We start from the raw sequence: 51196 nt of genomic DNA, 5'->3' as shown, positions 1-51196 counted from the left end.
TTTTTGATGATGGCCATTCTGGTCTGTGTAAGGTTGTACCTCAGAGTGGTTTTGATTTGCACTTCTCTAATAATTAGTGATATTGAACATCTCTGCATGTGTTTTTTTTTTTTTTTTTTTGTCTTTTTGCTATTTCTTGGGCCTCTCCTGCGGCATATGGAGGTTCCCAGGCTAGGGGTTGAATCGGAGCTGTAGCCACCGGCCTACACCAGAGCCACAGCAACACAGGATCCAAGCCGCGTCTGCGACCTACACCACAGCTCACGGCAACACCGGATCGTTAACCCACTGAGCAAGGGCAGGGACTGAACCCACAACCTCATGGTTCCTAGTCGGATTTGTTAACCACTGCGCCACAACGGGAACTCCTGCATGTGTTTTTTGGCCTCTGTATGTCTTTGGAGAAATTTCCATTTAGATCTTCTGCCCATTTTTTGATGGGGTTGTTTTTTTTTGGTATTGAGCTACAGAAGGTGTTTATAAGTTTTGGAGATTTATCCCTTGTCAGTTGCTTCATTGCAAATATTTTCTCCCATTCTGTGGGTTGTCTTTTTGTTTTATTTAGGGTTTCCTTTGCTATGGAGAAACTTTTAAATTTAATTAAGTCCCATTTGTTTATTTTTGTTTTTATTGTCATTACTCTAGGTGGTGGACCTGATTAGATACTGCTGTGATTTATATAGGATAGAATGTTCAGCCTATGTTTTCCTCTAGGAGTTTTATTGTATCTGGCCTTATATCTAGGTCTTTAAGCCATTTTGAGTTTATTTTAGTGTGTGGTGTTAGAAAGTGTTCTAATTTCATTCTTCTACTTGTAGCTGTCCAGTTTTCCCAGCATCATTTACTGAAGGAACTGTCTTTTCTTCATTGTATATTATTGCCTCCTTTGTCATAGATTAGTGGGTTTTTTGGTGTATGTCTTTTGTCTTTTGTCTTTTTAGGGCCACACCGGTGGCATATGGAGGTTCCCAGGCTAGGGGTCTAATTGGAGATCTTGCTGCTGGCCTACACCAGAGCCACAGCAATGCCAGATCCGAGCTGTGTCTGCAATCTACACCACAGGTCATGGCAATGCTGGATCCTTAACCCACTGAGCAAGGCCAGAGATCTTTGATTTTGACCTCATGGTTCCTAGTCAGATTCATTTCTGCTGTGCCAAGATGGGAACTCCTCTCATATATTAGTTGACTGTAGGTGCATAGGTTTAATTCTGGGCTCTCTATCCTGTTCCACTGATCTATATTTCTGTGTTTGTGCCAGTACCATATGATTTTGATAGCTGTAGCTTTGTAGTATAGTCTGAAGTCAGGTAGATTGATTCCATTCTTTTTTCTCAGGATGGCTCTGGCTATTTTTGGTCTTTTTTTTTTTTTTTTTTTTTGTCTTCCGTCTTTTTAGGGCTGCACCCGAAGTGTATGGTGGTTCCCAGGCTAGGGGTCAAATAGGAGCTGCATCTGCTGGCCTACACCACAGCCACAGCAACACAAGATCCTAGCTGCATCAACCTACACCGCAGCTCATGGCAATGCTGGATCCTTAACCCACTGAGCAAGGCCAGGGACTGAACCCTCATCTTCATGGATGCCAGTCGGGTTCGCTAACTGCTGAGCCACTATGGGAACATCTATTCTGTGTTCTGTGTATGTGCTTCCGTACAAACCTTAAAATATTTTGTTCTAGTTCAGTGAAAAATGTCCTTGGTAATTTGATAGGGATTGCACTGAATCTGTAGATTACCTTGGGTAGTATAGTCATTTTGATAATACTGATTCTTCCAATCCAAGAGCAGGGTATGTCTTTCCCTCTGTTTGTGTTGTTTTTGACTTCTTTCATCAGCATCTTATAGTTTTCAGAGTACAGGACTTTTTTTCTCCTTAGGTAGGTGTATTCCTAAGTATTTTATTATTTTTGATGTGATGGTAAATGGGAGTGTTTCCTTAATTTCTCTTTCTGATTTTTCTTTCTTTTTTTTTTGTCTTTTTGCTATTTCTTGGGCTGCTCCCGCGGCATATGGAGGTTCCCAGGCTAGGGGTCGAATCGGAACTGTAGCCGCCGGCCTACACCACAGCCACAGCAACGTGGGATCCGAGCCACGTCTGCAACCTACACCACAGCTCATGGCAACGCCGGATTGTTAACCCACTGAGCAAGGGCAGGGATCAAACCTGCAACCTCATGGTTCCTAGTCGGATTCGTTAACCACTGCGCCATGACGGGAACTCCTCTTTCTGATTTTTCATTGTTAGTGTATAGAAATGCAGTTGATTTTTGTGTATTAATTTTGTATCCTATGGCTTTGCCAAATTCATTGATGAGCTCTAAGAGTTTTCTGGTAGAGTCTTTAGGATTTTCTAGGTATAATATCATGTCATCTGCAAATAGTGATAGTTTTGCTTCTTCCTTTCCAATTTGGATTCCTTTTATTTATTTTTCTTCTCCGATTGCCATGGCCATAGGATTCCTTTCAGGCCCTTCAGAATAACTAACTGTATGTCCCTTGAGAGGGGTGTTGAAATTTTGGGGGAGGTTAACAGTCTGATTGCTAAGAATGTTCTTCATTCTTATAGATGCAGCAAAGTGAATCAATAGGATAAAATGGCAATAAAGATTTTAATAATGACTTCAATCTTTTGATTCACATAGCTTAAATTTTTTCATGAAGTCTAACTTGTCTATTTCTTCTTTTTCCTTTTTTCTTTTTGGCTTGCCCCCTGGCATGTGGAAATTCCTGGGTCAGGGATCAAACCTGGGCTGCTGCAGTGACAATGCCAGAGTTTTAACCTGCTGTGCCACAAGGGAACTCCTATTTCTTCTTTTTTTAAATATGTACATTTGGTGTCATGTTAAGAAATTATTGCCAAATCCAATGTCTTGAAGCTGTGCCCAATGTTTTAAGAGTTTTATAGTTTTAGATCTTACACTTAGGTCATTCATTTTGTTTTAATTTTTGTTGATGGTGTTAGGTAAGAGTCCAACTTCATTCTTTTACATGTAGATATCCAGTTTTCTCAGCACCATTCATTGAAAAGATTTTTCCTTTTAAATGGTCTTCAAACTCTTGTTGCAAATCATGTGACCACCTATGTGAGAGTTTATTTCTGGGCTCTCTATTCCATTTCATTGCTCTTTTTTCTTTTTTTATGGCTACACCTGGGCATATGGAAGTTTCCAGGGTAGAGGTCAAATCAGAGCTGCACCTAAGCCACAGCCATAGCAACACTGGATCTGAGCCACATCTGCAAACTGCACTGTCCTGCAGCAGTGCCTGATCCTTAACTCACTGAGCGAGGCCAAGGATCAAACCCATATCCTCACAGAGACAACATCATGTTCTTTTTTTTTTTTTGCTATTTCTTTGGGCCGCTTCTGTGGCATATGGAGGTTCCCAGGATAGGGGTTGAATCGGAGCTGTAGCTGCCAGCCTAGGCCAGAGCCACAGCAACGCGCGATCCAAGCCGCGTCTGCAACCTACACCACAGCTCACGGCAACGCCGGATCGTTAACCCACTAAGCAAGGCCAGGGACCGAACCTGCAACCTCATGGTTCCCAGTCGGATTCGTTAACCACTGCGCCACGACGGGAACTCCAACATCATGTTCTTAACCTGCTGAGCCACAACAGGAATTCCCCAATGTTCTATATGTTTGTCTTTATGCTAGTACTACACTGTTTTGTTTTTTCAAATACATTCACCTCTTTATTTTTTTTTGGCCATGCCCATGGCATGCAGAAATTGCTGAGCCAAGGATCAAACCCTGAGCCACAGCAATGACAACACTGGATCTTTAACTGCTAGGCCACCAGGGAACTCCCACACTGTTTTGACTATTGTAGCTTTGTGTATTTTCCAGGTTTTCTCCTGTGATTGATTTCCACAGTGGTCAGAGAAGATGTTTATACTTTGGTCCACTGAAACTAGTTACCTAACACATAGTCTGTCCTGGAAAGTGTGTTATCTGCACTTGAGAAACATGTGTATTTTATTGTTGGGTAAAGTGTTCTATAAACACCTGTTATATCTAGTCGATTTATTATGTCGCTCAAGTCTTCTATTTCCTTATCTTCTTTGTGGTTGTTTTTTCCATTATCCTGACTCGAGTATTAAAGTCTGCACCTATTATTGTAGAACTATTTCTCCCTCAGTTCTGTTAATTTTTGCTTCATATATTTTGATAATCTATCATTATGTGCATAATTTTTATAATTGTTGTCTTCTTGCCATATTTGACATTTTATTAATGTATAATGTCCATGACTGTTGTAACCTAAACTTAAAAAAAATTTTTTTTAAGTCTATTTGGAGTTCCCATGTGGCGTATTGGGTTAAGGATCCAGTGTTATCACTGCTGCAGCTCAGGTCACCGCTGTAGAACTTCCACATGCCATGGATGTGGCCAAAAAAAAGTCTATTTTCTTTGATATTAAGTAGTTACTTCTGTTCTCTTTTGGTTATTGTTTGCATGAAATATCTCTTTCCATTCTTCCACTTTCAATCTACTTGGCTCTTTGGATCTAAAGTGAGTCTTTCATAGACAGTGTCTAGTTGGATCACATTTTTTTTTTTAATTCATTCTGTCAGCCTGTCTTTTTTCCCTGTTGTTACGCTCGGGGTATGCAGAAGTTCCCAGGCTAGGGATCAAACATATGCCACAGCTGTAACCAGAGCCACAGCAGTGACAATACCGGATCCTTAACCCACTGAACCATGAGGGAATATGTCTATTGACTGGAGAGTTTAAACCATTAGTTGTTATTGATAAGGAGGGACTCCTGTCATTTTGCTATTTGTTTTCTATATGCCTTATAGCTTTTTCACCCTTCATTTCTTGCATTACTATATTCTTTTGGGTTCTATTTTTTTTTAGTTAGTTCCTTTCCTTTCTCATTTGTTAACCATTTCAATTCCTTTCTCATTTCCTTTTTTTTTGTATATCTGCTAGCTACTCTCTTCAAACTACTTTTTTTTCAGTTCTTTATTTCAATAATTATACTTTTCATACCCAGTATTTAGTTTCCCTTTATAACTTTTTATTCTTCCTTCATGTTTTCAATATTATCCCTTATCACTTTGAGGCTCTTTATTATGTTTATTTAAAATTTTTGTTCTTGACATTTCTTTGCATCTTCTTTTTTTATTTTTTAGGGCCACATCAATAGCATATGGAAATTTCCAGGTTAGGGGCTGAATTGGAACTGCAGCTGCTGGCCTGTGCCACAGCCACAGCAACTCAGAATCAAAACTGCATCTGTGACTTACACCATAGCTCATGGCAACGCTGGATCCTTAATCCACTGAGCAAGGCCAGGGATCGAACTTACATCCTCATAGATACTAGTTTGGTTCACAACATGCTGAGCCACAATGGGAACTCCTCTTTATATCTTATTCTATTGTTTAGTCAACATATTTAATTTCTTCAATATTGTTTATCTCCTTAAATGTCTAATCTTTACCCAAGTTTGTATTCCTCTGGAAATATTAGCTTTATTGACTAAGTAATTTTACCACGGAGAAAGGCAAAAGGCCAGGTATTGGTCCTCTTTTTCTGCCTCAGAGAGAACTCCTTGAATATGAAATCAGTATGGAAGAAAAAGCAAAGCTTAACAATGAAAAGAAACAGAGCTGTGATGACATCATTTGCATGGTTTCTAGTTCTACCTGACTTCAATTTCATAGTTAAATAATGTTTGCTTAAGCTAGTTTGACTCAACTTCTGTCACTGATTTAACAGCCTTCACTAATTCAGCTGCCTTCATCATATACTAAATTCCTTTATGTATCTGGTCCAGTGAGCTATCTATACCTATATAAATGTTATATTTCAAATTTCATTGCTTTATATACGAGTTCTAGTCTTTTTTTAGAGAAAAGATAATCTTCAGTTTTCTATGGACTCATTTTCATTAGTGGAATAAGTATATGTATTTTAGTCAGGGTTCTTCAGAGAACCAAGAGGAGGAGATTATACATATATAGAAGCAATACCGAGTAGTTATGCTGCAAGCCACACGTGAAGTCCAAGATTACACATACATAAATTTGAGGGCATAATTTTGATTAAAGAAGCAAAATATGAGTTCCCATTGTGGCTCAGTATTAATAAACATGACTAGTAGTATCCATGAGGATGTGGGTTTGATCCCTGGCCCCACTCAGTGGTATAAGGATCCAGCATTGCCATGAGCTGTGGTGTAGGTTGCAGACATGGCTCAGATCTGGTGTTGCTGGGGCTGTGGTGTAGGCTGGCAGCTGCAGTTCTGATTCAACCCCTAGCCTGGGAACTTCGCCATGTGCTGTGAGTACAACCCCCCAGCCAAAAAAAAAAAAAAAAGACAAAGACAAAATAAAAGGCAAAATATAGCTTCTACATATTTGGATGAAAACCAACTAATATTAAAACTATGTTGGAGTTCCCATCATGGCTCAGTGGTTAACAAATCCGACTAGGAACCATGAGGTTGTGGGTTCCATCCCTGGCTTTGCTCAGTGGTTAAGAATCCGGTGTTGCCGTGAGCTGTGGTGTAGGTTGCAGATGTGGCTTGGATCCTGCATTGCTGTGGCTCTGGTGTAGGCCGGTGGCGGCTGCAGCTCCAATTCGACCCCTAGCCTGGGAACCTCCATGTGCCGAGGAAGCAGCCCAAGAAATGGCACAAAAGACAACAACCCCCCCCCAAAAAAAACTATGTATAAGGAAGAACCGAGCAGACACTAATATAAAGTACTAAAACAAGATGGGTGTAAAAGCATAAGTCTACTTGGGGAAAAAAAGTGGGTAGTCAAAGAGTTGATACAGGCTTCTTCAAGGGACATACTGGTAGAAACTCAGGTAGAGTCAAATAAGAGAATGAGAAGTTCCCTGGTGGTCTAGTAATTAAGGACTCAGCATTGTCACTGCTGTGGCTCAGGTTACTGCTGTGTCTCGGGTTTGATCCCTGAGCTGGGAACTTCCACATGCCATGTGCTCAGGCAAAAAAAAAAAAAAAAAAGAAAAATGAATCTATATTTGGAGTTCCCACTGTGGTTCAGTGAGTTAATGATCTGGCTTGTCTCTGTGGCAGTGCCTGCTGGATCCCCGGCCCAGGGCAGTAGGCTAAAGGATCTGGAATAGGTTTCAGCTGGGGCTCAGATTCAATCCCTGGCCTGGGAACTTCCATATACTGCAGGTGAGGCCATAAAAATGAGAAAAAATTAAACATGCATGTTTGAGAACTTTTAGGGTTCTGTAGCTGTGTTGCTTCTCCCAAGGACTCTAGAAATGTCATTCTAATTAATAAATCACATAATTGTATATCTTGTTCTGACTATTTACCATTTCGTAGATATCACTGCATGAAGAAAATGTTGAACTAAAGAAAAGGGGCAAGGGGGCTCACAGGGAGGCTCACTCTCCTCATATCCCATGTGAGCTAGCCTGGGATTGTAGTAATCTAGAAATATTTTTCAGCTTGCTTATTGCCCTTGCCATCTCCCTAGAAGATTCAGCCTGCCTAAAGAGGGAGTACAATGAAGAATCAAAACCACTTCCTAGATATAAGAATGGATAAGAAGCTTATTTTTTACTTTCCTATTTTTTAGTGTTCCTAGTAGATAGTAGGTACTCAATGAAATGGTAGATACTTAATACTGATAATTTTAATTTTGCATTGCATACGTCTTAACTCCTCTGTCCTACTTTTGCTTAATTGAACTCATCTGGCAAAAATCAAAGTCATGATCAAATCCAATTCTGTCTATTCCATAGACATGGACTACTCTCTTTAAATTCTGCTTATTGATATCAAGGGGTCTCTTTTTAGGCTGTCCAGAGATCATATGATTTTCTCTTTAAGTTATTACATTGTTTCATGCTATATTCTCTTTCTTCAAACCTCCAGTGCCTCTTTTTTCATCTTCAACTTCATAAGATGACCTTGTTTTCTGTTTTGAGAAAATAGAAGCCCTCAGAAAAGAACTTTCACAGGAGTTCCCGTTGTGGCACAGTGGAAACAAGTCCGACTGGGAACCATGAGGTTGCAGGTTTGATCCCTGGCCTTGCTCTGTGGCTTAAGGATCTCGCTTTGCCATGAGCTGTGGTGTAGGTCACAGATGCAGCTCAGATCTGGAGTTGCCGTGGCTCTGGCTCAGGCTGGCAGCTGTAGCTCAGCTTTGACCCCTAGCCTGGGAACGTCCACATGCCGATAGTGTGGCCCTAAAAAGAAAAAAAAGAAAAAAGAGAAAAGAACTTTCACAAGCATGGACAGTCATATCTCTCCCACCCACCTAAATTTGTACTAACATATTCCTTTTGTTTCAATGGGTGAATTTTTCATTTTCTAGCGAAGGCCAACTCTTCCACCAAAGAGGATAGCAAATAATCACGTGTAAATATTCTCAACATCATTACTCTAAGAGAAATGCAAATTAATGGGATATGTGTGTATATATATCTCCAATGGGATATAACTACATACCTATCAGAGTGGCTAAAATCAGTGACAGGGAGTTCCCGTCGTGGCTCAGTGGATAATGAATCTGACTAGGAACCATGAGGTTGAGGTTGAGGGTTCGATCCCTGGCTTTGATCAGTGGGTTGAGGATCCAGTGTTGCTGTGAGTTGTGCTGTAGGTTGCAGATGTGGCTCAGATCCCACGAAGCTGTGGCGTAGGCTGGCGGCTACAGCTCTGATTAGACCCCTAGCCTGGGAACTTCCATATGCCTCGGGTGCAGCCCTACCTAGAAAAGGCAAAAAGACCAAAAAAACAAAGGCAGTTACAACACCAAATGCTGTGAAGGATGCCGCGGATCTGGATCTCTCATACACTGCTGGTGGGACTTTTCCCATTCGGTGCAGTTTGGTAGCTTTTTAATAAAACTAAAAATGTAATTACTATTCAACCCAGCAGTGGTATTCATGGACATTTAGGCTAGAAAAATGAAAACTTATGTTTATACAAAGACATGTATACAAATGTTCATAGCAACTTGATTTGTAATAGCCTAAAACTGGAAACAATCTAAGTATCCTTCAATGGGTGAATTTTTCAACAAGTATATCGGTAACATTACTCAGGGAAAAAGAGGAATGCACTGTTGAGACACAAGGCAACTTGGGTAGATTTAAAGGTATTATGCTGTAGAGAAAAGCCAGTCCTCAAAGTTATATTTTGTATGATTCCATTCACTCTTTTTCTCCCCCCTTTTTTTCTTTTTAGGGCAACACCCATGGCACATGGAAGGAAGTTTCCAGACAAGGGGTCAAATTAGAGCTGAAACTCCTGGCTTACACTACAGCCACAGCAATACCAGATCCAAGCTGCATCTGCAAGCTCCACCACAGCTTGTTGCAATACCAGATCCTTAACCCACCAAGTGAGGCCCTGGATTGAACCTGCATCCTTATGGGTACTATGTCAGGTTCTTAACCCACTGAGCCACAATGGGAACTCCCCCATTCTTTTTATTTATTTTTCTTTTTAGGGTCGAACCCAGAGCATATGGAAGTTCTCAAGCTAGGGGTCAAATCGAAACTACAGGAGTTCCCGTCGTGGCGCAGTGGTTAACGAATCTGACTAGGAACCATGAGGTTGCGGGTTCGGTCCCTGCCCTTGCTCAGTGGGTTAACAACGATCCGGCATTGCCGTGAGCTGTGGTGTAGGTTGCAGACGCGGCTCAGATCCTGCGTTGCTGTGGCTCTGGCGCAGGCCAGTGGCCACAGCTCTGATTAGACCCCTAGCCTGGGAACCTCAAATGCCGTGGGAGCGGCCCAAGAAATAGCAAAAAGACAAAAAAAAAAAAAAAGAAACTACAGCTGCAGGCCTATGCCACAGCCACAGCAACATGGGATCCGAGCTGTGTCTTCGACCTACACCACAGCTCAGGGCAATGCCGGATCCCTGACCCACTGAGCGAGGACCACATCCTTATGGATACTAGTTGGATTTGTTTCTGCTGCACCGCAATGAACTCCCCATTCATTCTTGGAATGACGAAATTATAGATATGGAGGTAGATTAGTAGCTGCCAATGGTCAGGGATAGAAGTGAAGAGGAAAGTGGGTGTATTTATAAAAAGCATTACAAGGGATTGTTGTGTTAATGAAATCATTTTATATCTTGATTATGGTGGTGATTCCATGAATCTGTACATGATAAAACTGCACAGAAATACAATCACACTTTAGTACATGTCAAACTGGTGAATTGGATTAAGATTAGTGGATTGTATCAATGTTTAATTTTCAGCTGTGATATTGCATTATAGTTATACAAGATGTTACCCTAGGAGAAACTGGGTGAACAATATGTGAGATCTTTCTGTATTATTTCTTGCCACTTTATGTAAAACTGAGTTATCTAAAAATAGCCTAATTTAAGTGTTAAATAAGATAGTTGATGGTGAGTATCCATGGCTTGTTTCTGATACTTTTATGGTCGTGCTCCTAATATTTACCTTCAAGTACGATGTTATTAGTAATATTGACTAGGTGTATATATATATATATATACTACATTTTACTGTTACAGAGATAACAATTTGTTCTAATTTTACCAAGGTTCTAAAAGGTTTTAAAAAATCAGGCATGGTGCTCGCTTTGGCAGCACATATACTAAAATTGGAACGATACAGAGATTATCATGGCCCCTGCGCAAGGATGACACGCAAATTCGTGAAGCGTTCCATATTAAAAAAAAAAAAAAATCAGGCATGGGGAGTTCCCTGGTGGTCTAGTAGTTAGTGCTTTTACCACTGCAGCCTGGGTTCACTCCCTGGCCTGGGAAGTGAGATCCTACATCAAGCCACTGCACAATACAGCCCCTCTCCCTGACAAAAAAAAAAAAAAAAAAAAAGCCATAAAATTTAAAGCTTTGCCAATGCTTTTTTAACTGATATCACTTTCTTATTATTTTGTTGCCTTTCATAATTTTTCTAATATTTAAAACACCTGTAGGAGTTCCTGTTGTGGCTCAACAGTAACTAAACTAATACCCATGAAGATGCAGGTTTGTTCCTGGCCTCACTCAGTGTGTTAAGGATCTGGCATTGCCCTTGAGCTGTGGTGTAGGTTGCAGATGCGACTTGGATCTGGTGTGGCTGTGGTTGTGGTGTAGACTAGCAAGTATAGCTCCAATTCAACCCCTAGCCTGAGAATCTCCTATACTGTGGGTGTGGCCCCAAAAAGACAAAAAAAAAAAAAAATAGATTGGATGGAACAAATCCTTTTTCCTTCAGATTTGCCGTCTCCTTCTAGTGTCCCCTACTGGCAGGGGATAACATAAATCCAGGCAGGGCAGAAATGGGCAGTGTTCTCTTCCATCACAAAGCTGAGTAAAGATGGGTGGGTATATAGATGACAGCATAATATCTGGTATATAGTTTTTCGTATTTACTCTTTTGCTTATTGCTTTGCATTCCTTCAAAGACTCACATGGGTATCAGGTTTTCAATATGTGATATCACTTTCTCTTGAATCCTTTTTATAGTCTCAATTTAAAACATTTTCTTTCCATTTCCACCCTCTATTTCTCTTAGGGACTGTCAACTGTGTTTATTCACTTTTGAGTTCCTCTAGTTTTTTTTTTTTTTCCCCTCAGGGCTGTCTACCTGCAGCTCACAGTAACACCAGATCCTTGACCCACTAAGCGAGGCCAGGGACGGAACTCACACCCTCATGGATATTAGTGGGATTCATTACCAGTGTGCCACAATGGGAACTCCCTGTTTAGCTTGATTTGATGAATTAAATTTTTTGTTTTATCCAGATTTACTGTTCAGGAGTTCTCTTGTGTTAAGGATCTGAATTGTTACTGCAGCAGTTCAGGTTGCTGCTATGGCATGGGTTCAGTTTCTGGCCCGAGAACTTGTACATGCCAAGGGTGACACCAACAAATCTTATTGTTCTATATAATTTTGCATCATATATCACAACTCTTTTCTATTTCTCAGTCCTAAGTGAAACATATTTTCCTGTACTTCATTATTTTTGGCCTGCTCCTGGCATGCGGAAGTTCCAGTACCAGGGATCAAACCTACACTACAGCAGCAACCTGAGTCACAGCAGTGATGGCAAATCCTTAACCCACTGAGGTTAATTCTTTTTTTTTTTTTGGTATTTTTGCCTTTTTCTTGAGCTGCTCCTGCAGCATATGGAGGTTCCCAGGCTAGGGATCAAATCGGAGCTGTACTGTAGCCACTGGCTTACACCAGAGCCACAGCAATGCAGGATCTGAGCCGTGTCTGCGACCTACACCACAGCTCATGGCAACGCCAGATCCTTAACCCAGTGAGCAAGGCCAGGGATCAAACCTGCAACCTCATGGTTCCCAGTCGGATTGGTTAACCACTGTGCCAAGACTGGAACTCCCCACTGAGGTTAATTCTTAAGGACAAATCTTTAATCCACCAGGAAATACCCATATATATATATATACATACATACATATATTTTTTAATGGCTGTACCCGTGGCATAAGGAGGCTCCTGGGCCAGGGAGTTGAATCTGAGCCACAGCTGTGACTTACACATCTTAACCCACTGTGCTGGGCCAGGGTTGAACCTACACCTCCACAGAAACAAGCTGGATCATTAACCCACCATGCCACAGTGGGAACTACACCCCCTGTACTTTTAAGAGAGAAGGAACAGAATAACTTCTCCAATGTCAAAGCTCATGATATCCTATTTTTTTTTTTGTCTTTTTGCCTTTTCCAGGGCCGCTCCCGCGGCATATGGAGGTTCCCAGGCTAGGGGTCAAATTGGAGCTATAGCCACCAGCCTACGCCAGAGCCACAGCAACACGGGATCCAAGCCGCGTCTGCGACCTACGCCACAGCTCACGGCAACGCCGGATCGTTAACCCACCAAGCAAGGCCAGGGACCGAACCTGCAACCTCCTGGTTCCTAGTCGGATTCATTAACCACTATGCCACGACGGGAACTCCTATATCCTATTATTTTCACAAAGTGATTAAAATAAATGACCTGCTACTAAGATGTTTCTTTTGCTTCTCTCCCTCATTTCAATCTGTACATTGTCTTTCCTTTGCCTGTATTGTCTCTGTCCTATTGAATTTGGGTCCACAGCTAGCAGTTTCTCCTTAAATGGGTTTTGTTTTGAAATGAACCTTACTTTGTTAGTTTCAAGAGTTCATGAGGACCAAGACTACAACACATTTGCAACTTAGCACAGTTCCCTTAACCCTACCAGGAAGGCAGTTCCGGCTCAGGATGAAGTTTCAGTCCTTGGAGTCGATCAGTGGGTTAAGGATCTGGCATTGCCATGGGTTGCAGGTCACAGACTCAGCTCAGATCCCACATTGCCATGGTGCGTAGGTCAGTGGAGGCAGCTCTGACTTGGCCCCTAGTCCGGCAATTTCATATGCCGCAGATGCGGCCATAAAAAGAAGAAAAAAAAAAACCCTGCAAACTGGCATGTGCAAGAACCTTCACTATTTTGGCTGTTGTTTTCTTTTTTGAGGGGGGCTGGGCCCTGGGGCATGTAGAAGTTCCTGGGCCAGGGATGGAACCCACAACACAGCAGTGACACTGGTGGGTCCTTTACCCACTGAGCCATCAGGGAACTCCTTAGCTGCTGCTTACAAACTGTTTATTTGGGAGATTCCCTATTCTCAAGGTCATCAGATGTCCCATTGCTTTTCTTCCATGACTTTCCAAGATAGCCGGCACTACTTGCGTTTTATAGCTGCTTTGGAGCTTGTCATTATCTAATCTTATTTTGGGATTGTGGGCATACCATGTCACGAAGACTTGTAGCTGCCATGCATGGTTTTTGCTTTTATGCAGGGATTTGGGAGATTAAAAAACTAACACTGCTATTTCTGTCATCTTCTATTCTTCAATGTACTTCTGGTAATTAATTTTTTTTGTTTTTTGTTTTTTAGGGCCACACTTGTAGCATATGGAAGTTCCCAGACTAGGGGTTCAATTGGAGCCACAGCTGCCAACCTACACAACCACAAGCAACGTGGGATCTGAGCCTCATCTGTGGCCTATACCACACACAGCTCATGGCAATGCCAGATTCTTAACCCACTGAGCGAGGCCAGGGATCGAACCCGCAACCTCATGGTTCCTAGTTGGATTCATTTCCGCTGTGCCATGACAGCAACTCCTATAGTAGACAATTTAAAAAGTAAAAAAAGAAATAGGGAAAAACCACCCAACCTCTTGAAATTAACTCTTACTTCCACAAGATGGAAACCACAAATTCAAATAGCTAGAAATTAATGAAAATGAGAAACACACTGTAGGCAAAGGTGACTTTTTTCAGAGGAAAGTTATAGTGGTTGAACACCTTCATTACAAAGTAGAAAAGAATGAAAATACATGCAAAAAGCACTGAATACTAAAGATTATCTGCCCTCTATTTTTTTTTAAGAAATCAATGAATTTTAAAAAGAATAAAATGACAATATTAAATGCTGGCAAGAATGTGGACCAACAGACACTCAGATATTGTGGGTGGGGACAGAAAAACGGTATAACCGAGAGGTCTAATTAAAGTGGAAGATTCATGTAGCCTTAGCCAATGATGTTCACCTTTAAGTAAGCACCTTCCCAACTTGTGGGCCAGGGATGGGTGGCTGAGTAAGGCCTTAAATGACCACAGATCTCAAAGCCTCATTTTTCATCCTATACAGCAAGGAAATTTTTTTTTTTTTTTTTTGTCTTTTTGCCATTTCTTGGGCTGCTCCTGTGGCATATGGAAGTTCCCAGGCTAGGGGTCCATCGGAGCTGTAGCAACCGGCCTACCCCAGAGCCACAGCAACGCTGGATCCGAGCCACGTCTGTGACCTACACCACAGCTCACGGCAACGCCGGATCGTTAACCCACTGAGCAAGGGCAGGGATCAAACCCGCAACCTCATGGTTCCTAGTCGGATTCGTTAACCACTGAGCCACGACGGGAACTCCAGGAAATTTTTTTTATATTATTATCTATTTAAGCAACCTCTTCTAATATTTTTCTTGGATTTTTACATTTGAAAGCACAGTTTTGTTGTAGTCAAGGCCTTATTTTATTCTCTACTGGACCTCCAGCCCCTGGAAGTGTCTGGGCATAGTACTGGCTCAAAAAATATTTGTTGAATATACACCACATAAAAAATGAGCACTGGAATACTATAAAAATGCAAAATCAGACAACGTAAGATGTCTATGTAATTAAAGGATGAACTTGGAGCTTCGTTAGGCCTCAGTGGGTTAAGAACCTGACATATTAGAGTTCCTTTAGTGGCACAGCAGAAACGAATCCAACCAGTATCCACAAGGATGCAGGTTCTATCCCTCGCCTTGCTCAGTGGGTCAGGGATCCGGGTGTTGCTGTGAGCTGTGGTGTAGGTCACAGACAAGGCTTGAATCCCCTGATGCTGTGGCTGTGGTGCAGGCCAGCAGCTGCAGCTCCAATTCGACCCCTACCCTGGGAACTTCCACATCCCACAGATGTGGCCCTAAAAAGCAAAAACAAACAAACAAACCCACCCAGAACCTGACATAGTGTCTATAAGGATGTGAGTTTGATCCCTGGGTTTGCTCAGTGGGTTAAGGACCTGGCTTATTGTAAACTGTGGCGTAGGTCACAGATGTGGTTCAGATCTGGTATTGCTGTGGCTCAGGTGTAGGCTGGCAGCTGCAGCTCCAATTTGATGGATTGCCTGGGAATTTCCATATGCCACAGAAGTGGCCCTAAAAGGAAAAATAAAAAAATAAAATAAAGATGAACCTGTATACTCATATACAGCAGTTAGAATAAATTAGAAATCCATTTATAAATCTCAAACAACACTAAATGAAAAGAAGCAAATTGCAGAAAGGTTTAAGTACAATGCAACTCAAAGTTTTATGTAAAGTTTACAATCACGTGGAACAAGGCTATGTGTTAGGTACAAAATGATAAATGCATGGAATCATGCACACCAAGTAACCGTTGCCTCTGGGGAAAAATGAGGAAAATGTGATCAGGAAAAGATTTGCAAGGGAGCTTTAACGCCATCTGTAATATTTTATCTCCAAAACAAAAATGTGGAGCATTGCAAAATGTTAGGATTTAATAGGACTAAATGTTAATTGCTATATTTTGTTCTTATATGTTAAAATCGACCATAATTAAAAAATAAAGTAGGGGAGTTCCCATCATGGCACAGCAAAAACAAATCTGACTAGGAACCATGAAGTTATGGATTTGGTCCCTGGCCTCACTCAGTGGGTTAACAATCTGGCGTTGCTGTGAGCTGTGGTGTAGGCTGCAGATGTGGCTCAGATCTGGTATTGCTGTGGCTCTGGCATAGGCCGGCAGCAACAGCTCCCATTGGACCCCTGGCCTGGGAACCTCCATATGCTGTGGATGCAGCCCTGAAAAGGATAAAAGACGCACATAAAGTAGGGCTGATTATATATCTAAGAATGTGTATGAAAAACAATGAAACAACGAATCCAAGTAGGAACCATGAGGTTGTGGGTTCGATCCCTGGTCTCATTCAGTGGGTTAAGGATCTAGCGTTGCCCTGAGCTGTGGTGTAGGTCACAGACGTGGCTTGGATCTGCCATTGCTGTGGCTCTGGTGTAGGCTGGCCGAGACAGCTCCAATTGGACCCCTGGCCTGGAAACCTCTATATGCCATGGGTGTGGCCCTCAAAAGACAAAAAACCAAAAACCAAAAACAAAAAACAAACAAACAAACAAAAAAAAACTAAAAAAAAACCCCCCAATGAAACAAAATAAATTTGTTTTGGCCTACTCAAGCTAGAAAATGTGTGTAGAAATCAATGAAGAAAGGAAGTGTAGGTAGAGAAGAAATTAAGAGAACACTTTCTACAACTCTAAGCAAACATATGCAAAAGACTCAATGAAGTGTATGCTCTTTACAGAAAAATTACAAGTTATAAAACTGATGAGGAGTTCCTGTCATAGCTCAGTGGTTAACAAATCTGACTAGGAAGCGTGGGGTTGCAGGTTCGGTCCCTGGCCTTGCTCAGTGGGTTGAGGATCTGGCGTTGCCGTGAGCTGTGGTGTAGGTTGCAGACGCGGCTCAGATCCCGCGTGGCTGTGGCTGTGGTGTAGGCTGGCGGTTACATCTCCGATTTGACCCCTGGCCTGGGAACCTCTATATGCCTCGGGAGGGGTCCAAGAAATGGCAAAAGGACCAAAAAAAAAACCAAAACAAACAAACAAAAAAAAACCTGATGAGAGAGGAGTTCCCTGGCAGCTGGTGGGTTAAGCGTCTGTTGTAGGCACTGCTGTGGCTGAGGTCACTGCTGTGGCATGGGTCCAATCCCTGGTCCAGGAAATTTTACATGCTGCAGGCATGGCCAAAAAAACCTAAAAACCAAAACAACCCCCTCACCCCCCACAAAACAAAGTAAAACTGATGAGAAAAAGAAACAGCAAGAGAAAAGTGGTGGAGAAATATTCTTGGAAAAAAACCAAAAAAACCAAAAAACAACCCAGGCTCAGATATATCTACCACTAAATTCTTTCAAGTCTTAGAGGAACACATTTCTTTTGTTATCTAAACTCTTCTGAAGTATAAAGATAGAAAGAGTCATTTTTTTCAGAATTATTTGAAAATAGTCATAATTTAATAAAGTACATTAAGAATTCCTATTATGTCATCAAGCTATTGTATCAACCAAAAATACAGCAATATTTAGATTTTTAATGTTTAAATGTGAGATTTCACAGAAAAGGAAATACAAATGGCTCAAGCAGATATTCAACCTTATTCTTAAGTGAAAGTAAAAAAATTCCACTGTGATTTAATCTCTGCAGAGATTAACATACCATACCATTATTCAACTAACAGACTGGCAAAGATCAAAATGTTTGTTAACACTTTATCAAGATTCAAAGAAACAGGCACTGTTACACATTGTTGATAGGACTATAAACTGGCATAATCCTTGTAGAAAGCAATTTGCTAATATATCAAATAAAAAATGCAAAAATCTTCTGACCTAATAATTCCAATTTACAGTTCTATCTTACAGCAATTCACTCATGTGCAATATGACCTATGTACTGGTTATTAAATGCAGCATTATTTGTAACACTAGAAGATTAGAAAGAATTAAAATGTCTATCAGTAGGGACTACTCCAATATTTTTCTGTTCTTTTGGCCACACCTGCAGCATACAGAAATTCCAGGCCAAGAATCCAACCTGTGCCACAGCAGAGACCCAGGAAGCTATAGTGACAGTGCTGGATACTTAACCTGCTCTGCCACAAGGGAACTACAGGGCTGCTCTAATATATTATGATATATTCATAGAATTAAATCTCATGCAGTTGTAAAAAAAAGAATCAAGAAATTCTTTAGGTACAAATATGGCACAATCTCAAAAATATGTTAAGTGAAAAAGGCAAGTTAAACAGTGTGCACTGCAGAGTACTGAATAAGTATCTCCAGAAGGATATTTAAAAAACAGGTAATACTTCTGGGAGTGGGAATTGGGTATTAAGAGAAGGAGACATTTCACTGTACATCACTGTGTCATGAATTTTGAACCTAGTGAATATTACATGTTCTGATTTTTCTTATAAGACAGAAAAACTGAAATAAAAACTGTAATATCCAAAAGAAAAATTCTTTAACATAAATTCAAGTTAGAGACTATTATATTTCTTTCACCTGAAGGATAAATTTTTCCACAATTTCATTGAGTCTTTCAGGCTCCATCAGTTTATTTACTAATTCCTGCTCAACAGCCATTAGGGCCAAGCCACTAAGCTTTTCTTGTCCCCTGGTATGACATAAATATGTTTTAAGACGAGCCAGTATAGAAAATGAATTTTCAACACTTGCTGAAATAACTGGCCAAGACAAAGCAGTATATAATAGCTCTGATATGCAAGGAATATTATTGTGAAGACCATGCTGAATAAACAAATAACCAAGATTGCTGAAGTTGATACAATCATACTCTAGGACAAAGTTGAGCTTTGCATATTGCCGATAAAATCTAAGTTCTGGGATGATGTCTGCATCAAGTTTATAAAATTCTTGGACATCTTTGGCTGCTGCTTCATTTAATGGCTCATTCCATTTAAATAACAGTTCTGAAATTTGCTTCATCTTACAGTAATCAAATTCTGAAAAACACAATTTTAAATTTTGTAATATAGTATCCAAGCCTTGGTAATAAATGCTAATTTTATATTGTTCTTCTGTTGAGGCAGGAAAAAACGTGCACTCTGAGTTGCCAAGATCTACTGTTTTCTTAAGTTTTTTTCTTTTCTGAAATGAAGGTCTTTCAACCTCAAAACCTTTACAAGTTATTTTTTGACAAATTTCTTCTGCTCCATTCCAGAGAGTTTTGAAATAGTTATCATTTCTTTCAGATGATAAACATTCCAAAATTGCTTCTATTTTTGAAGACAAAGAAAAAATGTCTATGGTTTCACTTTGAAGCTCCTTAGAAAGAATTCCTGTAACACTTAGTACTCGATAAAGAAATTTCAAACAAAAGATAAATTCAAATTTGGAAACCAATGCCAACAAACCACTCAATTCATCAGCTGAACTTGTGTTTGAAGAATGGCTTGACAGAACTTCCAGTGTTTCAATGATCTCTGGAAGACCCTCAATCACAGACAGTAATGTACGATCACGGACTGTCCAACATGATTGCGAGGTATCTTTCTTGCATGTTTTGTTTTGACTTAGTTTATAAATGTTTCGAAAATGTGCAGACATTTCCCTAGACATATGAATAGTGTTGAACAAAGAACTGAGAGTATTTAGAGCGCTTCGGAGCTCTTTTACTTCTTTACAAAATCTAATCACCGCTAAATCCAAAAAATGTGCATAACAATGTAAGTACAAAGCTCTTGGCTCTTCCTTCTTGAATTCTGCTGCAATTTTATTAAATTTCTCCCTCCAATTACTGGTACTATCATATGCCTGGCCTCGTATTTTATTCAAATCAACTCCAATTTGCTGCAGGTAAGTTTTAATAGTCCCATGTAAGCTAGTCCCAGTCTTCTCTTCAAAATCCATGAAGCCCAAAAATCTTTCTTTAATTAATATAGTTTTTGATGTTTTTTGTGGGTACCTTACACAAATTGAGAGCTGTCCTTTAGTGGCACTATCAGTTATCTCATCACATATTATTGAAAAAGCTGAGGAGACATTGATCTCATTCACAATATCTTGCAACATTTCACTCTTTATTATTTCAATAATATCATTTTGAATTTGTGTACTATTATAGAAGTCAACTTGCGAATTCATAAGTTGAAATACCTGTTCTCCTTTATCTTTTGCTCGAATTTCTAACAATTCTAAAAAATTGCCTTTATTCACAGATGAAATAGACTGGTCATTTCCCCTTATGAGTAAACACTGCTTTCCAAGAAATAAAATATTTTCAATTATAAGCTTTAGGTATTTTTTATTTCCATCAATCTGTTTCGAATGTTTAGATAAACTGTCATTAACAGCTTCATCACTAACAACTTCTTCACAAAACTGGTGTTCCTTCCAAAACTGCAATGACTTCAAATGCATTTCACTTTTTTCATGCTTTCTAAATTTTTCCAGAGCTTTTTTCCAATTGGAAATTCCTTGGGCTGCAAATGATTCTCCTCTACAGCTAAAAATTTTCTGGCAGAACAAATGGCACGAATAACAGAATATCACATCCTTTTTAATACTGTTTTCTAATTGCTGAAAATTTGAACACCAAGATTTTTTAATACTTCGTGATTTACCTTTAACTTTTTGTACTTTGGATGTAAATTTTGGATGACATAGTCCATCGCTTATTTTCATAGATTTCATATTGTATGTAGCATCTTGGTTTGACACATGATCTTTTTGTACTTCTGTACTGGAGCCAACTGTGTGCTGACCAAGTACTGATGAAGATGGTGAAAGGCTTGGCTGCTCCACATCAGCAACACCATTACTTGATTCACAGGGTGAAATCTTAGAAATCTTGGGAGAAGAATGATAACATTTAACAGTTTTCAAATAATAAATTAAAATATCAAACACATCCATTCTAATAACAAAATCAATAGATGATAGTAGTTATAGTATGAGCTCCAATGGGGGAAACATTAGCAATTATATATAATTTAGTATTCTTATTAATAATTTCATGTCAAACTTGAGATTTCAGAAGCTGAATGTGAATACAAAAAGGTGTTTACTGGGAGTTCCCATCATGACTCGGCAGTAACGAACTCAACTAGTAACCATGAGGACTCGGTTTTGACCCCTGGCCCCACTCAGTGGGTTAAGGATCCAGCTTTGTCGTGGGCTGTGGTGTAGGTTGCAGACCCAGCTGGGATCCAGCACTGCTGTGGCTGTGGCTGCAGGTGAGGCTCCAATTCAACCCCTAGCCTGGGAACTTCCATATGCTACAGGTGTGGCCCTAAAAAGCGAAAAGAAAAAAAAAAGAAAAGAAAAAAAAAAGTTTATTGCTGTACATTGAGACAGGAATGAATATGCTCACTCTCACACACACACACACAGAGTATGTTTAAGAAAAGGAAAAGTTAAAAGAGACTGTGAGTCCCCCAGTGGCCTAGTGGGTTAAGGATCCAGTGTTGTCACAACAGTGGCTCAGGTTGCTGCTGTGGTGTAGGTTCAATCCTGGGCCCAGGGAACTTCCACATATTGCAAGCACAGGCAAAAAGAGAAAAAAAGAAAAAAAAAAAAAAGAAGAGACAGAGCAAAAACAGTAAGAATAAAACTTACATCCGAAATAACATTTGCTGTTACTGAAGAAACTGTACCTGTTAAAATAAAGCAGTAATTCAAGGTCTTATACCAATCTATAAAATAGCATCATTAAGTATAATTGCTTATTTCATATTAGGCAACAAAAGAAAACTTAAAAGAGAGATTCTATATTCTAATCAAGTATGGGAAAACTGTATGTCAGACATCTTCACATCAATTTTTACCTTGTAATACATCAGCGTTCATGATGGGCAGGGTATCATGAGTATCTGCCAATGACATTATATTGCTTATAACTGGAGTTGTATCTTTCTTTGGAGAAAGGAGATCCATTGAAGCATCATGCACCATGGGAACATTTACTGATAAAACAATTTAAAAATTTCTTATAAATTAGGCAGAATCAATCCATCAGAAAGCACTGTTTAATAACAAGTGTTTCAACAAATACTGCCAATATCTGATAGCTTTAAGTACTGCTGGGTATTAGAGTAATTTTTATTAGGGTTTAGGGATAGCCAGGTTCTTTAGGATAACATTTATACTGATAATTTACATTTCCCACCATTTTATCTTTTACCTTTGCACACAATTTCTCAGTTCTTTCATTCTATTCACTTAAAATGTCACACAAATTTTTACTGAGAAATTACCCATGAAGAACAGAAAAGAGATTCTATAGAATCCCCTAATGAATATCATTTGTAACTCTTTCAGGATTCATCTTTCTCAATACAAATGGAGCTAGGTGGTATCTAAGTTCCTACTGGAGAGATTTCTATAATAAGCCAGTATGCATGATGGACAAGCCTCAGAGGAATCATTCACTCCACTGTCCATGTAATTATTAGAACGACTGCTCCTACATGAGGCTATTTGATGGAATATATAGTTGGCCCTGAATTATCTGTCTTTGTCTATTAGTGAACATCAAGGAATTTCCAACTAACTCTACTTCATGTGAAAAATGTAATCGAATAGACTCATTTTTATAAAGCGGGGCTAAAGAGAAGATTCTATATTCCAATACAATAATCTTTACAAATAAATATTAAATTTCTGGTGGTGAAGTAGTCTTCCTTTTATGCAAATACTGGAAAACATTTCTTAGAAACAAGTTTTAGATTATTTTTACTTTTTTAAACTAAATCTTTGATAACTGATAAACAAGTATTACCTGTAGAAGATTCCATCTTAGTTTTACTATAAGTGGAGAAACAATTAATAGAACAGAAAAGCTCTGTCTTCCCCAAGTCATTGGTAGTCTCAATTATTTCATCTGAGGACTTCAATGATTTGCAAACAACAGATATAAGTGTTTTGGCTGGTTTCTGTCAGAAAGTAAAATAATATTTATATTCCTAGTATATGACATATACTACCATCCCTCTTATTTGAAATATTACTAATAACAACAATGAAGTTATATTTTTGCACTTCCTTAAAAACCAGAGAAAGGGAGTTCCCACTGTGGTGCAGCAGAAATGAATCCATGATAGTGTAGGTTGAATCCCTGGCCTTGCTTAGTGGGTCAGGGACCTGGCATTGCTGTGAGCTGCAGTGTAGGTCACAGATGAGGCTAGGATCCCGAGTTGCTGTGGCTGTGGCGTGGGCCAGGAGCTGTAGCTCTGATTCAACTCCTAGTCTCGAGAACTTCCATAGGCCATGGGTGGGCCCTAAAAATCAAAAATCAAAAACAAACAAAAAAACCAAAACCAGAAAAAAAGGCACTTATAGATTTGTAAAGACTAAAATGAAGGAAAATCAACGCTAGAGAACTATTTGTCGATTTGTAGTACTTGTCAGATAGATAGATTAATTGCAATCGTAATATAATGTGAGCAATGAAGAAAGTAGTCATAAAAGATTCTCATCATCCCAGGCAACCAAAGCCAATTGGATAAATGAACGAAAGTCTTATAGATCTTTCCTCAATGCCAACTTGAGCATCAACTTAAGAAAGCCTTCTACTGGTGCTAAGGAGGAGCCAAAGAGGTATTACAAGTATACAAGTATTACAAGATACTGTGGGAAATCACTGTTTTCTTTTTGTCTCTTTTTGTCTTTTGTCTTTTTAGGGACGCCCCCTCAGCATATGGAGGTTCCCAGGCTAGGGGTCTAATCTGAGCTGTAGCCGCCAGCCTACACCACAGCCTCGCTGGATCCTTAATCCTCTGAGCGAGGCCAGGGATCGAAGCCGCAACCTCATGATTCCTAGTCGGATTTGTTTCCACTGCGCCACGACGGAAGTCCTGAAATCACTGTTTTCTAGGCTAACTTTAGGTAAACATTGCAAGCACATTTTAAGAAAGCAGCATACAAGCAGTGGAGGTATAGAACACAGTACATTGTGAATACAGATTTTCTGTGAAAGAAAGGGATACTGGCAAAGGAACAATGATACAAAAAGCAGGGTAATTTTCTGAAAATTACTATTTTTTGTCACAGTAATTATATTTGTCAAATAAAAGTACATATTTATTAGTATGAATTTTGACATTTTCAGAAATATAACAACTCACCAATATTTAACATTAACTAAAAAATTATAGTGTAATAATTTTAAAATAATTTTTTATTTATTAGAAAAGCTAATACTTAACTAATATACTCTATTAAGAGGATGTGGCAGTTCCTGTTTGACTCAGTGGGTTAAGAACTCGACTGGTATTCATGAGGATATGGCTTCGATTCCCTGGCCTTGCTCAGTGGGTTAAGGATCTAGTGTTGCCATGAGCTGTGGTATAGGTGGCACATGTGACTCGGATCTAGCATTGCTGTGGCTGTGGTACAGGCTGGGAGCTATAGCTCTGATTCGACCCCCAGCCTGGGAACTTCCATATACTGCAAATTTGGCCCTAAAAAGCAAAAAAAAAGAAGAAAAAGAGGATGTGTTTGGGAGTTCCCACTGTTGCACAATGGGATCGGCGACATCTTTGCAGGGCCAGGATGCAGGTTTGATCTCCAGCCCGGCACAGTGGGTTAAAAGGATCTGGGATTGCCACAACTGTGGCTGGGATCTGATCCCTGGCTTAGGAATCCCATATTTTGTCTGTGGTGCAGACAAAAAAGAAAGGAAAAAAGAAAAAAAGATGTGGCCAAATTATTTACAATTAAACCAAACAAGCCATTTTTTAAATTAAAAGGCACCCCATTTTTGGATTCATAGGTTTGAATATTTTTCTAATTCTTGATTATAGTTCACTAACAATATGGGTTTTCTCCATTATCACTATCGCGCGATTTTTTTTTTTTTGCTTTTTTTAGGGCCGAACCTGCAGCATATGAAGTTCCCAGGCTAGGGGTCCAATTGGAGCTACAGCTGCTGGCCTACACCACAGCCACAGCAATGCAAGATCCAAGCCACGTTTGCAACCTACAGCTCAGCTCACAGCAACAACTGGATCCTTAACCCACTGAGCAAGGCCACGGATTGAACCCGAAACCTCATGGTTCCTAGTCTTATTTGTTTCCACTGGGCCACAATGAGAACTCCACTATCACAATATCTTAAATGCAGCAGAGCATAGTATTAGGTGGTGCTTTTTAACTCATATAGCCACATGAACCCTGCTCTATCACATAGGCTGAGTAGTCAAATACAGGCTTTTAAAAATAGAACAAGATTTACTGAGTGTGAGGGATAAAGAAAGGAAGGAATGGCATTAACTGCTTTCAAATAAAGGGTTCTATGCCTTCTATTTTCCTATTTTTGGTCCCAAGGCAGGATATTCTCATGGTGTGGGCTTTCTGCCATAGAAAATGTGGCTCACAAATGACCTATTTGAAATGTAGCTTGTTTTAATTGTTCAATTGCTTGTTTTTAAGGAAGAATTTATACGGAGAGTTGAGTCTCAAAGCATCATCTGAAAGAGTAAAATATGTGACAGTCCACCTCATGAAAGGGGCTCAGATCGCTAATTGTGATTATCTCACTTAGTCCAACAGATCAGGGCCAGCTTCTCTGCTCTCACAGCCACCCACCCAAAGCTCTTCCTATCAGCAACAGGGGGGATTACTTCTCTTTGGTTTATTGCCTCCCATGACTCCTGATTGAGGAAAAGCATGTGACATTCTTGATTCACCTTAACCTTGCTTAGGTGTAAGAATTAAATACATGGAATTAAAAACACTTTTGTGGTTGAGTCTCACTGACCATAGACTATTCTATTCCCAATGATACTAAAATCTATACCCTCACATTTTCCTAAAGTGCAAACAATCACAAGCCAACTAACTGAAGGGACTCAATCTTCCTTTTTTTTTCCCCCGAGTCCTATACAATCAAATTCAAATTTCAAATGGAGTAGTCTCACTTGATGCAACAGATCTTTATTCATACCTGCTTATATGCTATGATACTCTTTGAACTATTAAAGGAATGAGACTGTCCTTCCATCTGAAGCATATCAAACAGATTAGAGCTGGTGTAACAGTAAGCTCCACAGTTCTCACAACAGTTCATGATGAGGTTGTTAGCAGAGTGAAACTTGGAAAAACAGGCATTACTGCAAAGACTATGTTTCACGTTCTGGTATTTTACTTCATATTGAATCTAGGATTAAAAAAAGATTCAGTAAAAATTCTGATATTTAAGCAGAATAATAAGAGCCCTTAAAGGTTAAGAAAAATTGCAACTTACAAGAGTAGTCTTCTGACACATGTTGCACTTGGTTGAAATACTATTAGAACATATGGTAACAAATGGTTTTCTTTTCTCATATGATGAAAGGCAAGACTGGCTGCAAAAATTTTTACTTGTGGTAGTATCTTCCAGCTGGACACTGATCACATCCTTTAGATTTAAAATGTCTCTAAAAATAAACAATAAGGGCACTATTAAACTGTTTTACCACAATCTCTTTCTCTTCATAAACTAAATCACTCCCTTAACTACTCTCTCCTGTTGTTTCATGTACTTGAAAAACTGTGAAATAGTGGAACATCATCAGCCTTGAAATAAGAAAACCTAGATTTGGTATCTAGTTCTATCACTTACATTAAGTAGTAATGATTAAGTCATTTATAATCCCTAAATGTTAATTTCCTCACCTATAAAGTAAGGATTATAAACACATCTGACAGTACAGTTTTGAAGATTACCTGGGCCTCCATTAGTTGGTGCTAGTGATGATAAAATGCTTTTGAAAAAAGTCATATATTCATACCTGATGAACTCTGCAATCTACAAGACAGAGGATTTTAAAGTTTGATCTACAAATCTCTCAGGACTTCCCACATACTTTCTGGAAGCCTACAAGATCAAAACTATTTTCATAATATTAACATGTTATTTGCCTTTTTCACTGTGCTGACATTTGAGCTGATGGTGTAAAAGCAATGGTGGGCCCCTGCAATTCCACTTCTAGGTATATACCCCAAAGAACTGAAAACGAGTACTCAAAAAGTTACATATACACAAAAGTTCCTAACATCGTTATTTACAATAGTCAAAAGATGGCAACAGCTCAAATGTTCATCAACAAATGAATAAACTGTGGTACACAAATTATGATACATTGTTCAGCTATAAAAAAAGGATGAAGACTCCAATAAAATTTTTTAAAAAGAAAATAAATAAAATGAATCAGTAAAACCAACAAGGACCTACTATATAGTAGGGAACCTACTATATAGCACAGGGAACTCTACTCAATATTCTGTCATAAAATATATGGGAAAAGGATCTGAAAGAGAATGAATGCATGTATATGTACAACTTAATCACTTTGCTGTACACCTAAAACTAACACAACATTGTTATAGTAAATCAACTATACTCCAATTAAAAAAAAAGGATGAAATACTGACATACATGCCACAATATGGATGAATCTTGAAAACATGCTAAGGGAAAGAAGCCAGACACAAAAGATCACACATCTTATGACTCCATTTACATAAAATATTCAGAACAGATAAATTGATAGACTGCAGACTGATAGCTGCCAGGGGTTGAGGGGACTGGACATAGAGGAATGGAGAGAAACTGATTGATAATGCTCTTTAGAGTGACAGAAATGTTTTGGAACTAGATAGAGGTACTAGATAGAGGTACTAGGTACAGTTGTACAATACTGTGAATGTACTAAATAGCACTGAAATGTTTGGGTTTTTTTTTGTCTTTTTAGGGCCGCACTCATGGCATATGGTAGTTCCCAGGCTAGGAGTCCAATAGGAGCTGTAGCTGCCAGCCTATGCCACAGCCACTCGGGATTGGAGCCACATCTGCGACCTTACACCACAGCTCACAGAAACGCCCGATCCTTAACCCACTGAGCGAGGCCAGAGAATGAACCCACGGCCTCATGGATACTATTCGGGTTCATTAACCACTGAGCCATGTCGGAAACTCATGAAATGGTTTTTGTTATATGAATTTCACCCCAACAAATTGGGAGGGGGAAAAGAAAGCAATGGTAGGTAAAATTGCCAGAGCCTTACTTAGGACAAATCAGGGCAGTGATACAAAAATGTACCAGTATTTGTGCTATTCATTGCCATGAATTTGCTGTAAAATTATTTACTTTATTAAAACTCAACCCTTGAGTACATCTTTTTAATATTCTGTGAGATGAAATAGGACAGAGGCATAAAGTATTTCCCCTACATGTCAAAGTATGATGGTTATCTCAAGGAAAATCCCATGTGGAAATGTTAAGAGTTACAACCTGAGTAAGCTACATTTTTCATGGAATACATTTTTACTTGAAAGAATGACTATTAGACAAACTATGGCGAGAAGTGGCTATCTGGCAGGTATTTTCTCAAAGATGAATAAAGTAAGACCGTTACTTCAAGGGAAAAAACCAGTAGAAATCACTGCTAATGGTAAAATCTGAGCTTTCACTGAAAATGAGAATTGCGGAGTTCCTGTCGTGGTTCAGTGGTTAACGAATCTGACTGGCATCCAGCAGGATGCAGGTTCAATCCCTGGCCTTGCTCAGTGGGATGAGGATCCAACGTTGCCATGAGCTGTGGTGGAGGTCGCAGGCACAGCTTGGATTCTGGATCCTGCGTTGCTGTGGCTGTGGCATAGGCCAGCAGCTATGGCTCCAATTCAAGCCCTAGCCTGGGAACTTCCATATGTCTCAGGTGCGGCCCTAAAAAACAAAAAGAAAAAAAAAAAGAAAATGAGAATTGTGGGAAACTTCTGACACCTTCTGCTTGATAACTTCTTAACACGTAGACTTTCTGGATGAGATCAGTGATTTTTGAAAAAAACAAATATGATTTTTAAAATACTACAAATGAAACATGACAACATTTGGAAGATCTGCATACCTCAGTGAACCAATATTTTCCAATAATGATAGCAAAAATTATTCATGGGTAAAAAAGTACAAATAGACAAATAAATTTTAACATGACAGTATAAAACTCACTGACATGGTTTCAGATTCCACACTGCAACTAACCTTTAAGAAACTATCACTCATGTAGTATCAAAGAACATCTACAATTATCTGAAAGGCTATTAAAACCCTCCTCCCTTTTCAAATATTTATTGTAAGGTCAGATTTTCTTCAGACTTCAACCAAAACAACTTTTGGTAACAAAGTGAATGCAGAAGCAGATATAAAAACTCACCCAGATAGTAGTTCACCAACTAATAAAACAATATTAATTTTTTTTGAAACTTCTCCTCACCAAGTTTTAAAAAGGCTATCTTTCATAAAAATACTATTAGCAACATGCACCAAGTTTACTACTTTTAAGTGAGTTAACAATTAGTTAAAAATTACTCAGTTTTAATTTCTAACATATGTATAGGTAGATGTAACCTACATAAACTCTTTGGGTCTTCAAAAAATGTTAAGAGTGTAAAGGGGTCCAGAAACCAAAAAATTTGAGGACAGCTACTACAGGAAATACTAAGATACCTGGCAACCTAGAACTCTTAAGAGTATCAGTCTTCTAGGATAATGGTTTTCCATATGAAATATTCTTGAAATAAACACTATTTTTTTTTCCTTTTTGGTTACATCCATGGCATATGAAGTTCCCAGGCCAGGGACTGAATCTGAGCCAGAGCTGTGACCTATGTCACAGCCGCAGCAATGCCAGATCCTTGACCCACTGTGTCGGGCCAGGGATCAAACCAGTGTTACCAGAGAGATGAGCCGGATCATTAACCTACTATGCCACAAAAGGAACTCCACACTATTTCGACACTTCAATATTTACAAACTTTTAGCATATAAATCTTCCTTGATGTATGATGGGGTTACGTCCAGATAAACCCATCTTAAATTGAAAATATCCTGAGTTGAAAATGTATTTAATACACCTAACCTACAAAACACCATAGCTTAGCCTAGCCTACCTTAAAGGTGCTCAAAACACTTATTACCTACAGTTGGGTAAAATCATCTAACACGAAGCCTATTTTATAATAAAGTGATATCTCATGTAATTACTGAATAGTGTACACAACATAAACAACAGAATGGGTGTATGGGTGTAGAATGATTTAAGTATATGAGCTGTTTACCCTCCTGATCATGTGGCTGAGTGGGATATGGGCTCACTGCCGCTGTTCAACACCATGAGATTATCATACTGAATGCTACCGTACTAGCCTAGTAAAAGATCAAAATTCAAAATTCAAAGTAGGTTTCTACTGAATGTGTATCACTTTAGTACAACTGTAAAGTCAAATCACTGTTAAGCAGAACCACTGCAAAATGGAGACTAACTGCATTATAATTTTCCTATCTACTAAAATAGCACCAAAATAACAGGTTAATTTTCAGTATCACAAAATCAGTTATTTTACTGACTTAAAATGTAGCTCTACATGCAGTATCTGCAAGTTCCTGCTGCGATGCAATGGGATCAGCGTCATCTCTGGAGTTCTGGAATGAAGGTTTGATCCCCAGCCGGGTATAGTGGGTTAAGGATCCGACACTGCCACATCGGGAACTCCATATGCTGCAGGGTAGCCAAAAAAGAACAACATAAAAAAATAAAATGAATGCAGTATCTCAGTTGTGACAAACTTTTTTTCTATGATTCACTACATGCCAGGCAGTGTATAGGCCTTGCAGTTATAAAGATGAGTATGGGCTGGGAGTTCAGTGGAAACGAATCTTACTAGCATCCATGAGGACGCAGGTTCAATCCCTGGCCTCACTCAGTGAGTTAAGGATCCGGCATTGCCATGAGCTGTGGTGTAGGCCAGCTCCAATTCAACCCCTAGCCTGGGAACCTCCATATGCTGCAGGTGTGGCCCTAAATAAAAAAAAAAAAAGAAAAAAAAATGAGTATGGGGAGTTCTCTTGTGGCACAGTGGGTTAAAGATCTGGCACTGTCACTGCAGCAGCTTGGATCACGGCTGTAGCACAGGTCTGATCCTTGGCCTAGGAGCTTCTACAAACTGTGGGAATAGCCAAAAATAAAAATAAAAAAAAATTGAGGATAATCTGGTCACTAACGTTAAGAGATTCTGAGAGTTCCCTGGTGGCCTAGTGGGTTAAGGATTTGGTTTTGTCACTGCTGTGGCAGGGGTTTTATCCCAGGCCTGGGAACTTCTGCATGCCATAAGTGAAGCCCCCCCAAAAGAGAGAGAGGTTCATAGTTTAACTGAGGTAACATCAATTATTTAAAAAATATTACTTTTGTGATCAATGCTTTGGGAATTAAGAACACTATAAAAAACACAGACCATGGAACAACTGTCTGGATGTGGGGAGGGGGGTAGTAAGAGGACAGGAAGGAATGGTATGGGAATAGACAAGGGGAAAAGATATTTGAGGCAGACCTTTAAGACAGCAAGAAATCACCCATACAGAAAGGAAGGCAGATGAAACTACACTGGCAGAAGCATGGTAGTCTGAAAATGCTTACTGGCTTTTACTGCAACTAGCATGCTAGATTGCTAGCTTCTAATCTACTAAGGCCTTATTTAAAAAGAAAATCAAAGAGTTCTTGTGTGGGTGAGTGGGTTAAGGATCCAGTGGCACTGGCACTGCCTGTTATGGTACAGGTTCTATCCCTGCCCCTGAACTTCCATATGCCTCGGGCTCAGCCAAAAAATAAATAAATAAATAAAAATAAAAAATTTTTAAAAGAATTTTTTTTTTAGTAAGTTCCTAAAATTAGCTTAACCAAATGCTGAGCATAGGTCTGAACAACTTTCCTACAAATAATACAGCATTAGTGCCTGGGCCTCTTTTGAACTCTATTGATTTCTTTCAGGATCTATGGATGGTTATAACTGGGATACAGTATAAAAATTGGAATTCTTTTCTAGCTCAGCAGATTTAAGGATCTTATGTTGCCACTGCAGCAGCTTGGGTCCCTGCTACAGTGTCCAGAACTTCCCCATGCCTCAGGTATGGCCAAAAAAAAAAAAAAAAAAGTATGGAGACGACACTTAAACGCGTAGCTTTCAAAAAAGGAGTCTTATCTTTCTAACGTAATTTACAATGTCCTTTTCAAAGCTATCATTCATTTGATTCATGAAGCAGAATAAAAACTATATCACACAAAACAGATTTTAAATCATTGTTATTTGGAGTTCCCATCATGGCTCAGCAGAAACCAATCTGACTAGTATCCATGAGGATGCAGGTTTGATCCCTGGCCTTGCTCAGTGGGTTAAGGATTCAGCATTGCCATGAGCTGTGGTACAGGTCACAGACACGGCTTGGATCTAGCATTGCTGTAGGCCAGCAGGTACAGCTCCCATTCGACCCTTAACCTGGGAATCTCCACATGCCATGGGTGCAGCCCTAAAAAAGGAAAAAAATCTCATCAGTAACTGATAATTAAAATCTTGAGAACTTTATATCAATATAAGAGGCTAATGAACGTAGAATAAAAAGTTCTAAAAGAGTTCACATTGTGGTTCAGCGGGATAAGAACCTGACGGTCTGTGTGAGGGTGCGGTTCCAACCCCTAGCCTAGCTCAGTGGTTAAAGATCTGGTGATGCTGCAAGCTTCAACATAAGTTGCAGATGCAGCTTGGATCCAGCATTGGTGTGGCTGTAGCTCTGATTTGACCCCTAGCCCAGGAACTTCTATATGCTGCAGGTGTGGCCATTAAAAAAAAAAAAAGTTCTGAAAAAAGTACAGATTACTCTGAACAATGGATGGCCTCTCCTAGCCTAAGCATCACTATACCACCTTTCCACCAACCTATAAAATAGTATTTTGTACCAAAACAATTTTATTCCAAAGTAAAATTTGTTTTATGTTTTGTTCATATTGGACTCCTCTGCTTTAATGAACAACTTACACACTAAATCTTCCCTGTTTTGGCCTTTACAATCTGAGAGCTCTGCTGAAGATGTGTAATGGGTAAATTCCAAACATAGCAACATGATACCTTAACTTCTCAGGGCCTCAGTTTCCTCAAAACCAAAAGAGAATGTTTGGATTAGATGATCTCTAAGGTCCCTTCCAGTTTTTTGATTCTGTAGAGAGAGAAAGCATGCTAAAGAGAGTGCCATATAGCCCACAGCAAAAAAGAAAAAGGACAAAGTATAATATTAAAGTGTTTAAAAAGCACAGGAGAAAGGTAAGTAGAGTTCTGGGAAGGAAGACTTGGAGCAAGGGGGTAACTCCTGAAGCAGCAGCCAAATGAAGAGCTGAAGCAACCAATATAAAGGGTTTGTGAGTTTGTTAAGAGAACAAGAGCAACAGCTAACATACATTGGGTTCTTACTATATGCCAGGATTGTTCTGATCACTTAAATAATTATGTAATGATTGTAATTCTTACATTTAACAAAACAGGTGGGAATACTAAGACAGAAGTTCTCACTGCTTTTCAAAACTTTAGCACATATATGAATCACTTGGGGATAAATGCAGTTCTGATTCAATAGGTCTGGTGAGACCTAGGATTCTGCATTTCTAACAAGCTCCCAGATGTCGCTGATATAACTGCTCAGGGATCACAATGAACGGCAAAATGTAAACTGAGGAAGCAAGGTTCAAATTATGGCGATCTGATTCCAAAACAAGAGATTATTTGAAGAGAATTTATTACATTTAGTAGCAAAACTGGTGGACTATGTGTTTTCTTATTCTGAAACAAAGAAATTGAAAACATAACATAACATTAGAATTTAATGAATACTAGGACTCTCAAAGCACATCTCAGTGTAGAGTGCAAAGTTCTGGACGTTACGAAATACTACTACTTCTTTCTCCTCACCTAAAAAAGTTAACAAAAAAGACCCCAATGATAGTTCAAAGAAAACTTTAAAGATAACATACATACATCTATGTTCACCAAAGACTATTCTATTTTTCAAAATTAAACATCTCCATTTGCTATTACAAGAGAAACATTATATAATTTTATACCTTGGAAGATCCAAAATAACTGTTACATGATTATTTTTTTAGTAGGCTTCTCCCTATACATTTAAACAGTAAAATAGAATGGGTATGCAATAACTCCACTTACAGAGAATTTCAAATAAAAAGAAAATGAAAATAAGGTTCGGAAGTCATATTATTTAAAGCTGAAGTGAAACACAACTCCTATCATTTTAACTTCTGCAAATCTCTTGATAAACAAAGAAACTATTTCTGAAGAGTCTATTAGAGGAACTGAAGCTTCCTTTCCCCAAACCAAGATGATTACTTCTTCAGACAAAAAAGAAAGAAAGAAAATGTAGAAAATTATAACCAAGATCTATGTGGGGAAGTAAAAGGGGACATAATTTAGAATGATATACTTTGAGCAGTTTGAACAACTTCTCTTGGGAAGAGCTGGTGAATTGACAGATGAAATGTATTCCGTGATGCATGGCGTGGAGCAGAAAAGCTGAGTAGACCCTTTCCTCTGATAAGCAGTTTGTCCCTTCTGAAAAATTTTTTTACAACCAGAACAGGAAACCTGAACTGCTGTAGTTGAAACCGAAGGAAGCATCTTATTCATGCCAGATGACTCCAGAGAAAGCTGAATGCCTGTAGTCAACTGAGAAGCTATAAACACAAAACAGGAAGGAAAAAAAATTGTGTTTACATAAAATTAAGTATTTTTTTCATTATCTTTTAGTGGTTACTTCTCCTGGACTTGAAACCCAAAACAAATAATGCACTATTCAAAGGCATTCTTGGAGTTCCTGTTGTGGCTCAGCATGTTACGGAGCCAACTAGTCTCAATGTGGATGCGGGTTCCATCCCTGGCCTCGCTCAGGGGGTCAAAAAGGATCTGGCGTTGTCATGAGCCATGGTGTAGGTCGAAGAAGTGGCTCTGATCCCGTGTTGCTGTGGCTGTGGTGTAGGCCAGCAGCTGTAGCTCCGATTCAATCCCTAGCCTGAGAATTTCCATGGGCTGCAGGTGAGGTCTTTAAAAAAAAAAAGGAGGAAAAAAAAAAGGCATTCTTAAAAAGTAGACTAAATTATAAATTGGCTGTCATATGGGTCAGATTAACTTAAGTAATTCTATTACCACTGTCTGAAAATGTAGTGTTTATTTTCAGGTCATTCTCCTGAGTTTTGGGCTGCTGGGCTTGACGATACTCCTAAAAAAAAAAAAGTTGAAAATAATGAAAACAACCAGTCAATCAATAGAAAATGATAAATGATACTTAAGTCTGTTCAGTGAACTGTATAACTGAATTGAATATGGACGTAAGCACTCTCCTTTTAGTGACCTTCAGCTGATAATACCCATCAGTTAGTACATTTTCTACTGTACCTAGATATGACTTGACTTTCCCTCCTTGTTCTGATCACTGACAGCTAACATGTATGAAGACCTTAAACACAAAAATTTTTAGAATGGGCTGAATGAGTCTTACAAAGCAGGATTTTTTCAGAGCAGGCAATCTACCTAAACTTAATCCATGTCTGAATATCTGTGGGTTGAAAAAGCAACAGGTACTTCCTAGATGGACAATATTCTCCTCTCTTACCAACAAAACAGGAGTCATACACTCACTTGGTATTGATTTACTTTAGGCTATTTCTAAACAGAATATAAGAGATAAATTAAAAATGAAACTAATTTGGATAAACAAATAATAAAGAAAAATTCTAAGAATTTAAAATGTACCAATTCTACTACTTGATAGAGACAGCAGCATAAAAACACATAACTACTTATTAGTACAATTTCAAATTAAGAAAAATGAAAACAAAAATGTGTTAACCTCAGGCCCATAATACCATAAGCAATCCTTTTATGAACCCCCAAAACTCATCTCCAGTCTATCCTACTCTCATATTCTCTTTTTTTTCCCCCCTGCTTTTTGGGGCCACACTTGAGGCATATGAAAGTTCCCAGGCCAGGGGTCGAATCAGAGCTACAGCTGCCAGTCTACACCACAGCCACAGCAACACAGGATCCAAGCTGCATCTATAATCTATACCACAGCTCAGGGCAACACCGGATCCTTAACCTACTGAGCGATGCCAGGGATGGAATCCGAATCCTCATGGATCCTAGTTGGGTTCATTAACCGCTGAGCCGCAAAGGCAACTCCCCTACTCTCATATTCTTTCATATACTCACTACGGCACTAACCATACACCTTTGTGTTACCTGGTCAACTGCTTTGGGGAAAGAATTAAGATTTTCTACTAATAAAGCTGCATCTGCGTAACTAAAATTTATAATTAATGCTACTCTAGAAAAAATAAAGTAAAATATTTACCTGAGCATTGTCGGGTTCTGTCTTAATTTCGTCTAGCCCCTTCAGTTGTGGTGCCACTGTTTTGTCACATTCACCATCTATTGGTAATTCTTTCATCTTAGCATCTGATGCAAAGAAATTCTCCAGTTTCCAACTAATGGGGTTCTTCTTGGAGAACAGTTTCCAGATTTCTAGAATAAAATATGAATGATGGGAGTCTGATTTTTAAAAATTAGTCCTTTCAAATATAGTAATTTTCTGGAAGCACAAAAGGCTCTTACAACAGCTTGCTCTGAGGTTCTTCACATTACCAACACTGGCTTCCTTCCATCTATTACTCCCCAGTATAGCTTTGCTTTACACTTCTCCAGTAGATAAACCTCTACGCTTTCTTCTAGCATAGAGACTAGTATTCTCTACTTCCATTCCCCCAGGCCTGACTATAACATAAAGCCACAAAACCTATCGGTTCTTAGAAAATGTAAAGCCTTCTGAGGTTAATCCAATCATCTATACTCACTACCTTTCCACCACACTGCCCTCCTCTAGAGCTAGTTATCATCTGCATCTTTAACTCTTCTTCTCTTTACTGGTTCTGAAACCAAGCAGGACCCTACGGGGCTCTCCTGGATACAAGTCTTTTCTTTATCTGTTCCCTGTGTGTAGGAAATAGGTTTCATTCAGCCCCCTTGACCTTTCCTAGTTGCAAAGGGCAGATTCAAAATAGTTGCTATGAGTTCCAATTGTGGTTCAGCAGGTTAAGAACCTGACACAGTGTCTGTGAGGATGCAAGTCAAGGATTCAGAGTTGCTGCAAGCTGCTGTGTAGGTCACAGATGTGGCTCGGATCTGGCGATGCTGTGGCTGTGGCATAGGCCAGCAGCTGCAGCTGATTCAACCCCCAGCGGGGAATTTCCATATATGCTGCAGGTGCAGTCTGAAAAAGAAAAAAACTGGTTGCTAATCAGGGAAGGGAGGGAAAACAGAAACAAGAGAGGAATAGTCAGGAAGTTCCCTTCATGGCTCAGCGGTTAATGAACCCGGCTAGGATTCATAAGGATGTGGGTTCGATCCCTGGCCTTGCTCAGTGGGTAAGGATCTGGCGTTGCCGTGAGCTGTGGTGTAGGTTGCAGACGCAGCTTGGATCCCACATGGCTGTGGCTGTGGTGTAGGCTGGCAGTTGGAGCTCCAATTTGATCCCTAGCCTGGGAATTTCCATATGTTGCAGGTGCAGCCCTTAAAACCAAAAAGGAAAAAAAAGAGAGGAGTAGTCAAGATACAGTAGAGCAGCTTTGGGGGCAGGGTCTTGGTTCCTCCTCAAGGAATATGTTATATCTTTGAGCTCTTCTGCAGGAAATAAGGCCCCTACCCAGGTGGAGGATGGTAACTTTGACCTGAACACAAGATTCCTAGAACACTGCCCTGTTACCAAACAATCAGTAGAAAGTCACACCCTCACCTCAGATTTTGTCTTTTAAAAACTTCTCCCAGGGAGTTCTCTTTGGTGGATCAGGTTAAGGACTCAGCATTGTCACTGCAGCAGCTTGGATTGCTGCTGTGGCATGGGTTTGATCCCCGGTCTAGGAACATTCACATGCTGTGAGTGCAGCCAAAAAAATTAAAACTTCTTCCAGAAAACCATCAGGGAGTTCAAGGTTTCTTGAGCATGAGCCACTCATTCTCATTGCTAAGCCCTGCAATAAACCTTCTTCTGCTCTAAACTCCAATGTTTTGGCTTGTTTGGCCTCACTGTGTATAGGACACAAGAATTTGTGTTCAGTTATAGTTCATCTCATAGAAGCATTTAAATACAGTCAAAAATCCAACTTCTAGAGCTACTTACTGCTCCCCTCTGACCACTCCTTCTCGTCTTTAAATAAAAAATTCTCTCCTTCCTTGAACCCTATGACTCTAAGACCTCTTTCTCTTCCTCTTTGCCAGTCTTCTCAAACATTCAATTCACGTGTTTCTAAGTTTTGGGGTTTTTTTTTTTTGGTCTTTTTGCCTTTTCTAGGGCTGCACCCACAGCATATGGAGGTTCCCAGGCTAGGGGTCCAATCAGAGCTGTAGCTGCCAAGCTTATGCCAGAGCCACAGCAACGCAGGATCCAAGCTGTCTCTGCAACCCATACCACAGCTCATGGCAACGCCGGATCCTTAACCCACTGAGCAAGGGCAGGGATTGAACCCGCAACCTCATGGTTCTTAGTCGGATTTGTTAACCGCCACGACGGGAACTCCACCTGTTTCTAAGTATTTGTGTTCCTCCAGAGCACAGTTCTTCAGGACTCTCCTTGCATTCTCTATGAGCACAACCTGGGATTCGACCATCATCTAGGCTAATTTTCTCCTGATCTCTAGCCCATATACCTAACTGCCTATTAAACAGCCCTACTTGGATGCTCCACAGCTTCTTCAAATTCAAGAGATTTAAAACTATGTTCTTATTTTATCCCCATAAAACTGCTTTACACATGTTCCCTTTCTTGGGAACTGGCACTACTGTATATACCCAATTTCCCAAGCCAGAAATCTAGAGAGTCCTAAGTTCCTCTTCTCGCAAAGTTCCCACATCTAATCGCCAAATTGGATCAATATACCTTGTAATTATGTCTCAAATCTATTTTTCCATTACACTTAATGCCTCCCCAAAACCCCACCAATGATTTCCTTTTTGGTAAGTAATGTTAAAAAGACCACAAGCCCAAAATGGACTTACTTGTGCTAAGCCCCACCAAGACTTAATACCTAACCTAAATGCAGTTTTGGCCTTTCCAAGAGGAGTGGAATTTTAAGCCAATCAGTTGGTTAATTTCCTGGTTAGCACTGGTGAAGTAATCTACCCAAGACCCCCTGCTTTCCTCTAAGGGAAGGTGACCTTGCCTAAAATAATCCACCCTTTTAGCTTCCTTGTCCTACCCTCTTTCCGCTACAAAAACCTTCCTTTTGCACATCTCCTTGGTAGCTCCCTGCTATTTACTAGATGGGATACTGCCAGATTCATGAATAAAACCAAATTTACTAGGTTGAATTTTTTTTTGAAGTAGCTATTTATTCACTCATTTATTTAGCAGCACTCATGGCATATGGATATTCCCAGGCCAGGGAATGAACCCACACACCACCTCAGAGATCCTGATCTTTAAGTATCAGGCTTTGCCACAGTGGGAACTCTGAATTTTTGTGTGTGTTTTTTTTTTTTAACAATAGCTAAAATCCAAAATCAAAATATAAAAGATTGCTGTGAATTCAAGCTTAAAAAAGAATTCCATCTTGTAACTTTTGAGGAACTACAAGAGCCTTGATTGTGTAGCCCCAAGTTCTCTTTTTCAAAGACAGACTGGTTCCTTGTGCTCTTTTTCCTCAAATGAGGTCTATTTTCCATTTTTCTGGTAACTGCTGTCTCCAATTCTAAATCCTTTGGGATTCTTTCTGTTCCTGCAATGCTAACTTGGCTATAGATTACAAGTCTCCTAGATTCCCCTTCTTACATCATCTCCAAGAGAAATGGATACTTTAAAAAGGGGGGGAGGGCTACAAGTTCCTGTTGTGGCTCAGTGGGTTAAGGACCCACCACTGTCTCTGTGAGGATGTGGGTTCAGTGCCTGGCCTGACTCAGTGGGTTAAGGAACCAGTATTGCTGTGGCTGTGGCATAGGTCACAGCTGCAGCTTCAATTTGCCCCTAGCTTAGAAACTTCCAGCTAGGGTGTGGAAGTTATGCAGCAGGTGTGGCCATAAAAAGAAAAAACTAAAACTAAAAAAGGGCTTTACAACTAATGATTATGGAGGGTAAGAGATAATTAGAACAGATACGGTTAAGTTAAAGTTCTTACTGGAGTAATTCTAGGTCTATGATTTTATTCTGAGTTAGTATATTGAAAACCCAAAAATTCTGTCATTTTTTATTTCTGAGGTTCCTGATCTTTAACTCAGCTTTAACTGAAAGCTCCCATCCCACAGCAGAAAATTATATAAGACCAGTCTGTTAAGTGCAATAAAAGCTGATATGATCTCTGCTTAGCCCATATGAGCATTACATACAACCAGCAAAGCAAAAGTCACTGGAAATTAACTAGACTACCATTAAGTAGATTCCCTTCACCTGAAAGTAAATATGCTATGTAAACCTAAAGATGAATTAAAAATAAAACATTTATTTGGAGTTCCTATTGTGGCGCAGCAGAAACGAATCTGACTAGGAACGAACCATGAGGTTGCTGGTTCAAACCCTCAGTGGGTTAAGGATCCGGCGTTGCTGTGAGCTGTGGTGTAGGCTGAAGATGTGGCTCAGATCTGGCGTTGCTGTGGCTCTGGCATAGGCCGGTGGTAACAGCTCCAATAAGACCCCTAGCCTGGGAACCTCCATATGCCTCAGGTATGGCCCTAAAAAGACAAAAGACAAAAAATTAAAACATCTATGAACTCTGACATCTTGGAATCCCTTGATGCATGTCAATTATCACACAGGCAAAGAATAGAAAGTACCCTGAAAATACAATTAATCTAAAATGTATTTTTGAGGCAAAGGAAAATAGTATATAACATTTCTTTACTACTAAAAACCACTAAAAAAAAAAAGAGAGAGCAAAAGACATACATGAGTAACAAATTCAATACTTCCTTTCTAGTAAGATGAACACAGGAAATATACAAGTACTAGAGACCTCTTAACATAGTTCCACCCATCTTTCCAAACTGTGGCTAAACCACATATATGCTGGAGACTATCAATAGTCATAGGATAAATGTGGCATAACTTCCTACTGGTTAATATCACTTGGTAATAGGGTTTTTTTTGTTTTTTGTTTTTGTCTTTTTGCCATTTCTAGGGCCACTCCCACGGCATATGGAGGCTCCCAGGCCAGGGGTCGAATCAGAGCTGTAGCCACCCGCCTACGCCAGAGCCACAGCAACGCGGGATCCGAGCCGCGTCTGCAACCTACACCACAGCTCACGGCAACGCTGGATCGTTAACCCACTGAGCAAGGGCAGGGACCGAAGCCGCAACCTCATGGTTCCCAGTCAGACCCGCCAACCACTGCGCCAGGACGGGAACTCCGGTAATAGGTAATTTAAAACATTTTAATTTAGCAATCTGTATCAAATTACCCATGACTTTTTTTTCACAGAATTAGAACAAATAATTCTAAAATTTATATGGAACCATAAAAGACCTGGAATTGCCAAAGCAATCCTGAGGAAAAAGAACAAGGCAGAAGGCATAACACTCCAGACTTCAGACAATACAACAAAGCTACAGTAATCAAAATAGCATGGTACTGGCACAAAAACAGACAGAGATCAATGGAACAGAGTAGAGAGCCCAGAAACAAACTTGCACACCAATGGGCAATTAATCTTTGATAAAGGAGGAAAGAATATACAATGGGGAAAAGACAAATCTCCTCAGCAAGTGATGCTAGGAAAGTTGGACGGCCACATGTAAATCAATGGTGTTAAGAAAAACAAAATGCAGTTCCCTTTGCGGCGCAGCAGAAATGAATCCAACTAGTATCCCTGGCCTCACTAGGTGGTGCTGTGAGCTGTGGTGTAGGTCACAGACACAACTCAGATCCTACTTCGACTTGATCCCTAGCCTGGAAACTTTCATATGCTGCTGGTGCCGGCTCTAAAAAAGCAAAAAAAAAAAAAAAAACCCAAAAACCCAAAACAATTAAGTTAGAACACATCCTCACACCATACATAAAAATAAACTCCAAATCACTTAAAAACTTAAAAACAAGATAAGACATTATAAAACTCCTAAAAAAGACTATGGCAAAATATTCTGACATAAATTGTAGCCATGTTTTCTTAGGCCAGTCTCCCAGGGCAATAGAAATAAAAGTAAAAATAAACAAATGGGACCTAATCAAACATAAAAGCTTTTGCCCATCAAAGGGAACCATAAACAAAACGAAAAGACAACCTATGGAATGGGAGAAAATATTTGCAAATGTTGCAACCAACAAGGGCTTAATTTCCAAAACATACAAACAATCCATGCAACTCAACAACAAAAACCAAACAACTCAATCAAAAAATGGGCAGAAGAACTAAACAGACATTCCTCCAAAGACTACAGATGGCCAATAGGCACATCAACATCACTAATTATTAGAGAAATGAAAATCAAAACTACAATGAGGTACCTATCACCTCACACCAGTAGATGGCTATCATCAAAAGTTTATAAATAATATGGGAGAGGGTGTAGAAAAGGGAACTCTCTTACATGGTTGGTGGGAATGTAAACTGGTGCGGCCACTATGGAAAACAGTATGGAAGTTTCTTAAAAAACTTAAGATAGAGCTACCATATGATCCAGCAAGTCTATCTGTAGGCATATATCCAGAAAGGATGAAAACTCTAACTCAAAAAATACATGCACCCCAATGTTCACAGCAGTAGTTTACCACAGCCAAGATATAAAAACAATCCAAGGGCCTATCAACAGACAACTGGCTTCGGAAAATCTGGTGTAAACACACACACATACACACAGGAATATTACTCAGCCATAAGAAAGAAGGAAATATTAGGATGGACCTAGAGAATACTAAATCAGGCAGAGAAAGAAACAAATAATATATATCACTTCTATGTGGAATCTACAAAAATACAAATAAATCTATATACAAAATAAAAAGACTCACAGACAGAAAACAAACATGATTACTAAAACTGAAGGAGGGGGAGGGATAAATTAGGAGTATGAGATTAAGCAATATAAAACAAAAATTTATTGTATGGCACAGTAAATATAGATATCATATATTGTAATAACTTATAATGGAAAATAATCTGAAAAATATGTGTATAACTGAATCACTTTGCTGTACATCTGAAAACACAATATTGTAAATCAACTATACTTCAATAAAACAAAAAATAAACAAAAACCCATGAGACTGCAAAGAAATTGCACGTTATCAGGAGTTACTTCCAAATCCTGTGAAATTGGATTGTTATGATCATTATATAACTACAGATGTGATAAATTCAAGTAATAAAAATAAAATGGTAAAAAAAAAAAGTTACTTCCAGATACACAAATTAGTACAATACTGCATACATAAACCTGTTGAAGAAAAATTAATCAATAGTCAATCTAAGGAGTTCCATTGTGGCTCAGTGGGTTGAGCACCAGAACCTTGGTTGTCTATGAGGATGCAGGTGTTGCTGTGGCGTAAGCCTCAGCTGCAGCTCTGATTCGACCCCTAGCCCAGCGGTAGGGTGGGGGTGAGGAAGGGGAAGGAAAGGAAAGGAAAGGAACAGAAAGGAAAGGAAAGGAAGAAAGCAAGCTGAGGACTGTTTCACCTGTTAGAAGTTAAAGGCATAGTCGTATTCATGTCACTGCTGTGGCCCAGGTTTGATCCCTGGCCTGGGTACAAGGGAGTAGCAAGTCACCATGACCCCTCAAAGAGTTGGGAAGAATGCCAATCTTTTAAGAAGTTACCTTGCTAGCATCAGAAGAAAGGGAAAGAAAAGTTGATCTTAATAGTCCAACAAGCATTCCCACCTTTTAGGTCTGGTTAATGTATAATGCATGCAGAGATTTTTTTTTTTAAGGGCTGCACCTGTGGCATATGGAGGTTCCCAGGCTAGGGGTTGAATCGGAGCTGTAGCTGCCGGTTTACACCACAGTCACAGCAACGCAAAATCTGAGCTGCGTCTGCAATCTACACCACAGCTCACGACAACATCAGATCCTTGACCTGATTGAGGCCAGGGATCGAACCCATAATCTCATGGTTCCTAGTCGGATTAGTTTCCGTCGCGCCACGATGGGAACTCCGCAAAGTGATTTTTGCCTATTCAAATTCTACTCAGATTCTCCTTTTTATTTATTTATTTGTTGGCCCCATGTGGAAGTTCCAAGGCCACTGAACCGGAGTTGCTGCAGTGACAACACCGTATCCTTAACCTGCTGCACTGTGCCAGAGGGGAACTCCAAATTCTACTCAGCTTCTAAACCAACTCCAGATTTTGTCAGACTGGCAAGAATTAAAAATAATATGACTGAAGTTCTTTTGTGGCACAGTGGGTGAAGGATGTGGTTTTGTTGCAGCTGTGGTACAAGCAACAATTGTCATGGATTCTTCCACATGCTGTGGGTGCAGCAAAAAAAAAAAAAAAAAAGAGAGAGATGCTTAAATAACATAAATTTAGTTATAGCAGAATAGCTTTTAGCATGCTAAAGCCTTCCAGTGGAAACAATTATAAAATTAAGAGGCTTTACCTCTGAGGGCACTTACCAGGATAGAGTAAAAAGCCCAAGCAGAAAACAGCAGCATAGTGAACTGAAGAAAAAGGAGTTTTTGGCTGCCTAAGTAGCTGAAACTCAAAGGTACAATCTGGGAGGAAAGAACCTCAGAGACATCAGGCTCCAAATTTGCACACACATATTCCCCTCTTCCACTTGTTAGCTAAACTGCACATCCACAGAGCAAGACTCCAAAAATCCCAGCAGAAAATAGCAGTTAGGAGGCCTAAGACCTGAAAAGAGGTTACAGCAGCTTTGCAAAGCTAAGAAGAACTGAAATTTAAGCCTAGCTAAGGTAGAGAGGACTAGGTGTGGACTTTCAGTTGAAACTCCAGGGGATCAAAGCCTAGGTCTAAGGGCCACAGCCCAGGAGAAAAGACTACATCCTAGAAGAAAGAGCAAACCCAAATAGATCAGTCCTATTAATGCCTTACAGGATCCTTCAACAAGATCAGTGTAATCTGCTAGTACTACCAGCCTGCCTAAATGAAATGTAACCATCTCTGGCAGAGTCTCTAAAAATTTTCAGGGGAGTTCCCGTCGTGGCGCAGTGGTTAACGAATCCGACTAGGAACCATGAGGTTGTGGGTTCAGTCCCTGCCCTTGCTCAGTGGGTTAACGATCCGGCATTGCCGTGAGCTGTGGTGTAGGTTGCAGACGTGGCTCAGATCCCGCGTTGCTGTGGCTCTGGCGTAGGCCAGTGGCTACAGCTCCGATCCGACCCCTAGCCTGGGAACCTCATATGCCGTGGGAGCGGCCCAAGAAATAGCTAAAAAGACCAAAAAAATAAATAAATAAAAAATATAATAATAAAAATTTTCACCCACAATGTCCAGAATAAAAATGTATGGGCAGGATTTCCCATTATGGTTCAGTGGGTTAAGGAACCATTGTCTCTGTGAGGATGTAGGTTCGATTCCTAGCCTCGCTCAGTGGGCTAAGGATTCAGCATTGCTGCCAGCTGAGGCATAGGTCACAGTAGCAGCTCCAATTCAATTCCTGGCCAGAGAACTGCCATATGCCACCACTGCAGCCAACCAAGACTCCACAAGACTGAAAACAACAACAGAAACAAACCCAAGAGACCCAAGGTGACTTACCTGGTGTTATCAGGTAAGGACTTTGATGGGTTTAAGAAAATAGGAAGATGGAAAAGTTCAGCAGAATCCTGGAATTCACTTAAAAAAAAAGTTAGTAGATAGTAGTAAGACTGATGCATAAAAGGATAAAAAAAAATTGCAAATAATGGAGTTTCCTTATGGTGCAGCAGGGTTAAGGGTCCAGCACTATCACTGCAATGGCTCAGGTCACTGCTGTGCATGGGTTCAATCCCTGACCTTCCACATGTCTTGGGGGTGGCCAAAAAACCCACAAGTAATGTAAACAATCTGTGACACAGAGCAAAGAGGTCTGACACACATGTAAACAAAGTCCAAAAATGAGAGAAAACAGCCAATGCGACAGAAGCAATGTTTGAAGAATACTGGCTGGACAATTTCCTCAAAATGAACAAAAACACAAAACCACACGAATTCAAGAAGTTCTATGAATAAAAGTAAGGCAAATATAAAGGAAAACACAACTACGCACATCACAGTCACTCTGGTGAAAACCAAAGATAAAAAGAAAATATTAAAAGCAGCTAGAGAAAAAGGACATTAACATACAGGGTAACAAAAGTAAGAATGAAGGCTGTCTGGTCAGAAACAATGAAGGCCAGAGAGCAGTGGGATATCTTTAAAATGCTGGGGGGGTGAACGACCTAAAATTCTAGTCAGTAAAAATACCCTTCAAAAATAAAGGTGAAATAAGGACATTTTTAGATAAGTGAAAATGTAAGAATTTACCACCAGCAAAACCTACACTGTAGAAATACTAAAGGGCTTGTGTGTGTGTGTGTCTTTTTAAGGCTGCACTCTCAGCATATGGAGATTCCCAGACTAGGGGTCCAATGAGAGCGGTAGCTGCCAGCCTACACCACAGCTACAGCAACATGGGATCTGAGCCTCATCTGAGACCTACACCACAGGTCACGGCCATGCCGGATCCTTAACCCACTGATGAAGGCCAGGGATTGAACCTGTGTCCTCATGGATACTAGTCAGATTCATTTCCACTGAGCCACAGTGAGAACTCCTAAAGGCAATTCTTTAAGCTCAAGTGAAATACATGATAGAAATTTGGCATAAGGATCAGAAAAGAAGTAAACAAATTGTCTTTATTTGTAAACAGCATGATTGCATATATAGTAAACCCTAAGGAATCTCCTCTTCCTTTCCCCCTGCCCCCATAAAACTACTAGAGTAAAATTCAGCAGGATCATGGAATAATACAAGGCATGTGTGCGTGCGTGCGTGTGTATATATATATATATTTTTTGGCTGCACCTGCGGCATACAGAAATTCCTAGGTCAGAGACTGAACCTGAGCCACAGCTGTTGACAATGTTGGATCCTTAACCCACTCGCCACCAGGGAACTCCCACAAGGTCAATATTTTAAAACATCCTGGAGTACCCTGGTGGCCTAGGGGGTTAAGGGTCCAGTGTTGTCACCACTGTGGCTTGCGTTCTGTCCCTGGCCTGGGAACTTTCACATGGCGCAAGAATGGGGAAAAAAAAAATCCTAGCGGGAGTTTTTATGGAAATTTAAAGAAGATTATAATGTACATAAAATGAAGACACAACCTAGAATAGGCACTACAATCTCAAAAAAGAAAAAAATTGGAGAATTTACTAAAAGTCATAGTAATCAAGATGGTGTGGTATGGATACAAGCCACAGCAGCAACTCCTACAGCTACTTCTTTATGCATTACACTTTGCAAAGGTTTGCTGAGTTCTGCAAGCTCTTTTGCTGGCATGAGAGGGAGAGGGAGGCAGAACCCTAAATGCTTCTCAAAAGAAACTAAAATGTGTCCATTCTTAGTTCTGTGGTAATAGGGAGCCACTACTTATGAAGTGCATAGATATGGGGGTTAGACTAGGGTGTGCAGACTCTCATAATCCTCTGCCTAGAGTTCCTTTTGTGGCTCAGCGGTAACAAACCCAACTAGTATCCATGAGGATGCAGGTTCAGTCCCTGGTCCCACTCAGTGGGTCAAGGATCCAGTGTTGCCATGGGCTGCAGTGTAGGTGGAAGTTTCCACTCTGATCTGGAGTTGCTGTGGCCTAGGCCTACAAAGATTCAACCCCCTAGTCTGGGAACTTCCATATGCCTCAAAAGCAAACAAAACAAAACAAAACCTCTGCCTAGAACAGTATGATAACTGCAACAATGTAAACATATATGAGGTACAAAGCAGAAATGAGGGAAGAGAAAATGGTCAAGGAAATCTTCTAAAAGGTGAAATTTCAACTAGGTTTTAGTTTACTTTTTTAATTTTAATTTTTTTAAGGCCGCATCTTTGGCATATTAAAGTTCCTGGGCTAGGGGTCGAATGGAAGCTGCAGCTGCTTTATAGCAATGTCAACACCAGATCTGAGGCTCATCTGTGACCTATGCCACTGCAGCAGCACCAGATCCTCTGAGTCCAGGGATAGAACTGCATCCTCAAAGACACCATGTTGGGTTCTTAACCTGCTGAGCCACAAGGTAAACTCCCTTGAGCTGGGTTTTAAAGTAGGGGTCTGGAGTTTCCCAGTGGCTCAGCAGGTTAAGGATCCAGTGTTGTCACTGCTGCGGCTGGCTGGGGTCGCTGCTGTGGGGAGAGTTTGATCCCTGACAGGAGAACTTTGGCATGTGTGGGAGCTGTCAAAAACAAACAAGCACCACCATAAAGGAGATGTCTATGAAACAATGATGGGGGATAGTCAAGGTATAGGGATAGCCTGTGGAAAAACACAAACATGAGAATTTTAAGAAATGGAGTTATTGTTGAAGATAAAAAAGTAAGCGTGATAGTGGAAGGAAATTAAGTTAGAAAAGCATGGGTCATATCGGGAAGATCCCTGAACACCAAAAACCTTGAACTTAATTTTGTACATAGAAACTTTTGGCGTTAAGGAATCATTTCATTTGTATTTTTTTTACCTAAAAATTTATTTAATGCTCTTGCCTCAACCTAAGAGTTAAATGGGCAAAGTGTTGATTCCCGCTTCCACCATGGCTAAGCGTAATACAGTTCTTGCACCTTCATCTAATCCCAATTTCAAATCAGAATACAGCACGAGCCAAGATTTTAAAGTAATTAAAAATAAAAAAAACTTCTTTTGGCTCAGATCCTGTTACAACTCTACTTGCAAAAGGAGTTCCACGATTTTTTTAAGTTTGAAAAAAAATCATTGCTTAACGAAGGAGAGCCACAGGTGTGATCAAATGTATGCTTTAGAAGCGGAAGCCGAGGAGGGAGACCAAAGGCTGAAATCCCAGTTACACCGCAGGAGCAGCAGGCGGCCGGCGAGAAACGTTGGAAGCTGTAGACCACTACACCCTACTCGGAGCGCAACGTGAAAGGAGACGACAAACACGACCCAGCGGCGTGACCCTGAACGCCCACCCCCATAAGGCGACATCCACACGCAGGCCGGGTCCCCAGAACCCGGGCCTCCCGGACACTTCATCCTCCCTCCGACTGGCGAAACTCTCCACCTACCTCGGGTAAAGCACAGGACTAAAGACCAACGCCACAGCCGTTCAAGGAGGTTCACAAGTTTCGCTGAAGGACGCTCACCGCGCCAGGATTCTCAAAGGAACTGCGACGCGAAACGGTCACACAGACCCCACCCCCTTCCCGTAGTGCTTTGCGGCCGAGCCTGCGCAGTGCACTCCGCTGGGCTTGACTCCTGCTCCAGCAGTCGAAAAAGGAGGCTTTGGGACTAGAAAGGGGGTGGGAGAGGGGCGGGTTGGAGCCCCGACTGGGCGGATAGGCGCTTAGCTGTTAGCCCTTGAAGCCTTGTCTAGATGGCAGTCACATTTAGCTAGAGCAGCAGCCGACGTTGACTTAGATAGAGCTCAGGAGAGGCGATTAGATTTACTGAATTCGAGATATGGCTCTGTTGGCAACTTCGGTAACACATACCAATTTCTTCACCAATTATCTCGGGATAATTATAGTGCCTACAGTATAAACTTGCGAAGATTAGGAAGGCAATGGTTAGGAGTTCCCGCCAGTTCCTGGCATGGCGGGTTAAGGATTTCACCTTGCTGCATGTGGCTTGAATTCAGTCCCTAGCCCGAGAACTTCCACATGCCTTTGGGTGTGTCCAAAAAAAGAAAAGGCAATGGTTAGTAAAGTGCCAGGTATAGAGTATATTCCCACTAAAAAGAATTAATCTGCAGAGATAATGATAGGGATAGAATAGGATAGTTACACAGGTAGTTGTAGAAGTCCCAGTAGGGGATTATATATAGGGAAACCTAAGGAACTTTGGGAGATCACTGTAAGTTAATAATTACTCAGGAAAGCCATCAGAATGTGGTGGAATGAAGCAGGTGTGCTTACCTATAAAACCATAAATAGAAGCATGATAAAGATAAAATGGGACCTACGTTCAAGTTCAGCAAAATAATGATCCTTAGGCTCAAGGACAGGAATTTAAGCTAAGGATGATATTCCAAAATAGGAGACCCTCATTATACAGAAACCTGAGATGATTCAGCATATTTTAGCTTATGTTAGGTCCCTTCTGCTGATTTGAATAAGCACCACGAAAATCCTAGTTTGATCTCATAGGGTCAAATACTCTCTTACCTGATACAAAGGAGGAGCTAATGCTGTAAGCCTGAAAAATAAGGAAGAAGGAGGTCTTCTTCCCCTCCCCACTTTCCTTGGATTGAAATCTAATCCTAATCCTCAGGACAGAACCACCCCATCTGCCTGCTTGTATCCCTCACTGTCCTAGCCCAAGCTAGTGGTCCAATCAGAGCTACAGCAGCAGCAACACCAGATCCAAGCCGCTTCTGTGACCTGCACCACAGCTTAAGGCTGCGCCAGATCCTTAACCCACTGAGCGAGGCCAGGGATAGAACCCGCAACCTCATGGTTCCTAGTCAGATTCATTTCTGCTGAGCCACGAAGGGAACTCTCCATGTCCTATCTTAATATATCCATTTCTTTCCTATCACGTTGCCTCTCGCTGAATTCCTTCTACCCTGAGACACAAAAAAACTTGAGCAAGTCCAGACAACAGGTGAATGATTCTAATTTAAAACCTGTGGGTTTGGCAGTCCCACTGTGGTGCAATAGAATCAGCAGCCTCTTGGGAGCACGGGACACAGGTTCAATCCCTGGCCTGGCACAGTAGGTTTGGCTCGGATCTGATCCCTGGCCTGGGAGCTCCATATGATGTGGGGCGGCCAAAAAAGAAACAACAACCAAAAAACACCTGTGAGTTCAAGTCCCAATCTGGGTTTTGGCTGCATTAAAGTCAAACGTGTTTTGGTTTCAATAAGAGAAAGAGAGTTCAGGCTTCTTCCATTTTGAGGAACTCTCAGTATATTAACATTAAAATAATCTCAAAACGGTTTGGCAAAAAAAAATCATGGTTGTTTTAAATGCTATTTAAAAAATTTAACAGTCTCAACACCTCAACAAATAAGTATAGGATCAAACAGTTGTGCTATTCCTCAGGTCATAATAGGATGATAAAAGATAAAGTTTAATGATGAATTTAGGGGACCATGGAGATGTTACCACTAACAAGCTAT

At 40.1% G+C, this 51196-nt stretch overlaps 1 protein-coding gene and 1 non-coding gene across 7 annotated transcripts; one reads left to right on the top strand and one right to left on the bottom strand.

The window, feature by feature from the left end:
- Positions 1 to 10563: 10563 nt before the first annotated feature.
- On the top strand, positions 10564 to 10667 carry LOC125134709 (U6 spliceosomal RNA). The gene has a single exon (XR_007136723.1). It is a non-coding gene; the product is annotated as a U6 spliceosomal RNA (small nuclear RNA).
- Positions 10668 to 17816: 7149 nt separating this feature from the next.
- Positions 17817 to 49277, bottom strand: ZMYM1 (zinc finger MYM-type containing 1). 6 transcript variants are annotated; one of them, XM_047793294.1, is made up of 11 exons: positions 49143 to 49277; positions 36307 to 36476; positions 35100 to 35172; positions 34381 to 34630; positions 26328 to 26499; positions 26028 to 26240; positions 22863 to 23016; positions 21910 to 22047; positions 21701 to 21738; positions 20707 to 20932; positions 17817 to 19086 (listed from the first exon to the last, which is right to left on the bottom strand). In XM_047793294.1, the coding sequence occupies exons 2-11, from the start codon at positions 36400 to 36402 to the stop codon at positions 18611 to 18613; spliced, it is 1836 nt and encodes a 611-aa protein (XP_047649250.1). In that variant the 5' UTR covers positions 36403 to 36476; positions 49143 to 49277; the 3' UTR covers positions 17817 to 18610. The 6 variants fall into 6 exon arrangements, with proteins under 6 accessions (XP_047649250.1, XP_047649245.1, XP_047649246.1 ...); XM_047793289.1 differs by having other exon boundaries at positions 17817 to 20932; XM_047793290.1 differs by lacking the exons at positions 35100 to 35172; positions 49143 to 49277 and having other exon boundaries at positions 17817 to 20932; positions 36307 to 36446.
- Between the last annotated feature and the right edge of the window lie 1919 nt (positions 49278 to 51196).

The sequence above is a fragment of the Phacochoerus africanus genome, chromosome 8 (genome assembly GCF_016906955.1).
Source record: "Phacochoerus africanus isolate WHEZ1 chromosome 8, ROS_Pafr_v1, whole genome shotgun sequence".
In the NCBI taxonomy this organism is placed as follows: Eukaryota; Metazoa; Chordata; class Mammalia; order Artiodactyla; family Suidae; genus Phacochoerus; species Phacochoerus africanus.
The sequence above is the reverse complement of the archived record's forward strand: the minus strand, read 5'-3'. Positions and strand labels throughout refer to the sequence as shown.

Excerpts from the sequence above, each read along its gene's own strand:
- ZMYM1 (XM_047793289.1), bottom strand. The coding sequence starts at position 36,402 with ATGAAAGAATTACCAATAGATGGTGAATGTGACAAAACAGTGGCACCA. Across the intron at positions 35,173-36,306 it reads CAGAACCCGACAATGCTCAG|GAGTATCGTCAAGCCCAGCA; the intron begins GTAAATATTTTA and ends TTTTTTTTTTAG. Across the intron at positions 34,631-35,099 it reads CACTACATTTTCAGACAGTG|CTTCTCAGTTGACTACAGGC; the intron begins GTAATAGAATTA and ends TTGTGTTTATAG.